At 36.5% G+C, this 72089-nt stretch overlaps 1 protein-coding gene across 1 annotated transcript; it reads left to right on the top strand.

The window, feature by feature from the left end:
• Positions 1-30404: 30404 nt before the first annotated feature.
• On the top strand, positions 30405-52519 carry LOC116907760 (guanylate cyclase soluble subunit alpha-2-like). Its single transcript, XM_032910898.1, has 2 exons — positions 30405-30850; positions 51884-52519. The coding sequence occupies exons 1-2, from the start codon at positions 30696-30698 to the stop codon at positions 52089-52091; spliced, it is 363 nt and encodes a 120-aa protein (XP_032766789.1). The 5' UTR covers positions 30405-30695; the 3' UTR covers positions 52092-52519.
• Positions 52520-72089: the final 19570 nt, after the last annotated feature.

Raw genomic sequence — 72089 nt, 5'->3', positions numbered from 1 at the left:
TCAAGCTGTTCTTTTTTCTTTTTGGAGGTATTGATTGGTATATTCTAAACATATTTGAGAGAATTTAAAAATAGAATTTTATGATATCTAGGGTGAAGGTTTTTGTTTGTTTATTTTTAACAAATTGCAAATTTTGGCAAGGGAAATTTAGGTTGCATATAATGGCATTTGTTCAAGATATCTTATTAAAAGTGCATCTCAGTTTTACTTTACAAACACTGATGAATGTTTCGAAGGTGGATGAATATACAATGTCTAGAGTGGCAAAAATATATAGTATCATTTGTATTTAGATAAAGACTGAGTTGGATATAATGTATTTGTTCAAGACATATTGTTAAAATCGCTTCTCAGTTTTACTTTACATTGATGAATGATTCAAAGTTGGATGAATATCTCGAGGGGCAAAAATATAGTACCATTTGTATTTAGATGAAGGAGACAATGATAGTTTTGACTGGGACAGGAAACCCTTTCATTCATTCTTCTGTTCATAAATTCATTTATTCATCCAATAAAATATTAAAGTGTTTAACTTTAAAAATGTTTGAAAAATGTGAAACCCATTGGTAAATATAGGGACAAAAAATGACTTGGAACTTAAAAGTAATGTTGATGGGATTCTTTTTAAAAGGTGACACATGATATGGATGCAGCACAAGTACCTCTCCTCTGTATCAATGGACCTCTTTAAACAGACTGTTGGAACATGGGGCTTATGGATTCCTTAGTGCTGTGCTTTTAGTTTTATTAATCGTTTGAATTTTCCACCCAAATGAGTGAATATTTGTTTAGCTGAATAATAAAATACATTTATTATAATTGAAGTTAGGATATTAGTTCTATTTGAATGTATGTGTGTTTCCTTAGGCATGCAACTCATGTTTCTTGATTTTTCTAATATATCGACTTATGAAGCCAAGTGACTTCTAGTATGTATTTTATAGATAGAAAATTCTCTTTAGAACATTCATTTTAAAAAGTGCATAACTAATACAAGATAGGCTTATCAAAAATTTTCAAAACTTGTTATATATTAGCTTCCGATAATCTACAAATCTAATAAAATATCAAATGAATCAAATTCCAAAACTGTCTTCTGGTTACTAAAAAACACCAAATATCTATTTAAAAATATAGTTTCAACTCAAACAAAAATTGATCTGAGAATGGATGGAACTTGAAAATATCATCCTGATTGAGGTAACCCAAACACAGAAAAGCACACATGGTATGAGCTCATTAATAAGTGGATATTGGCCCTAATGCTCGAATTACCCAAGATGCACAGAACACATGAAAATCAAGAAGGATGACGAAAATGTGGATGCTTCATTTCTTCTTTAAAAGGGGAACAAGAATACCCGAGGGAGGGTATAGGGAGGCCAAGTTTAGAACAGAGACTGAAGGAACGTCCATTCAGAGCCTGCCCCCACATGTGGCTCATACATACACAGACAACAAACTAGATAAGATGGATGAAGCAAAGAGGTGCAGGCTGACAGGAACCGGATGTAGATCTCTCCTGAGAGACACAGCCAGAATACATCAAATACATAGGTGAATGCCAACAACAAACCCCTGAACTGAGAACGGGACTCCTGTTGAAGGAATCAGAGAAAGGACTGAAAGAGCTGAAGCGGCTTGAGACCCCATATGAATAACAATGCCAACCAACCAGAGCTTCCAGGGACTAAGCCACTACCCAAAGAATATACATAGACTGACTCTGAGGTCCAATTCATAGGTAGCAATGAATAACCTAGTAAGGGCCCCAGTGGAAGGGGAAGCCCTTGGCCCTGCCAAAGCTGGACCCCAAGTGAACGGGATTGTTGGGGGAAGGTCGGTAATGGTGGGAGGACAGGAAGGGGAAAACCCACATAGAAGGGGATGGGGTTAGGGGGATATTGGCCTTCAAACCGGGAAAGGGAATAACATTTGAAATGTAAATAAGAAATAACCAATTTAATAAAGATGGAAAATAAAATAATAAAAAAAACTAAGCTATACCCACAGTCTTATAAAAAAGAAATGTTACTTCTAAAAGAATATATTAATAAATAGCATAATTCTTCCTTAGTATCTAAATTTTCATAGACATAAACCTGAACTTCAATCCCTCTGACAATTTTCATATTGGTCCACAAGGCTTACAAAAAGAAACACTTTGAAATAGATATTACTGCAGACTTTAAATATCAAAGAGAAAACAACTAAAAACACACCTAAGGAACAAATAAGTCTACAATGCAAAATAAAGATGGAATTACGACAGCTTTAACAGTGTCCAAAACTAACCAACACAAAACAGTGCTACCATCATAAAAGTTGCTACTTGACAGACTGGTTGTTTTCAATAGGAGTCAAAACCAAAACAAGCACTGACTGATGCAGTATCAGGCACTTCTACTTCCATGAATTAAAACTAAAACTAGTGTTCACACAGTTCAGATGAGTGGGAGTCAATATAAATATGCACCTTACCAGACATGTTTACATTTAATGCCAAGAATGGCTTAGAAATTCCATGTGCTCGAAGTCAATGTAATTATTGTACAAAAAGTAACTGTGGTTCCAAATATCCTTGCACAGTTCATCTCAGCAGTGTCTAATTGGCTATCCAAGACCAGTAGAAGCATGCTTCCTCGGTCCCAGTGGAAGCACTAAGGATAGAGTCATATGAGAAGGCTTCACATCTATGGTTTCTTTCTTTTCTTTGTTTTAAATTGTATATTTTTATTTACACTTCAAATGTTATTCCCATTCCCAGTTTCCCGGAAATAAGAACCCTATCTCCTCCCTCTCCCCTTTTTCTATAAGGGTGTTCCCCTTCCCATCCATCCCTCTTCCCACCCCACCCCTACCCCTGACATTCCCCTATAATGGGGGTCAAATCATTGGCAGGACGAAGGGCTTCTCCTTCCATTTGTGCCCAAAAAGGCCATCCTCTGCTATGTATGCAGCTGGAGCCACGGGAAAGTCCATGTATAGTCTTTGGGTAGTGGTTTAGCCCTTGGGAGCTCTGATTGGTTTGCATTGTTCTTATGGGGTTGCAAAGCCCCTTGAGCTATTTTAATCCTTTCTTTAACTCCTCTAACAGGGGTCCAGGTCTCAGTTAAATAGTTTGCTGCTAGCATTCTCTGTATTTGACATGCTCCAGCTGTCTCTCTCAAGGTACATCTATATCCGGTTACTATCAGCATGCACTTCTTAGCTTCATCAATCTTACCTAGTTTTGGTGGCTGTATATATATGGGCCACATGTGTGGCAGGCTGTGAATGGACATTCCTTCAGACTCTGCTCCAAACTTTGCCACCAAATCCCCTCCTACGAATATTTTAGTTCCCTTTTTTAAGAAGGAGTGAAGCATCTGCACTTTGGTCATCCTTCTTGAGTTTCATGTGGTCTGTGGATTGAATCTTGGGTCATTTGAGCTTTTGGGATAATATCAATGAGTGCATGCCGTGTGTGTTTTTCTGTGATTGGGTTACCTCATTCAGGGTGATATTTTCTAGTTCAATCCATTTGCCTATGAATTTCATGAATCATTGTTTTTAATAGATGAGTAGAATAGATTGTGTAGATGTACCACATTTTCTGTATCCATTCCTCTGTTGAAGGGCATCTGGGTTCCTTTCACATTTATGAAAATAGTGGAACATTTGTCTTTGTTGTATGTTTGAGGATCTTTTGTATATGCCCAGGAGAGGTATGGATAGGTCCTCAAGTAGTGAAATGTCCAATTTTCTAATTGTACAGTGTGCAATCCAAAGAACAATGGAGGAGTGTTTCTCTTTCTTCACAACTTCACCAGCATATGTTGTCAACTGAGTTTTTGATCTTAGCTATACCGACTGCTGTGAGGTGGAATATCAGTGTTATTTTGATTTTCATTTCCCTGATGACTAAGGATATGGAGCATTTCTTTAGGAACCTCTCAGACATTCTAGATTACTCAGCTGAGAATTCTTTGCTTAGTTCTGTACCCCATTTTCTAGTAGGGCTATTTAGCTCTTTGGAGTTTAACTTCTTAAATTCATTGTATATTTTGGAAAATAGACCTCTAGAAGATATAGGTTGGTAAAGATCTTTTCCCAAGCTGTTGGTTGTCCTTTTGTCCTAATGACAGTGTCCTTTGCTTTATAGAAGCTTTGCAGTTTTATGAGGTCCCATTTGTTGATCCTTAATCCTTATGCATTCTTTTACTTTAATAATAAAAGTGGATTAAGGGAAGAGAATTTCTGGGATATTTTCATGGAAATGTGCATTTAATAGAAACCAGAGGAATTATGTTTCTTTTTACTTTTTTTATTGGATATTTTTATTTATATTTCAAATGTTATCCCCTTTCCACTACACAACTCCCTACCCCCTCCCACTTCCATGCTCTAATATTCCCATACACTGGGAAGTCTAGCCTTGGCTGAAACAAGGATTTATCCTCCCATCGGTGCCCCAACCAGGCCATTCTTTTGATACATATGCAGCTGGAGCCATGGGTCTGTCCATGTATAATCTTTGAATGGTGGTTTAGTCACTGGGAGCTCTGGTTGGTTGGTATTATTCTTATGGGGATGCAAACCCCTTCAGCTCCTTCAATCCTTTCTCTAACTCCTCCAATGGGGATCATGTTCTCAGATCAATTGTTGGCTGTGAGCATTTGCCTCTGTATTTGTCATGCTCTGGCTGAGCCTCTCTGGAGACAGCCATGTCAATCAGCATGCAATTCTTGGCATCAGCAATATTGTCTGGGCTTGGTGGCCATATATATGTGGTTTCTTTTTCTTTGACATTATTTAGATAGTGGATTACATTGATGGATTTCTACATATTGAACCATCCCTGCATCACTGAGATGAAACCTACTTGATGATAATGTATGATGGTTTTGGTGTGCTCTTGGATTCAGTTTACAGTTTTTTTGTTTTTGTGTCTGTCGATATTTTATAAGGGAAATTGGTCTGAAGTTCTATTTCTTTGTTGGGTCTTTGTGTGGTTTAAATATAAGTGTTTTGTGGATTCATAGAAGGAATTGGGTAGTGTTCCTTCTGTTTCATTTTGTGGAATAGTTTATACAGTATTGGTATTTCTTCTACGAAGATCCAACAGAATTCTCCATTAAACCCATCTGTTCCTGGGCTGTTTTTAGCTGGGAGACTTTTAATGAATGCTTTTATTTCTTTAGGAATTATAGGACCATTTAGATGGTTTATCTCCTCCTGATTTAATTTTGGTACCTGGTATCTGTCTAGAAAAATTTCCATCTTATCCAGAATTTCCAATTTTGTTGAATATACGCTTTTGCAGTAGGATTTGGTGATTTTTTTTTTAATTTCCTCAGATCCTGTTGTTATGTCTCCCTTTTCATTTCTGATTTTATTAATTTGGATACTTTCTCTGTACCCTTTCCTTAGTCTGGCTAAGAGTTTATCTATCTTGTTGATTTTCTCAAAGAACCAACTCCTGATTTTGTTAATTCTTTGTATGGTCCTTTCTATTTGGTCAATTTCAGACCTGAGTTGGATTGTTTCCTGTCTTCTACTCCTATTGGGTATATTTGCTTCTTTTTGCTCTAGAGCTTTTAGGTGTACTATCAAGCTACTAGTGTATATTCTATCTACTTTCTTTTGGAGACCCTCAGAGATATGAGTTTTCCTCTTAGCACTGCTTTCATTGTGTCCCATAGGTTTGGATATGTTGTGCTTTCATTTTTCATTAAATTCTAAAAACTCTAATTTCTTTATTTCTTCCTTGACCAAGTTATCATCAAGTAGAGCATTGTTCAACTTCCATGTGTATGTGGGCTTTCTGTCTTTTTTGTTTTTATTGAAGACCAGCCTTATTCTGTGGTGATCTGATAAGATGCATTGGGTTATTTCAATCTTCTTGTTTCTGTTGAAGCCTGTTTTGTCACTGATTATGTGGTTAATTTTGGAGACAGTACCCTGAGGTGCTGAGACGAAGTTATATTCTTTTGTTTTAGGATGAAATGTTCTACAGATATCTGTTAAAACTATTTGGTTCATAACTTCAGTTAGTTTCTCTGTGTCTCTGTTTCTTTGCTTTTTCCGTGATTTGTCCATTGCTGAAACTGGGGTTTTTAGGTGCAATGTGTGCTTTGAGATTTAGTAAGGTTTCTTTTATGAATGTAGGTGCCCTTGAATTTGGACATAAATATTCAGGATTGACAGTTTATCTTGGTGGATTTTTCCTTTGATTAATATGAAGTATCTTTTCTTATCTTTTTTGATAACTATTGGTTGAAGGTCAATTTTATTGGATATTAGAATGGCTATTCCAGCTTGTTTCTTGGGACCATTTTCTTGTAAAATTGTTTTCCAGCCTTTTACTCTGAGGTAGTGGCTCTCTTCATCACTGAGGAGTATTTCGTGGATTCAGCAAAATGCTGGGTCCTCTTTATGTATCCAATTGGTCAGTCTATGTCTTTTATGTGTAATTGTGTCCATTGATATTAAGAAATACTAAAGAATAGTGATTGTTATTTCCTTTTATTTTTGTTGTTAGAGTTGGTATTATGTTTGCATGGCTCTCTTCTTTTGGGTTTGTTGCAAGAAGATTACTTTTTTGCTTTCTTACTTTTTCTTTGGTTTCACTTACCTCCTTGTGTTGGAGTTTTCCCTCTGTTATCCTTTGTAGGGCTGGGTATGTGGAAAGATAGTGTGTAAATTTGCTTTTGTAATGCAATATCTTGGTTTTTCCATCTATATTATTTGAGAATTTTGCTGGATATAATAACCTGGATGACAATTGTGTTCTTTAGTGTCTGTATGACATCTCTCCAGGATGGCTTTCATTGTCTCTGGTGACAAGTCTGGTACAATTCTGATAGGTCTGTCTTTACATGTTACTTTATCTTTTTCCCTTACTTCTTTTAATATTCATTCATTGTTTTGTACATTTGGTGTTTTGACTTTTATTTGACCAGAGCAATTTTTTTTTTTGGTCCAATCTATTTGGCATTCTCTATGCTTCTTTTATGTTTATGGGCATGTCTTTCTTTAGGTTAGGGAAATTTTCTTCTATAATTTTGTTGAAGATATTTACTGGCCCTTAAGTTGGAAATCTTCACTCTCTTCTATACCTACCATGCTTAGATTTGATCTTCTCATTGTGTCTTGGATTTCCTGGATATTTTGAGTTAGATGCTTTTTGCATTTTACATTTTCTTTGTTGGTTTTGCCAATGTTTTGTATGGTATCTTGTGCCCCTTAGATTTTCTCTTATATCTCATGTATCCTGTTGGTGATGCTTGTGTCTATGGCTCCTGATCTCTTTCCTAGATTTTCTATCTTCAGGGTTGTCTCTTTTTTATGTCTTTATTGTTTCTATTTCCATTTTTAGATCCTGGATGATTTTGTTCAATTCCTTCACCTGTTTGTTTGTGTTTTCCTGTAATTTTTAAGAGATTTTTCCTCTTTAAGGGCTTCTACTTGTTTACCTGTGTTATCTTGTATTTATGTCTTTCTTAAAGTCCTGTAACATCATCATGAATTGTGATTTTTCATCCTAATCATGCCTTTCACGTGCGTTGGAATATCCAATATTTGCTTTGGTAGGAGAACTGGGCTCTGATGATGCCAAGTAATCTTGGTTTCTGCTGCTTAGTTACCTTTGTTTGCCTCTCACCATCTGTTTGGCTCTGGTGTTAACTGGCCTTGCTATCTCTAACAGTGGCTTGACCCTCCTATAAACCTCTGTGTCACCACTGCTGGATTCTGGTTCTCTTCCAGCAGGATCTGGGTACACAGATTTGTATCACAGGATCAGTTCAAATCACAGACAGAAACTCGAAGGATCCTGTCCCAGACTTCTCCTAGGATCCTGTGTCCAGAGGACTCCAGGTGGGTTCGTCTTGGGCCAGGAAAACAAACAGAAGTCTTCTTTGAGGATTGTCAACACTTCTGAGAGTCCTGCTTTCTCGACAGGTGATCTGGGTACCGAGAGCTGTGGGACTGGGTCAGATCTAGTTGCAGGTGGAAACCAGAACTTCTCTTATCTTCCTGTGCCCTGAGGGCTCCAGGTGGGTCCCTCGGAGGTGAAGTGATGGTCTTACCTCTCCTCTAACGTGTCTTAGCACTTCTGGCGACTGGCTTTCAGCTCTGAGCACAGGAAGAGACTGGATGAATTATGTTTCTATTTTCTTTGTTTTTATGACTCTTATCCCTCTTACCTGTTTGTCCTTTAGCAAGGAATTTCCCTGTTGTGTTTCAGTTTCTAGATCTCTGGAGTTTGATGCACAAGCCAGAAACCTTCAGACTGAAAAAATGTACATTATATCTCAGCTGTGTGTTAGGGTTAAGAGTAAGGTGTTTGCTTTAATTAGACTTCTCTCTTTACAGATTAGTATTTTTAGTTATTATGTCTAATCCTCTTTTTACTTTATAGTCCTTTAGGTTAGCTGTTATTGTTTAAATTTGAAGATAAGATGTATTTTAACTAAGATATATATATATATATATATATATATATATATATATATATCACCACAAAGTCATACAAGTGAGTCAAATTCCAAAGCCTGACACCTTCTAAAGAGGTCAAAACCCTTTTATTATCTTCAACCTTCAAATACCCCCAGTTGTTGTTTTGAGATCTCCTCGGACAACCAAGACTCCAAATGAAAGATCATTTCACTGATGATGCTTTAGGTTGGTGAAAACCTAGCAAAAGGTTGTATCTGTTGTTACCCCTGGTGGTAGATCAGACACAGATATGTTCAAGGAATGTTCAACTAGGGGCTGTAGATAAACCAAGACAATTGTAATTAATTGTAATCTAACTGCAGCCTTGCAAAATCTCCAAATCATTGACATTTTAATCAAGTAATCATTCTTGGAAAATGTTCATTGTAGGGAATAGCTCCTTTCTAAAAATTTTTCTTCATAGATGATAGATTTATTAGGTAGGTAGGTAGGTAGATAGGTAGATAGATAGATAGATAGAGAGAGAGAGAGAGAGAGATAGATAGATAGATGGATTGGCTAGATAGAGATAAAGTTGAGAAATATTTGTGAGATTTAACTTTTTGTTTTATGTGCATACAGCTGAACCTCAGATGCACATTAGAAACCATAGAAAGGCCTTCATGCTGATTCCCAAATCATATTCCACATCCATAAAATCACAGCTTTTGAATGTAAACACCAAAAATCCCTTCTAAAGCTGCCAAATAGATCCTAGTATGCAACCAACAGTGCTTAATTCTGTGTAACTCAGGGTGTAATGCTGTGCCTAAACTTTTTTCAGGTGCATAAAAGCAGTTCAGCTTCTGCTCTTCTGTGTAAAAAAAATATAGGTGCAACAGAAGAAAAGAATGATGCTTTACAATGAACTTCACAAGGCATTGTCCCATCACTGGTACTGCTTTTATTTTTTTATTATTATTTTTTTTTATTTTATGCCCCATGGATTCTAGGAGCAGGGTTTTCCAGCCTTTCTCTCATCCTCTATCAATCTCTTTCTCTCTCTCTCTCTCTCTCTCTCTCTCTCTCACATATTTAAGTATATATATATATATGATGTACAATTTCCATATATAATATATATACTATTTATATTTCTAGTACAATTATAATATGTTACTATGTTGTTACATGATCTATTAGTAATTCATATTCCTTGCACAAATTGTTAATTTCGTCAATACCTAAATTAAATCCTGGTTACTTCTAAATACATAAACTTACTTTTAGCATTACAATTGCTATAAGCCATTTTCTTCCTTTTACAGAATATTATGGCCTTTTTTATACAAATTTCAGGACTCTGATTTCAGGGCTAGATAGTATCACCTAACTGTTACATGTTATTGAAATCTCTTTCTAGCTACCAAGTACACTTAATAACAGCATATGTATTACAGAATGCCTTTTAAGAAGCAGCCAGAAAGTTCATCCATTTTGTCCCACCCTGTATCAATGTTTGATATTCATCCAGTATCATCAACTATAATAGTCCATCAAATATGCTTCCTAATGAATGTGTGTGTGTGTGTGTGTGTGTGTGTGTGTGTGTGTGTGTGTGTGTGTTTACTTCTGTGGATTCTTATACTTCATGTAACTCATGAGTATAAGAGCCCATGGTGGTCAGAGGAAAGAATCAATATCTGTGGAACTGGAGTTATAAGTGGCTTTAAACCAAAATGTAAATTCTGGGAAGTGAATCAGCGTCCTACACAAGTACAAGAATCATTCCTAAGCATCCGACACAAGTACAGGAATCATTCCTAAACTCTTATCCATATGAATTAAGGTTCTAGTATGTATTTCATATTCTATTTTGATTAACCCTCTTTTCCAATCTTCTCCTTCCGACCTTTGCTCTTCATCTATGTTTAAACATTTTCACTCCCAGCATTCCCTTTCTAATTGCATATTATTTAAATTCTGCTATCCCAGCTCCTTTAAGGCATGTCCTGCCAAATGATCTTGTTCTGGTTTGCTATTTTCTACAGGAACTTCAAGTTCAATCAAAAATTTGAAGCTAGAATGCATATCTGAGGAAGAACATGAGATAATTGCTTCTCTGTGCCTGAGTTTTGTAACTCAATACAATTTCCAGTTCCATTCATTTATTTGCAATTTCCACAGTTTCACTTATCTCTAATTTTGAATAAAATTCCATTGTTTATATTTACCACATGTTCTGGACTCATTCATCTGTTGGTTGACATCTAAACTAATTCCACTTCCTTGCTATTGTGAATAAGCAGTAATGAACATGAATGACATGGCTTGTATTTCTATAGAAGGATATATTAGGCATATTCCCTAGAGTAAGTTATATAGTTAGTTATGTAGAAGGAGAATTAGGTATATTTCTGGAAGTAAAACAGCGTCTGTAGTTACTCCCAATCTCTTCTCAATAATTTTGTTTTTGCTTCAAAATCTTTCCTGTTCATTATTTTCTGATATACAGAACTTTGGGGAGGGCAAAGGAAATATAATTTTTCTTTAGCAATACTACAGGAACTATCTAACTATAATTATGACCATTATTAGAACATTTCATTCTTCATCCTATTTCCTCCTTATTAAATAGACTATGAAAATTTTGTATTTTAAAATTTAGTTTTGATAGGGTTATGCAGGAATAACTAAGTTCAATGTCGAATATTTAGAGGATCTAATATTTATGGTGATCACATATTCATTTAATTAAGACTCATCTTTCTTCCACTTGGTGAGATTTAAGTTTCTTAAAGGAAGCAAGTAAAGCCTTGTACTGGGATTGAAATGTATTCAAATTGCTTTCAAAAGACTGGGGAAGAGAAGGAAATGAGTGGATGGTAAACAACAAGCACCCCACAGAGACAGCACAGAAAGATTTGATTATTGTATATGCTTCCAGTAGTGTTTTGTTCTTGTTTTTATTTTGTTTTTGTTTGAATTTTTAATGCTACTGGATAAACATTCAAATGCTGAATGTCAAAAAATTCCAAATATTAGAATAAAAATCAAATATTGACAGAAAATAATGACAGTGATTTTTTAATTCACTCAATTTCTTAGCTGCCTATTAATTTTTGTTTCATTAGTTAACATATGCTTAAAATGTAATGTTATGCTAGTAACTATCCATATTTTCAGTACAATTACAATATGTTACTGACTCATATTCCTTGCACAAAGTGCTAATTTTGTCAATACCCAAATTAAATTCTGGTTGGTTCTAAAAACATAAACTTACTTTTGGTATTAGAATTGCTATAAGCCATTTTCTTATTTTTACAGAATATTGTCTTTTTCTTTCCAAATTTCAGAACTCTGATTGCAGGACTAGATATCACCCCCTTGTTGGATGGTGTTTAAATCTCTTTTAGCTATCAAGTATACTTAAATAATAGCATATATATTACAGAATGCCTTTTAAGAAGCAGCCATAAAGTTCATCTATATTCTTCCAAACATAGCAATCTCTGATATTTATCCAATGCCATCAACTACAAAAGTCCATCAAACATACTTCATAATCAGTATTTTGTAGGGTTTTTTTTTTTTTTTTCTCCTTCAAAATCTCCAAACCTGACCACAAAGCCATTCTCTGCTCCAACTTAAATTATTCATTTAAAACCCCGGATTTTACAAAACTGTAGTAAAGAACGTGTTGTGTTGCTGTAAAAATATAAAAATAAAACAGTAATGTTGGTCTTCTACCCCTCTGGGTCTACACCTTGGTGCTCCACGTTGGGCACCATCTGTTGTTGTAAAAATATAAAAATAAAAAAGTAGTTGTCTTTTATCCCGCTGGGTCCGCTCCGCGGTGCCCAAGATATCTGCTAGATATCTTGGCGGACATGCATCCCAGCCGCACACTTTCCTACACACAAACCCTCACATAAAAGAACACACAACACAATAATCTTAGAACCAATTGGTAAGATATAATTGCCCACTTAAACATACAAAGCCCGGTAGTATCCATCCCTTAAGAACATTAATAACAACCTGTAAATACACAGAGCAGAATCTTAACATCACCTGCCATCTTGTCCTGCCACGGCTTCTCCCCTTTCTCCATCTCTGTCCTGTCTCTCCTCCTTCCTCTAGTCTCCTCCTCTTCCTTCAAACTTCTCTCCTGCCCATCCTTCCTTCTCCTCCAATGACAGGCCTCCTTCTATCCTGTACCTGCCCCTCACCTGTACTTTACAAATTCAATGGAGAGGTGGTTCTGGTAAAGTCACCTGAGTTCTGAGTTCTTGACTACGCAGCTGTCCTTGGGGCAGTGGAATTAGCATCAAAATACAGATAACTTCAGGGCAAACCACAACATTTGTGCACACAGAAAGATGCAGGAGAAACCAGGAAATGTTAAACATACAACTGATCTCTCTAGGGGGAGTAGGTATTTGGCTGCTTGCTGAAATGCTGAAGAAAAATGGCATTCACAACCCAGTAATATCTGTTGTGCCATATTGAGAGGGCTCTCCCCATAACACTAAGAATATTATGTTTGTTTATCCCAGACCTTTATTCCTAGAACATTGAGGAGAGATGTCACTTGTACTTTTTACAATGGCCTAAGTGATTTCTGTGTTATCTTAGGGCATACATTATATTTAACCCAGTCATTCCCCCTTAGATTGAACATTTTTTCTAATTCAATAAGAACCTACCTTACAGAAGCCATATGGATTTTGTAAAGAGCTTGAATGTAAGAAGGAATGATTTTTCCCTAAAAAAAAAACGTGATATGCTTAGGACAACAATATCTGATCTGAGGTCAGATTCTAGAAGTTCTAGCCCAGCACCATATCAAAATCGACCTGAAACTACTTTCAGTCATATCTTTTTCTAGGCCAACTCAAAACGCAGATGATACCCTCCACACAAGTATACTAAGAAGTACATCATAAACTATATTGTGGTAACCACAGGGAAGATAGTAATTTAATTCTTTGGTCAAATACTTTCTGTAAAGTGAAATTTTCTGTGAGTTGTACTATGTAATGCTCAGAGTAAATGAAGAAAGATATTTTGCCCAAAAATGCTATTTGTCTAAGCATAAGAAGTGGGAGTATGTCATATGCCACTAACAAGACTGAAAGATATATCCTTACAAAAGAGAGAAACCGCCATATAAAATTTGAGGTTATCTTATTCAGGGTTTCTATCCCTGCACAAGCATGATGACCAAGAAGCAAGTTGGAGAGGAAAGGGTTTATTCACCTTACACTTCCACATTGCTGTTCATCACCAAAGGAATTCAGGATTGGAACTCACACAGGGCAGGAAGCAGGAGCTGATGAAGAGACCGTACAGAGATGTTACTTATTGGCTTGCTTCCCTTGCTTGCTTTCTGGACTGCTAGCCCAGGAATTGTACCACCCACAAGGGGGTACAATTAATCACTAATTGAGAAAAATGAGAGCTGGATCCTCATAAAGGCATTTTCTTAAGGGATGCTCCTTTTTCTGTGATAACTCCAGCTTGTGTCAAGTTGACACACAAAACCAGCCAGTACAGAGGTTATTTCTTTTTTCTCCCTTGTCCATGGAGAAACCGTGCATAACTAATAGATGCTTCAGATCACTTGTGAGTTTATATTACACTGACAGCTTGGAGATTTTTAAACCTAGTCTTTAAAACATTGACTATTACTTGTCAGGGAAATATTAATTAAAGACTAAGATGAAAAAATGAAAATGAATTTCATTCACCTCATTTATTGGTGCAAAATATTTTATACTAAAGTTAAGATGTATAAAATTTCAGTTAAGAAAATCCTCTCTCATCCAATAAGAGAAACAATAGCTTAAATCTCTTTCTATTAAAATGGTGATTTTTCGAAATCATAGAATACAATTTTGTTTGTTATATTTGTTGATGGTACAAGGATTGAAGTTAGGCCCTTCTTCACAATTCAGTGTACCCAATTTTCTTCTTTTTACTATTTTTACTCTATCTCAATATTTTTTTTTCCTTCCCTGTTGAATATGGCTGAACCCTCTACTCCACCCACCAAAGTTGCTCTCTTTCTTTGGTACTCTAAGAAATTTTTCTCATTGGGGGTTTCTTCTTTTTTTCCAGATTACATTAACAAAAATTCATGTTTCTGTAATATACATTATTTCTTTTATTGGACACTTTCCTGGTTTCCCTGACATAAGCCCCCTATCCCATCCTCATCCCCTCATTCTATAAGGGTGTTCCCCTCCCCATCCACTCCCCCCTTTTTGCCCCCACCCCCGACATTACCCTACAATGGGGGTCCAACCAAGGCAAAACCAACAAGGCCTTCCTCTATAACATATGCAGCCATGGGTCAGTCCATGTATAGTCTTTAGGTAGAGGTTTAGTCCCAGGGAGCTGTGGGTGGTTGGAATTGTTGTTCATATGGGTTTACAAGCCCCTTCTTTCAATCCTTTCTCTAGTTCCTACAACGGGGGTCCTGTTCTCAGTTCAGTGGTTTACTGCTAGGATTCGCCTCTGTATTTGACATGCTCTGGTTGTGTCTGTCAGGAGAGATCTATATCTGGTTCCTGTCAACATGCACTTCTTAGCTTCGTCAATCTTATCTACTCTTGGTGACTGTGTGTGTATGTCCCATATATACATGGGACACACATGGGTCATGCTTTGAATGGCCTTTCCTTCAGGATCTGCTCCGAACTTTGCCTGCATATCCCCTCCTAGAAACACTTTTATTCTTGCTTTTAAGAGTGAAGAATCCACACTTTGGTCATCTTTCTTCTTGAGGTTCCTGTGCTCTGTGGATTGTCTCTTGGGTAATTCAAGTATTTGGGCTAATATTCACTTATCAGTAAGTGAATACCATGTGTGTTTTTCTGTGATTGGGTTACCTTAATCAGGATATTCTCTAGGTCAATCCATTTGCTTATGAATTTTATGAAGTCATTGTTTTTGATACTGAGTAGTACTCCATTATGTAGATATGCCACATTTTCTGTATCCATTCCTCTGTTAAAGGGCATCTGGTTTCCTTCCACCTCCTGGCTTTTATAAATAAGGCTGTTATGAACATAGTGGAGCATGTGTCTTTGTTGTATGTTGGAGCATCTCTTGGGTATATGCCCAGGAGAGGTATAGCTGGGTACTCAGGTAGTGCAATGTCTAATTTTCTGAGGAACCTTCAGAAAGATATCCAGAATGCTTATATCATTTTGCAGTCACACAAGGTGGAATCTCAGAATCGCTTTGATTTGTATTTCCCTGATATCTAAGGATGTTAAGCATTTCTTTAGGTACCTCTCAGCCATTCGATATGCCTCAGCTTTCTTTGTTAAGCTCTGTACCCCATTTTTAAATAGGGTTATTTGATTCTTTGGAGTCAAACTTCTTAAGTTATTTGTATATTTTGGAAATTAGCCCTCTATCATTTGTAGGATTGGTAAAGATCTTTTCCCAATCTGTTGGTTGTCCTTTTGTGTGTGTGTGTTTCTCTATGTCTCTGTTTAATTTCTGTTTCCATGATCTGTCTAGTGATGAGAGTGGGTGTCGAAATCTCCTACTATTATTGTGTAAGGTGCAATGTGTGCTTTGAGCTTTACTAAGATTTCTTTTATGAATGTAGGTGCCCTTGCATTTGAAGCAAAAACATTTATTATTGAGAGTTCATCTTGTTGGATTTTTCGATTGATGAATATGAAGTGCCCTTCCTTATCTTTTTTTTTTTTTTTTTTTTTTTTTGAGCTGGGGACCGAACCCAGGGCCTTGCCTTCCCTAGGCAAGCGCTCTACCACTGAGCTAAATCCCAACCCCTCCTCCTTATCTTTTTGATGACTTTTGGATGAAAGTCAATTTTATTCGATATTAGAATGGTAACTCCAGCTTGTCTCTTTGGACCATTTGCTTGGCAAGTTGTTTTCTGGCTTTTTACTCTGAAGTAGTGACAGTCTTTATCACTGAGGTGTGTTTCTTGTTTGTAGCAAAATGAGATGTCCTCTTTATGTATCTAGTCTTGTTAGTCTATGTCTTTTTACTGGAGAATTGAGACCATTGATATTAAAAGATATTAAGGAACAATGATTGTTACTTCCAGTTATTTTTCTTGTTAAAGTTGGAGTCATGCTTGTGTGTCTCTCTTCTTTTGGTTTCCTTCCAAGGAGAATACTTTTTTTTTTTTAAGGCATAATTTTCCTGCTTCTGTTGGAGTCTTCTGTCTATCATCCTTTGTACGGATGGATTTGTAGAAAGATATTGCATAAATTTGGTTTTGTCATGGAATGCCTTGGTTTCCCCATCTGTGTTAATTGAAAGTTTTGCTGGATACAGTAACTTGGCCTGGCGTTTGTGTTCTCTTAGGGTCTGTATGACATCTGTCCAGGATCTTCTGGCTTTCATAGTCTCTGGTGAGAAATTTGGTGTAATTCTTATAGGTCTGTCTTTATATGTCACTTGACCTTTTTCCCTTACTGCTTTTAATATTCTTTCTTTGTTTTGTGCATTTGGTGTTTTGACTATAAAGTGATGGTAGGAATTTCTTTCCTTGTCCAATCTAATTGGAATTCTGTAGGCTTCTTTTATGTTTACGGGCATGTATTTCTTTAGGTTAGGGAAATTTTCTTCTATAATTTTGTTGAAGATATTTACTGGCCCTTTAAGTTGTATCTTCTATACATATTATCCATAGATTTGATCTTCTCATTGTGTCCTGGATTTCCTGGATGTTTTTGGCTAGAACCTTTTTGTGTTTTACATTTCCTTTGATTTTTTTTATGGTATCTTCTGCCCCTGAGATTCTCTCTTCTACCTCTTGTATTCTGTTACTGATGCTTGCATCTATGACTCTTGAGCTCTGCCATAGGGTTCTATCTCTAGGGATGTCTCCCTTCGTGATTTCTTTATTGTTTCTATTTGCATTTTAAAATCCTGGATGGTTTTGTTTCATTTCTTCACCTGTTTGGTTGTGTTTTCTTGTAATTCTTTAAGGGATTTTTATGTTTCCTCTTTAAGGGCTTCTACTTGTTTACATGTGTTGTCTTAAATTTCTTTAAGGGAGTTATTTATGTCCTTCTTAAAGGCCTCTATCATCATCATAAAATGTGATTTTTAATCTAAATCTTGTTTTTCTGGTGTGTTTGAATATCTAGTATTTTCTTTGGTGGGAGAACTAGGCTCTGATGATGTCAAGTAGTCTTGGTTTCTGTTGTTTAGGTTCCTGTGCCTGGCTTTTGCCATCAGGTTGTCTCTGATGTTAGCTTGTCTTGCTGTCTCTGACAGTGGCTTGACCCTCCTGTAGGCCTGTGTGTCAGCACTCCTGTAGATCCGTTTCTTTCAATGGAATTTGGAAACAAAGAGCTCTGCTCTCAGGTGTGTAGGCACTTCTGGAGACTGGCTTTCAGCTCTAGGGCAGGCAAAAAATCTAAAGGTTTCTGGCCCTTACTGCTCCTGTGTCCCTGTGCTAGGAGAGCACGGATGGTACTAGGAAATTTCCTCTTTGGTCAGGAATGTGGGTAGAAAGTAATTTTCTCCTCTGAGTTCTCTGGAGCATCAGCACTTCTGAAGGTCCAGCTCACTCTTCTACAAAATTTGGGTTTCAGGAACTGTGTGATTGGATCAGTTCAGTTCAAAGAGCAGGACAGAAACCAACAGGTTCCTGCTGCTGCCTGCTCCTATATGCAAAGTTGTTTTCAACTCTAATTTGTCCTTTTTTGGACTTTTTAAACAAGACTAGACTAAAAAACATAGTGCTCTCTCAACCTTAACATAGCCTCCCATACTATAATTAAGAGAGGTCTAGGAGAAGACAAAAATTCCATTTACAAAAATTACGAGGAACATTTTCCAAAAATGTAGTTGTTAATCATATAGTGAGAATAATTAAATTCACCAACAGCTTGTCATAGATTTCTTGATAGTTTCTATCTGGACCTCAGTTGTTAATCGTAAAATTAATGGATTTTTAAATAAATCTTGAGGAAAGGCATGATTTTTAATGAACTTTTTCTTAAAATTTAAGAATTTAAAATTTCATCAAATCTTTGGTTTGGTATCCATTCTCCAACAGGGCTGCCTTCTCTGATCTCAGTGAAAAAGATACACATACACTGGGAAAGACTGGACTTGTCAGGATAGGGAATACCAAGGGGGGTACCCTCACAGAGGAGAAGAGGAGAGAACATAAGAGAAGGGTCTCTGTGAGTTGGGAACCAGTAGAGGGTGATGGGATTTGATGTAAATAAATTGATTAATTAAAAATAAAATATCTCTAGGTTTGTTTCTGCTCCTTTTATGAGTATTTGCAGGAGTACTTAGACTAGCTTTTCTTAAATTTGCTTTTCTAGATGACTCCCAAAGGAACAGGAGGTTTTCCTTCAAGCATCTAGTACTGTAAGGTAATGCTATAGTAACATCTCCCCATCCTGGGTATAATAACTAAAGTATCTTCAGACATTGCCAAAAATCCAATGAGCCTCAATAATGGCTTCAGTTGATAGTTACTGGCTTCCTACAAAGGAATCTCCCTTACCCGAGTATGTTGGCTGACTGGCTGTGAATTTTATCACCTGCTTAGCCCACTTGTATAAAGTTAAATCTGCCAAAATGGATCCAATTTCATATTGAGTTTTTTCCCTTTTTATTAATGGATTTTTCTTATTTATATTTCAAATGTTAATTCCTTTCCCAGTTTCCTGTTCATGAGATACCTAAACCCTTCCCCTTCCCCTTCTATAAGTGTGTTCCCCTACCCATCCACCCCCCCAGTAGTGCTCCCCCCAATAATCCCCTACACTGGGTGTCCAACCTTGGCAGGACCAAGGGCTTCCCCTTCCACTGGTGCCCCAACAAAGCTATTCACTGTTACATATGTAGTTGGAGTCAAGGCTTAGTTCATGTATAGCCTTTGGTAGTGGTTTAGTCCCTGGAAGCTCAAGTTGGTTGGCATTGTTGTTCCTATGGGGTCACAGCTCTTTCAGTCCTTTCTCTAATTCCTCCAACAGGGGTCCCGTTCTCAGTTCAGTGGTTTGCTGCTAGCATTTGTCTCTGTATTTGACATTTTCTGGCTGTGTCTCTCAGGAGAGATCTATATCTGGATCCTGTCAGCATGCACTTCTTAGCTTCACCGATCTTACCTAGTTTTGGTGACTGTATATATATATGTGCCACATGTGGGGCAGGCTCTGAACGGCTTTTCCTTCAGTATCTGCTTTAAACTTTGCCTGCCTCCTATGGACATTTTTGTTCCCCCTATAAAGAAGGAGTGAAACATCCACATTTTCGTCATCCTTCTTGAATTTCATGTGGTCTGTGCATTGCATCTTGAGTAAGGTGAGCATTTGGGCTAATATCCGCTTATCATCGTGTGAATACCATGTGTGTTTTTCTGTGAGTGGGTTACCTCACTCGCGATGATATTTTCTAGTTCCATCCATTTGCCTATGAATTTCATGAAGTTACTTTTTTTGATAGGTGAGTAGTACTCCATTGTCTAAATGAACCTTCCACATTTTCTGTATCCATTCCTCTGTTGAAGGGCATCTGGGTTCTTTCCAGCTTCTGACTATTATAAATCAGGCCGCTATGAACATAGTGGAGCATATGTCTTTGTTGTATGTTGGAACATCTTTTGAGTATATGCACAAGAGAGGTATAGCTGGGTTCTCAGGTAGTGCAATGTCCAATTTTCTGAGGAACCTCCAGAATGATTCCCATAGAGGTTGTACCAGTTTGCAATCCCACCAACAATGAAGGAGTGTTCCTCTTTCTCCACATCCTCACCAGCATCTGCTGTCATCTGAGTTTTTGTCTTAGCCATTCTGATTGGTGTGAGGTGGAATCTCAGGGTCATTTTGATTTGCATTTCCCTGATGATTAAGGATGTGGAACATTTCTTTAAGTGCTTTTCAGTCATTCGATATTCCTCAGCTGTGAATTCTTTGTTTAGCTCTGTACCCCATTTTTAATAGGGTTATTTGGCTCTTTGGAATCTAACTTCGTGAGTTCTTTGTATGTTTTGGATATTAACTGTTGATGCCCAACCCGACAGGGCACCAAGTACCTGGTGTAAGCCTGCGTTATTAAAAAACACATATATGCAGGTTATTTGTGGTAAGAAAGAATGTCAATTCTGTGGCTTTATTCACTGAATATATACCCCAAGTTGACCAGGTGGAAAAATCTAGGAAGCACAGTTGGAAACACCAGCTTAAATCTACAGTAACAAAAGACCAAATACATGTCCCCAATTTACTGGGAAGAAATCCAGAAAGACTGGCTTAAATCCCAAGAACAAACACAAAAGATGGGAACAAATTGACCATCACCCAGATGTATGCCCAGGTGTGTCTTCCACATGCATCAGCAGGGATTAGCAGAGGTCAAACCCTACAGGGGACTCAGAAGGGTCTGACAAGTGGTTGCAACACTGCAACCCAGGAGGCTATGACAATTAACCCTCTATCAGTTTTAGAATTGGTAAAGATCTTTTCCCAATCTGTTGGTTGCCATTTTGCCCTAATAACAGTATCCTTTGCCTTATAGAAGCTTTACAGTTTTATGAGATCCCATTTGTCGATTCTTGATCTTAGAGCATAAGCCATTGGTGTTCTGTTCAGGAAATTTTCTCCAGTGCCCATGTGTTCGAGATACCAATGACATACAGTTTTTTTTCACTCTTGCTCTGTAATACTTCTTGAGATCAGGCATGGTGATTCCCCCAGAAGTCCTTTTATTGCTGAGGATAGTTTTAGCTATCCTGGTTTTTTTGTTATTCCAAATGAATTATATCGTTAGTTTATTTACATTTATTTCTAGTCTAAGAATTCTAGAGTTTAATCTAAATTTCAGATCATATCTCTCAGGTTGAATTAAGTATCCTTATTTTTTTAAGTAGCTGATGCCTGATTATAAAGGAGCAGCAAATCCAGATCCAAAGTACATGGTCATCATTCCCTGTAAGCACCCCTTGTTTTCCACTGAAAATGGCAAATTCTTCCTCAGACCTTCCTCGTAGTAGCTGCAACAGATCATGGAGGTGGTGACCCAGCATGCTGTTGCTGGAAGTTCTGCGAGAGACTAAAGGCTGAAGAAATGACAGTCCTACCTCACTCTCCTTTCACATTGATTTTTTTTTCTTTTTTCACTTATTGGGTATTTTTTTTATTTACATTTTATATGTTATCCCTTTTCCTGGTTTCCCCTTTCAAAACCCGCTATCCCATCCCCCCTCCTTCCCCTGCTTCTATGAGTGTGCTCCTTCACTCCCTTCCTCCCTTCCTCCCTCCCTTCCTCACTCACTCACTCACTCACTCACTCACTCACTCACTCACTCACTCTCACTTCCCCGCCTTGACATTCCCCTACACTGCAGCATCAAGCCTGTCAAGCCTTGATGGAGCCATAGGTCCATCCTTCTGTACTCTTGGGATGATGATCTTTACCTGGAGCTCTGGTGGTTCTGGTTGGTTGATACTGTTGTTCTTCTTATGGGGTTGCAAACCCCTTTAGCTACTTTAGTCCTTTCTCTAAATCCTCCATTCGGGACCCTATTCTCAGTTCAACAGTTGGCTAAGAGCATCTGCCTCAGTATTTATCAGGCTCTGGCAGAGTCTCTCTGGAGATAGCTATATCAGGCTCCTATTGGTATTCACTTCTGGGAATTCACAATATTGTCTGGGTTTGGTGGCTGTATATGGGATGGATCCTACAGGTGGGGCATTCTGAATGGCCTTTCCTTCAAGCTCTGCTCCACACTTTGTCTCCATATTTCCACCATGAGTACTTTGTCCCCCCCTTCTAAGAAGGTCTGAAGCATCCACATTTTGTTGTTCCTTCTCCTTGAGCTTCATGTCTGTAAAGTATATCTTAGGTATTCTGAGCTTTTGGGCTAATATCCACTCTTCCGCTTATCACTGAGTGCATACCATCTGTAATCTTTTGTGATTGGGTTACCTCACTCAGTGTGGTATTTTCTAGTTCTATCCATTTGCCTATGTTTTTAATAGCTGTGTAAATGTACCATGTTTTCTGTGATCCATTCCTCTTTTGAAGAACATCTAGGAGACCAGATCTCTTCCGGTGGGATCCTGTTACAGAAACCTGTGGCACAGGGTCAGCTCCAGGCCTAAATAGAAACCAGAAGGATCCTGTCCCAGACTGTTGTCCCATGTTGATTTTCTTTTTAAATGCATCATTTCACTTTGTTTTCCTGGTAAAAGTGCCTTTCATATGTAGGACACAATTCCCAGGAAACATGAGCAAGTCCCCAAAAGGCAAGCAAATGAAAGTAGAGTGTGATTAGTCAGCTTTTAAGATTCTAGTAATGTCTTAGAACTTCCCACTACTTCCCAGACAGAATAATACTATGAATCCTTTTCTGTCATAGGGCTAAGGCAGGTCTGTAAAGTTTGTATCCTGTATAGGGTATATGGTTGTGTGTATGTGTAGGGGGTATATCTATATACTGATGGGCATATTTTATTGTTTTACCTTTCTAAACCTTTATTGATATATGGCAATTCTTTCCTCCTCCTTACCTCCAAGAATGCCCTTTGTTTAGTCATCCTTATTTTTTGGTTGTAATTACTTTCCTGAAAACGTTTCAAACTGCAGCAGTTTCTCCTCCCACCTCTCTCTCTCTCTCTCTGTGCTCTGTGTGTGTGTGTGTGTGTGTGTGTGTGTGTGTGTGTGTGTGTGTGTGTGTCCTTACTGTGACAGGTTTTCTTTGTGTAGCCCTGGATATCCTGGAACTGCTCTGTTGACCAATCTAGTCTCGAACTCAGAGACCTGCCTGCCTCTGTTTCCCATGTCTTGGGCTAAAAGACATGCCACCATTGTAGTGAGAGAGAACTTGTAGAGTCTACTTCCAGTAGAAAGAGCATCAAGTGGAGGGATGTGGTTGCCATCCCACAATCAAAAACTCTAACCCAGAGTTGTTCCTTCGTAAAAGACCTTCAGGGACTAAAATGGAGAAGAGGCTGAGGGAAAAGAAGTTGAGTGACCAGCCCAACTTGGAATTTATTCCCATGGCCTGACACTATTACTGATGCTATGGTGTGCTTACAGACAGAAACCTAGTATATCTCTCCTCTGAGAGGCTCAACAAGCAGCTGACTGAGACAGAAACAGATATTTATACCCAAACATTGGACTGAAGTCAGAGATCCCTATAACTGAATTAGGGAAAGGATAGAAGAAATTGAGGACGGCCACCCCATAGGAAGACCAGCAGTCTCAACAGACCTGGACTCCCAAGATCTCTCAGACACTGAACTACCAAACAGGTAGCTGGTCTGCAGACCCTGACATATATACAGCAGAGGACTGCCTTGTTTGTCCTCAATGAAAGAAGATGCACCTAACCTTTGAGAGACATGAGGCTCCAGGGAATGGGGAGGCCTGATGGGATATGTTTGGAGGGTCTGTGGGGGTGCGGCAACACACATCTTCTTGGAAACGAGGAGGAAGCATGGGATGAGGAACTTTTGGAGAAAAGTCCAGGATGGGCCATAATGACTGGAATGTAGAAAAGATTAAAGATAATATGAAAAAGAAAAGAAGAAAGGAAGGAAAGAGGAAGAGAGAGAGAGAGAGAGAGAGAGAGAGAGAGAGAGAGAGAGAGAGAGAGGGAGGGAGAGGGAAAGGGAGAGAGAGAACAAAGAGAGAAAGAAAGGGGAAATGGATTTTCTCTAGGCTCTGGATCCAATTAGCAACAGACAAAACAGTTTGTGGTACCTGGGGCCGAGCATGTCTCTGACTTCATGGGCCTTAAACCTAGCTATTTAGCAGAAAGCTTCCTTTTCTGTCTGCATCCTTTTGATTGTAACTGTGGGCTGCTAAGTATAGCATGCTGCAGATTCTATAATTGCCCTGTGCCAGCTTTCTAGATACTATGATTATATTCATGAGTTATGAAACTAAATCAGATTTTTATTTCTGTTAGAGTGCCCTTCTAAATAGTTTTTATATTAAACAATGATATGATCAGTTGTAGCCCCAATAAAGCAATTCTTCAAATTAAAAAAAGAAGAAGAAGAAAGAAGCTAAGGGGGGTTGGGGATTTAGCTCAGTGGTAGAGCGCTTGCCTAGAAGCGCAAGGCCCTGGGTTCGATCCCCAGCTCGAAAAAAAGAACCAAAAAAAAAAAAAAAAAAAAAAAAAAAAAAAGAGGTCTCAGAACTCTTTAAAAAAAAAAAAAAGAAAGAAGCTAAGGTATAACAACATAGTCTTTGCTGAACTTGTGGTGGGTAATATGTTTTGCTCAACAGATGTTATACGATGAAACTGTTTAATTTGTTAATACTAGAATCATTCCTTCCTTTTTCCACTTAAAACAATCACAGTGTGTTCATTACCTCAAACTTATCTCCGTCTCTAAGGATTTTGTGTCATTTGTAAAAGTGTACATTACACAAAAAAAGCAATAAAAATAGCCATTTAGAAAATAATCAAGAAAGAGGAGGAGAGAGTGGAAAGAAAAGGAAGAGGAAAAAGAAGAGAACACTGGATTTGTTGCTAAGTGTAGCAAGATACTCTGCATTTACTTTGTTAGGGACATTTTCCACTCATTTTCTCATTTCCTTCTTCCCTCCTCCCTTCTAAGCATTCATTGCTGCCTCTCCCCACACACTAGGAGTCAGAGGACCAGAGAGGATATTCAGAGAGAGTCAGGGTCAGTCCAGTAACATTCTCACAGGGAAAGGCATTGGGAGTCTCGACTCCTTCTTAAGCTTTCCAGACATTTTCAACAGGGTCTGATCTCTACCCTGGAGAAATCTTTGCTGTATTCTGGCTTCCTCATGGATCTGAGGCATTTGTTCTAGGCATCTAGGGTTAATTCAAGGTCCTTGATATGGCTGTGTTGGTTACACTTCAGGATGATAGTTTCAGTTCAACTCATTTTACTTTCACAAAGTCATTGTTTTTGATAGCACCATTGTAGAACCATTTCTGATCCATTCCTCTGTTGCAAACATTAAATAAGGCTTCATAAACATAGGGGTTCTTTTTATTGAGGTATATGCAGAAGGAGGTATAGCTGGATTTTCAATGCTCAATTTCTGAGAACCTCAGACTGATTTCCAGAATGCCGTTGCAGCAGTCTGCAACCCACCAACAATGGAGGTCCCCTTTCTCCCATTCGGTTGCTGTCACCCTGCTCTCCTGGTGTGAAAAAAGGGTTGTTTTTGAACCCCCTTAAAAAAAAAAAAAGTTCTCTGTTCCACATATTAATAGGGTTAGCCTCCTGCTGTCTAACTAATATTTTGGATATAAACCCTCTATCTGTTGTTGGGGATTGTTGAATCTTTTCCACTGTTGGTTTGCGTTTTGTCCTAACCACAGTGTCCCTTTGGAACAACAGGGTTTCTTGATCTTAAAACAGTATCCAAAACATTCCCCTTCCCCTAGTTTTTCTTCTAAATTTTGAAAAATATCTGGTTTGATGGAGGTCAACCGACTAGAAAGGGTGATAAGCATGGATCGATCACATTCTTCTAATGTTGACATTTAACCTTTCATTTTGCTGAAAATGCTATCTTTTTCCATTGGATGGTTTTTGGCTCCTTTGTCCAAAATTCAAGGTGTGGTTCATTTCTGGATTCATATCTCTGTACCAATACCATGCAGTTTTAATTCAACAAACCCCCTAACAAAGAGGATAGTTTTACTTCATGATATTTGGCATAACTAAAATTTTGCATAATCTGTAGACATTGGTAGAATAGCCAACTATATTAATCTGAATCCATGGATGACCCATCTTCTGAGATCTTCTTCAATTTCCATGCAATAAAAAGTGACACATTATTTGGATCTATTATGAAGGGTGTCATTTCCCTATTTCTTTTCTCGGCTGCTAGAGCATTCAAAGGCATTTGAAAGTTAATTTTACCCAAAACTTTGCTGAAGTTGTTTATCAATTTAGTACCTAAAATTTTGGGATCTTAAATATACTTCATATCATCTGCAAATAAGGAGAATTTTTGGCTTCTTCTTTCCGATCTGTATCCCCCTTGACCTCCTTTTGTTGTCTTATTGCTCTGGCTAGAACTTCAAAAACTATATTGAATAAGTAGGAAGGTGGGCAGCCTTGTCTATCCCCCTGATTTTATTGTTTAATGTTAGCAACTGGTTTGCTGTATGTGGCTTTACTATGTTTAGAAAATTCCTATTCTTTCCAGAAAAGAATTTTGTCAATCTTTCTCAATCTTGAAATGATCATGCGGTTTTGTTCTTTCAGAAAATGGATCTGATGGTTTTCGTATATTGAACCATCCCCTGCAAACAAATCATGATGATTGTTTTGATATGCTCTTGGATTGGGTTTGCAAATTTTATTGAGAAAGGTCATCTTTCTTTGTTGGGTTTTTGTTTAAAAACTTCATTGTGGCTTCATAGAAGGTGGTGCTCCATCTAAAATATTTGGATAATATTGTAATGAAGGTCTGAAAATTCTGCAAAACCCGTCTGGACCTGGGCTCTTTTGGTTGGAGAAAAATTCTTCTATTTCCTTAGGAGTTATGGGGTTGTTTAACAAAACCCGGTGCCTGTTATTTTATTTCCACTGCAGATTGTATCAAATTATATGGCTTTTATAGTAAGTCTGATGATTTTTGATTTCCTCTGAATCTTTGTGCACCCTTTTCATTTCTGATTTTTGTAAACACAAAGTTTATAAAAAGACATTTAAAAATTTTCTCCTTCTCCTCCTGGTACCAAAATTTTGGTGTGCTGTCAAAACTAAATTTTTCCTTCTGCACAGTTGTTTTCTAAGCGAAATACCTAAGTTTTGGGTACTTCATTTTCATTAAATTCTAAAAAGTCTTTAATTTCTTTCTTTATTTCTTCCTTGACAGGTTATCATTGTTCAATTTCCATAATTCTTCCTTATTGTTGTGAAGACCAGTTTTAGGCAAAATATACTTTAATTATTTCTATCTTTCTCTGTACCTGTTGGGTTTTTGACCAATTAGCAATTTTGGAAAAGAAATACCATTTTCTTCCTTTCTTTAGGGTAGAAACGTTCTATAAATATCCGAAAATTTGCTCAAGTTCTCTTAGTCTGTAGCTCTTTTATTTCTGTTTCATGATCTGTCCATTATTGATGAGCTTGGGTGAAATCTCCTACTAGTCTGGGACCTTTAGTAAGGTTTTCTTTTACGTTGTAGGTGCTATTTGGGGCATAGTATCTGATCTTAAGAACATCTCAAACTTTTTCGAAAGAAAGATAATCCAATTTGAAAATATAGATTGAAAAAACAAATGAATTCCTCTTAAATGAAGGTCATCAGAGTTTTGTAAAACTTCAAGCATCTAAACATGTATGTAAGAAACTCCAAAAAAGGAAAAATGAGCCCAAAATGTTATTTTATGAAAATTATATGCTGGTATATTGAAGTGCACAGTAAACACAAAGTATAAAAGACATTTAAAAATCGTGCCAAAGGAAATAAAAACTAAATTACTGACAGTTGTCTAAGGAAAATACCTAAGAGCAGTTAGAAGAAAACATATATGTTATGTAATATGTATGTTTTATTCAAAAGATTTAACTTAAGTACAATAGCTGCTTTTCTTCCTTTCAGAAACAATGAAAATGCCAGCAAGTCTGCTTAGCTGGTAAAGAAGCTTGCTGCTAAGTCTGGGACCACTGTTCTATCCGTGAAACTCACACGATAGATTGAGAAAACTGATTCCAACAAGTAGTCCTCTGACCTCTGTATTGGCCCCTGCCATCTACTTAAAAAATATTAAATATAAGAAAAAAGAAAAAGAAAAAGGAAACAATGCATGAAGTGGAACTAGGTAGAAGCACCCTTAAAATGAAGAAGAGGACTTTTAACCTAAATTTCTTCCTTTCTTCTTACTCCTTCCTCCCTTTCTTCCTTCTTTATTTCTTTCCTTCTTCCTTCCTTACCCCTTTGTTCAATGTTAGAGGTGTAACTCTGGACTTGTGCTTGTTATATAGTCATTCCACCACTGAGCTGCATCCCCAGCCCATAATCTAGAACTCTATAGCCATAAAAAAATAACCTTCTGTTGTAAAGTCAAACTATTGACACTTTTTAAAATATAAAATCTGAACAAACACTATTATTAGGATCCTGAAGCAGAAAAATGGCAAAGATACCCTCAGGAAAGATATGAAAGTAAAGAAAGAAAATGATACTTGGGGGCAATCTGGACTGACAGAAAGAAACTGAAATCCCCTTCAATGGTGACTGTCTGGAGATTTTTTATAAAGCTGCAAAGTATTTTCTCCCTATATCCTGAGCTAAATTTTGAGGATGCTCGTAATTGTGTCAAAACATGGAGAGGAAGCACAAAACAAGGACCTGGTCTCCAGTAAAGAAGAAAAGCTAACTCCATAATATAGGGCATTCACTAGGGAAGTGATGTAGACAGACAAATAAAGACAATATTTATTTTGCATCTATGTAAACAGACAAATAAACATAATATTTATTTTGCATTTATTTATTTATTTACTTGGAAAGAATGCAATAATGTGTTTCAAAGTTGGAGGATAATTTTCAAGATTTGGTTTTCTCCTACATAGTAACAAAATTAATCTAAGGCATTCTATCTGAAAGACAGTACTTTCTTCAGTATCCTGACTGCATATACATGAATAGGACCCTTCCTGAATAGTTTATTCCATTTACCTACTTCTTTCTTGAATGACAGTTACCCATCAATTTGATATATTTATGTGAAACTTCAAATCTGATGGGACAAATATTCTTTAACTCTTTAATATTTTTTTCTAAAGTATCTTGACATATCCTACTAATATTGGATTCTCAAATAGAGTTAAACATATATTTTGTTTGCTTGGTTGTTGGCTTGTTTGTCTGGGGTTATTATTGGTGGTGAGGGTGTTGGTAATGTGTTGTTGTCCATGGCGGTGTTTTGTTTTGTTTGTCTTTATGTGTGTGACAGTATATAAACTACAACAGGAACAGATTTATTTCATTTGTCTGTTTTATCATTAGTAGATACATGCAGAAATCTTCTGTTCTATAAAGGATTCTCTTTTTCTCCTTCTTCTTTTCTCGCTACCTTCTATTATGTCTCCTAACTTCAGTTGTTTGATTCCATACCATATTGCCTTTACTACACTTTTATTACTCTCTTCATATTTCAGTGTGTAGCAGTTAAATTTTGAAGATTTCTTAGATTCTTGAAACACATCAGTATATATCAGATTCTTTGGCTTATTAATTGATAATTTTATTCAAATCCTTTTCCCAATCAAGGATTGAATTATTGGTAATGTCATATAATTATATTAAAGAGTTAGGTGATTTATTCCACATTTGTGACTTATGAGATTCTCTTTTGCTTTAGGTATTATTCTGTATGTTGCTGTATATTCAGCAATAGAGAAAAATAGGTGTAAACCCAGATATAATAGTAAAACCCAACATTTAAAACAAATAGACCTAAACCTTTAATTTACAAGTATAATTAATGCCATGGGATAGAACACTAGGCCTTTATATGAAAATAATTTGATGTAGAATGAAAAGACTAATATATTTTCACTTGTTAGATGTTATATAAAAAGGCAACAGGACTCTCTCCTAACAAATGTATTTATGCAACAGGTAACTATAAACCTTGGCCTAGATGGATGGCTTAGCAGTTAAGAGCAAATACTGCCATGGTACCATGAGAGCAGAAATCATTTCCTTGCACTCAATCAGGCAGTTCAAACTACCTATAACTCCAGTTACAGGGACTCAACATATCCTCTGGCCTTTCTGGGTACCTACATTTACGTGAATGTACTCATCTGCACACACATATGAAGACATACAGACACAGATACATGCAGCCACAAATACATATAATTAAAAGTGAAATTATTTTTAAAGACTATTTTATCTTGTTCTTAGAATTGACCTACTATTTATTCTAAACTGTGTGTATTCTTTGAACACTGTAAGAAGTCAGAAATTATACTCAGAATGATGGCCCAAACTCCATTTTGGTTTCTGTGGTTCTTTCATGACAGGATTGGAGAGATGACTCAATACTTAAAACTACCATTGCTTCAGAGGTCTGGTTCAATTTCCAGCACCCTGCCTCACAACTACCTTTAACTTAAGCTCCAAAAGATCTGGTCTCTGAGAGCTAGGCACATATGTGGTTCACATATATGCAGACAAAACAAACATGTACATAAAAATTAAAAGATAAAACTTAAAAAAGACAATTACATGTCAAACAGTAATGGTTACTTATTTTTAGTTTCTTTTTCCTTTTTCAGATGCGGATAGGCATTCATTCAGGCTCTGTGCTAGCTGGTGTGGTCGGAGTGAGAATGCCACGATATTGTCTTTTTGGAAATAATGTCACTCTGGCAAGCAAATTTGAATCTGGAAGTCATCCTAGGCGCATCAACATCAGCCCAACTACTTACCAGTAAGTGTTTTCTGATTTGTCCCTTTTGTTACCTTCATTCACATGATATTATACTTTACCATTTGTGAGTGCCTGTCCTATTCCTTGATTCTGTCACTTTTCAAAAGGTTATGAGCAATTTCAGTCTGAGAGTGATTGTAACAAAAACTGTTATTCACACTCCAAGGAAGTGGGTGATAAAATCAGAGGTGACTGAAAGTTATGTCATTTTTCATGTCTTTGACCCTTTGTGCTATAACTGCTGAACACACAGTTAATCATATATTATAGGTCTTTAGTCTGCATTGTGCACCAGCCAGCGGGGACCCAGTTATTTGTGGGGGTCGAGGGGGACCCATATCTGTGGGAGAAAGGGCAAGAAAGAGGAGCGAGACCAAGCAGTGTCCTTGTCAAGGTCTGTTTATTGAGAGGAATGTACAGCATTTAAAGCTCTGAAGCAGGAATTGAAGCAGGAACTGAAGCTTAGAGCAGGGTGAGTACTGGGAAGTGCCCAAGGACATAAGGTGAATCATTAAACTGCAAGCTATTCTCCTTAGACAATGAGGTAACAGTCTACCGGGACAAGTTCTTTGAAAAGGTCAGGCCCCTCTCAGGAATCTGCTCAGGACAGGGCTCTAGCTTTGCATAGTTCGGACGTCCAGTCCCCGACATCTCCACCTTTCCTTAACTATCAGTGGGAGGAAGTTCTGTCTATATGGTGTGCATCCACAACCAGCACCTGGTCGGTGAATCCACATGTTTTAGTCTACACAGGTTGCCCCCATGTCTGGCACTCTCACTTAGGTTTCATTATTTCCGCCAGGGTGGAAGTAGTGGTCTGAGATAGATCAGACATGCCTCACAGAGTGCCCAGCTCAGCCATGGCGAGCCACTCTTGCAGTTAGGACTGCATTCCAATGGCTAGGAACAATCTTATGTTTTAACACACCGTTCTGGGCTATACGTGTGTGTTTTATGAGAGTGGGCGACCCAGATCATGGACCCGTGCTAATCCTGTCATAGGGTTACTTCACGGCGGTGAGGTGTGTGCCTGGTATGTGGCACCATAATATTCCACATGGCAACATATAAATATACTGATTAAAACCAGACAATGAAATTAAGGCCAGGCAAGGCAAGACTGAATTTCAGAGTAGTTAATTTAAATTAAGAAGGACTGAGACCTGCTTGGTAGCTGAATCCACCTGGGCCTTGATAAAATCAGTTAACTTTCTAAGCACCCATGGACCAAAGCAGACAAGTAGCAGGAGTCCTATAAAGGGACCCAGGATACTGGGTAGAAGAGTGGTGAGCAGGGGAGAGGCAGAAAACCAATTTTTATACCAGGCTTCACTATTTTCTCTTTCTCTTTGTCTCTTTTGTAGACTTTCTTTAACTTTTTGTAGGCTGTTTACTACTAATCCTGTCTTATCAGCATAAAAGCAACACTCCTCCTTGAGGGCCACACAGAGCCCTCCCTGTGGGAGAAAGAGAAGACCTAATCCCCTTCTATTTTGTAGAACATCCTCAGCCAAGGAAGCGACTGAATCTTTCAGATAGGTTATTCCTTGTTGAAGCTCACTGATGTCCCTGTCTATGGCGGCACTGAGCTGATGATAACTCTGTTGGGAGGTAATCAGGGAGGCAACCCCAGTTCCTGTTCCCACAGCTGACAGGCCTAGGAGTACTGCAAGAGTCACTGCAGTGATGGGTTCTCTCTTTGTACTCGTGGAGGTGCCTCTTTCCCAGAATTGCAGGAACTCAAGATTGGGCCAGGGAACTTGTGCAGCGGTGGTGGAGTTGGCAGACACCACATCTCGGGCACCATTAAGAATCACCCAGGTATAGCCCCCAGTCTTTGAATCATAAATGCAGTCTGATCCATGTCCTCAAATGAGTACCGGATCAAGGCCATATCATTGGGATGTTAATGGGTCCTTCCACAGGACAGGTGCATTATCATAAGAATTATGGGGTTGCCACAGGCGGTCTGCTGCAGTTTTTCCATCCTTGTCCATGACAAGGTAGTTAAGGACAAAGAGTGCATGATTTATAAATTCTTGTGATTACTGGGGAGGGGGAATAATAATTTACGGATCATATTTTTAAGGGTTTGGTGAGCTCTTTCAACTATTCCCTGTCCCTGAGGATTATAAGGAATGCCCGTGACATGTTTAATTCCAAGTTGGGAACAAAAGTCTTTAAAATTAGAACTAGTATATCCAGGTTCAATATCTATTTTAAAAATCTTAGGTTGAGGTAAAACTGTGAGGCAAGCCAGAACAGGATTTATAACATGTCTGCTGGCCTCCCTGTCTGCAGGGATGCATAGATAAAGCCGCTAAGGGTATCAATGGTGACATGAATATATTTTAATTTACCAAACAAGGGAAGATGGGTGACATCCATTTGCCAGAGCTCTACAGGATCCAGTCCACAGGAGTTGACCCCTAGGTGGGGGTCAGGCTGTAGGGTCATTCAGCCTTTGTAATTACGGATTATTTGGCAAGCCTGTTCACAGGTGATCTTATATTTATTCCTAAGGGTTTGTGCATTAAGGTGATGTAAGTCATGGGCTTTTTGGGCAAGTGTAAGGGGTGTAGAGAAGGCCTTCTGGGCCAAGGCCACAAGCCAGGTGAGGCAATCAATGGCATCATTACCATCGGCCAAGGGGCCTGGCAATCCAGTATGTGCTCGGATGTGTCCCACAAAGAAGGGGCAAGAACGCCTCTGAATATAGTTTTGTAAGGTGGCAAACAGGGGGGCAGCATTGGTGGTAGGCTGAATATAGGGCACTGTTTCACTGGTTAAAGGGTGCATCAGGGGGTTGGGGATTTAGCACAGTGGTAGAGCGCTTGACTAGGAAGCGCAAGGCCCTGGGTTCGGTCCCCAGCTCCGGGAAAAAAAAAAAAAAAAAAAAAAAAAGGTGCATCCCGAAGTGCACGAAATACTTCGAGGATAACTTGAAGCTCTATCAGCTGAGCGGAATCTAAAGGGGTAGAGAACTGTTGTATTTGCCCATCAATGGAAAATGTGGCTTGTCCATTAGAGGAGCCGTCTGTAAAGACAAGGTGGACTCCCGACATAGGGTGATCAAGTGTTACCTTTGGAAAGACCACTGGGACTGTAATTTTGTGAAAAAACTGTATCAACTTATGTGAGGGGTAATGATTATCTATCTTACCCTGAAAGGCAATGCAGCTAATTGCCCACTCGTCTACACATTGACTGAGCCAAGAGATCTAGGAGGGGCTATAGGGTAAGATTAAAGCATCAGGGTCCCTTCCAAAGAGCTTATGGGACTATTCTTTTGACGACGTATGATTTGTGCCACCAGCAAGGGATAGGTAGGAAGGACCCTAGTTGAGGAGGCAGGTAAATGTACCCAGTAAAGAGGATATTGCTGCCAAAAAACTGCTGTTGGGGAAAAGGGAGTAGGAAGGACATCATTGGAAAATGGTGAGAATACCAGTGAAAAATCACAAGGAGGAGCTTCCTGTTTCTCAAGATTAACTTTATGGTCTGCTAGTTCCTGGAAGAAGCTTCCTGCTTCTCAAGATTGTTCTCTAAGATTTTAATCTAACTTTATGGTCAGCTAGTTCCTGGCAGAGAGTTGTCAAACCGGCTGATGTAAATTACCCATTCTATAGTCCTAGAAGAAGCTTCCTGGAACATACAATTCCCGGGCCTAACCAGTGTTTTTGTTTTGTTTTGTTTTTGTTTTTTGTTTTTTTTTTTTTTTTTTTCTACTCAGAACCTTTCTCTAGTGGGTGAGGCAACCTTAATATTTCTACCTTTCATTCCCCACTTCTTCTAGTGGCTAGTTCTAAGCATAGAACTAAATTAAAACATGATATTGCTGACATAACATCAAAATCTGAACAGCACTCACTCTTTCTCTAATGAAGATAACTAGCTTATTTAATACACATGGACCTATAATCAGAAACAGAAGCAAAATTAAGAAGGGTCCCAGAAAGGAATATATCAGAGTAGTCATCCAAGGAGATCTACTAAGCCAGCTCTCGAACCATCCCTGATGGTCTCTGTCTCTTTGTCTTTTGTCTAACCTTTTTTTTAAGTTTACTCATGGAGTCTTTAATTACTCCTGAATGGTCTACATAGAAGCAACATTCTTCTTTTAGTGTAGTACACAGACCTCCTTCTTTAAGGAATATCAGGTCTAATCTTATTTTATTCTGAAGGAGTATCTTTCAGAGGGGGGATAGGGATTCTTGGAGGTCAGCTAAAAAGTCGTTTTTACTCATTCTATATCTAAATCAATGGCAGTCCTGAATTCTCCATAATCCTTGTGTTGCAGGGCAAAAGCAGATGTCCTTGTAGCTGCCCTTGTAGCACCTAGGATTTGACTAAGATAACCCTAAGTAATTCTCAACTCTCTTTTGTGTATTACTAATTCTTTAGCATCAGGATTCCAATCTGGACACTATCTGAACCTATACACCAAGGTCATGACTGTCTTTTAGAACTTCTAAACTTATATGGGTTGTGATCCCTGAGGCACAGTTCTAAGAAGTGTTAAGAGTACTAACATATGCAATGTTACATCATTTGCAATAGAAATCAAGCCTATCCCCACACCTTTCCCAATGGAACCCAGGGCAAACATGAAATTTTTGTTTCTAAAGCACACTCCTCAAATGAGCATTATAGATTTCCTGTAACACCTACTAACTAGCATCTCAAGTGGGTTGGTGAGAAAACAAGAAGAAAGTCCACCGAAGAGGGCAAAAGCATTCAGTCACACAGAAAGACAATCAAAATTAACAGACAAAAAAAAAAAAAAAAAAAAGTCGCTGAAAAAAAAAAACAAGTGGTGCTGCAAGATTGTCACAAAAAAATGAACTGACTCAGATGGGAGTTTCCATGACCTCACCAAAGACTGAAGAAGGGGAGTGGGTTCCACATCACTCCTCCTTCCCAACCAGAATCTTCCCATTGTCAAAGTCACAAGTAATACAAAACAAAGACCTAAGACACACATACAATGACCACTCTGGAAATACAGATGGCCGGGAGGGCGGGTCTTTTCTCCAACCCAGGAGAATCTCCGAATCCTCACTGGCACCCAGGCGGGAATCTCCCAGGCATCTCTGGGGTGCCTTCTCACCTCCTGGGACATCTCCCAGGGCAGTGCAATCAGTGAGCCCCTGGCACATCTACCACTCACTTTCGTGTCTCTCCTGAGACACGAGCCTACCTCTCAGCCCGAGATGGGAGCAATTCCAAAACCAGAACTCCCGAACTCGCGAGCAAATACAGACCCAGAGTAGCAAATACAGACTCAGAGTTTAGCCGGCACAAAACACAAAGACACAAGTTTCTGACACAAAGAAAAAAAAATTTAACGAGATCCTTTTTCTTAACTCTTACTCCCCTTTCCCTGAGAAAAGCCTTAAGGTCTTTGATAAAAAACGCTTCCTTAGATATTTTTTGCCCATTCTCAATTAGACAGAAAACTCTTACCTGCTACGTCTTTCTCTCATGAGCGGTTAGATCGTGCAGCCATGAACACCAGATCGGCGCAGCTACTTTCACTTTATCTGCTTCGGTTTCTCGACAAATACCTGGAGTCCCCAATTTGTTTTTCTGTCCGGTGAGGGTCCGTACCTCGAGCCTCATGCTGGGTGCCCCTTGCCCCCACCAGTGGGGACCCAGTTATTTGTGGGGGTCGAGGGGGACCCATACCTGCAGGAGCATGGGTGAGAAAGAGGAGCGAGACCAAGCAGTGTCCTTGTCAAGGTCTGTTTATTGAGAGGAATGTACAGCATTTAAAGCTCTGAAGCAGGAATTGAAGCAGGAACTGAAGCTTAGGGCAGGGGGGGGGGAGTACTGGGAAGTGTCCGAGGACATAAGGTGAATCATTAAACTGCAAGCTATTCTCCTTAGACAATGAGGTAACAGTCTACCAGGGACAAGTTCTTTGAAAAGGTCAAGCCCTTCTCAGGAATCTGCTCAGGGCAGGGCTTTAGCTTTGCTTAGTTCAGACATCTGGTCCCCAACAGCATTGCACCGTAAAGTTTAATGTTTTTAAGATGTTTCTCATTGTTTGCAAAAATGGGAAGAACATGAAATCATTGCCCATTTATTCTCATCATTGAATTAGGAATTTAAGTAAAAACACTGGAACAGAATATACATTATAAAATCTGAACTCTATTCATCTTAAGATCATTTTTGACAATGCTATGCAAAATTTCCCCCCTTAACCCATCCTTATTTTGTGCTTAGTAGATGCCACCTTCCATAGAAGACATTAAATTCTATGTAGGCAGAGACTATCTTTGGTTCAGCTTATCATTATATACCCAGAATTTTGATAAAAATGTTAAAACATATTAGGTATTCTTCCAATATTCATTGAGCAAATGGATAAATGTTTGATAGCATAGTCCACTTCAGAATAAGTAAGAATGGCCAGGTTGAAAACCTCTCACCTTGTCTCAGGCTTTGGCTTTATTCTAGCCATTGGCTCATAAGCTTTTTTTTTTTTTTTTTTTTTTTTTCTGGAGCTGGGGACCGAACCCAGGCAAGCGCTCTACCTCTGAGCCAAATCCCCAACCTCTGGCCCATAAGCTTTTTAATTGGGGCCATGTTTCTAGTAACTTAAATATATTGTGGAAAATTTTAAAGTAGAAATGAGTGACCACTGAAATTTTTGTGTTGATATGACTATTAAAAAATCAGAAAATTGAAAAATAAAAATTGGTTATAATAGTAAATAACATTAGGTTCCATATCTTAATAAAAAAAATTTAGTTTTTTAAATGAAATGGCACATACTTCTAGACTCCCAGAAATGGATGATAATGGGTATTGAAATTTAAATGTAAATCAAAAGAGACTAGGGATTTAAGGCATACTTTTAAAGAAAAATTTTTAAAAATTTAAAATTTTTTCCTATTATAATTCCTGGTATCTGACATTACTTAACATGAACAAATTAGATATTAGAAATGTATTTAGCAGAAATCAATAATTTTATCATTAAATATACATATATACATACATAAATATACATATTTATATACATATTTATATTTATAATAAAACATCTAGAGCATAAGGTAAGGAAAATTTACTGAATTGTTTTCATGTAGATTTATATCTACTTAGAAACTTCATTTACAAAAGTACTGCATTGAAAAACACTGTCCAGAATTGAATGTTTTACTACATTGACTTTTTATGGAAATCCTAACAAGGGAAATGAATTTAATAATTTGGCCACATTAGCCACGATGGACCCAGAACAGAGCTAGAAATCAGTTGATTCTTTTAAGATTTTACTTCATTTTTGTCTTTGTGCTAGCAAGAGCAATGTACTGATAATGGAAGTGTCCAAGGATCCTCCTGTTTTGACTTTTTCTGCTCTGAGATTGAATGTGTGTGCTACACTATTTTATCCAAGGTTGCTGCTGCTGCTGCTGCTGCTGCTGCTGCTGCTGCTGCTGCTGCTGCTGCTGCTGCTACTACTACTACTACTACTACTACTACTACTACTACTACCTACCACCACCATTATTACTTTTTCCTCCTCCGTCCTCCTCCTGCTCCTGGTCCTCTTCCTCCTTCTCCTCCTTCTCTTTTTCATCATGCTGGGATCCACACTTGGCTCCTTGTACTTATGTGAAAAACACTGTCTGCTGATCCATTTTCTTGTCCCCCATAAAATTAAAAGGTTTACATATTCGTAATTTGGTTCAAATGGTCAGATAGCAAAGTAAGTTTTTAACAGTAAATAGCTCTGTAAGCAATTCAAATAAAATGGTTCTGAGAATCTAAGGCAGAACACCAGTACAGAAGAACAATTAAGATTGAGGGGAAATTTCCTCAATTGGGGAGCTTTACAGTGAGTCTTGCATAATATATTTTGTAGTTTCCTGAAGTATGTTCTGGATATATGAACAAGTTTATTTTCCTGGAATTTCTTTTATATAACTTTATGACCATTTTCAACATGTTCAACAACTACTAATAGAGTAAATAAAAAAAATGATCATAAACAAAATATGAAGCTGGCTTTATTGTATGTTCATTTATGAACATTGATAATTCACAAAATCAAATGATTTTTTAATAAAACGAGGACAAAACTATTCCAGGGTAAGATTAAGTGCAAAGTTAATATAAGTATGAGCGACAGTACATCCAGCAGCATCTGTTATATATTAGACTAAACATGACCAGCAGATTGAACCAGGACATGACAGTAGAGGGGCCATTAGTTAGTGTGAGTGAGGAGGACAAAGAGAGAGGAGCAAGAGAAAGATAAAAGGGAGTGGGACAAGAAAGAATCTGTCCAAGAGAGAGAGAAAGAACAGACCAAGAGAGAAAGACAAGAGAGGGGAAGCCAAGAGGAGAGACCAGGAGAGAGCCTAGGTAGCACATAACTGAAATACCAGGGTTATATAGGAATGAGAAGCTGGGGACTGGAGGGCCATAAACTGGAACATTTAGAATAGAAAAGCAAAGAGAAAAGCAAAGGGCCACAGGTAAGCCTGGAGCATACACTTTGATATGCTAATAGGTACCACAGTTATTGTGTTTCATCACAATAATGTATTTGTCTCATTTTATTTGTTTATTTTGTTTTTACAAAATACTGAAAGAGAAAAAAAAAGCAATCAGTTCAAAGATAGTTGAATATCAATACTTTATTATTTTATTAAAAATATAAAAACTAATTCATTCATTTGAATAGTAGTTCTTTATTTATAAGGAGAAACTGAGCAAAAAAAATAGTAGATCCCTCTATACTATCTTATCAATACCTATGTAAATCAAAGATCAAAATTAAATATATGCTCAAAAGTTATATTTTTCATATATGGAGAGATTGAACATTTATTTTTATATTAAATAACCTAGAAAATTTTGTATCAGAAATGCTCAAAATGATTTTTTTTAACTTAGAAACAAAAATATCAAGTGATGTTGCACAAGAAGTGAGGAGGGATTACTAGAATGACTTGATCAGGAGAAGGTTGTGCATTGTTCCAGTCTTGAAGTCCTAAACTGGGATTATGCTATTGGGAATAAAAGGTGGACAGGTATACTGACAGGGCTACGATTGCTCTGAGAAACTATATTTATTTACTTAATCCAGAGTAATGTGTTAGAAGTTATTTTCATTTTTAAAGTTCTTACTTTAAAAAATTTTAACATGACATCAAATGTCTGCATCCTTTCATATTTCTCTCATTTTTCTAATTTGTGCAAAGTATCTCTTAGAATAAATGACAAAATTTTATATAATTCTATATAGGATTATGTGTATTATGTCATATTAAGTAGATATTGCAAAAAATAGTCTACTATGATTCATATTATGTGAATGTATATTTTAATATCTAATAAAATATAGCATTTTGAGAAATCATCTTTAATCTCAGAAAATTGCTATTAGTCTAAATTTAACCTTTCCTATTGATAACTATGAAGGTTTATAATTATGTATTATACAATGCATTGTGCACTATCAAAATCCATTTGATTTAACTCAATATTTATGGTTAAACTTAAGATACTAATGGATTGTCACCCATTATAAAGGGGAGCCATTATGAGATAAGTTTTCATAGTATTGGATAAAGTTATTTTTTACAGACCTCAGGACTCTTCACATCTGCAGATAAAATGCCAATTTATTTGATCATATTCCTTTATTTAGCACCCTTTAAGTAGTATGTACACACTCCAGCTTCAATAATGTTAGAACCACAAATAACCTCTGAAAGAGATAAACATGAAACCTCTACCGTTTTCAATTGAAAGTAATGAGTGGCTAATGAACACAATTAGTTGACTTGCTACTTTCTCACCTGTGTGAGTACTAGAAAGCTCTAGAATGTACCAGAGAGGGGGTATTCAGAGCTTATGAAATCATTTTCTCATATCACATTCTAGCTTTTCTTTCTCTAAAATTATTATTTCTGAGAAACACCACATTAGAAAAATGTATAAGGGACATTTAAAAAAAATAGTAAATGAACAAATAGGTTTAGCTCTTTAAGTGGGCTAAGGCCTTTGGAATTTTTAACCTCCACATATTTACTCAGGATGACTTAGTTCCTTTGAGTTCATGGTATTTTGTGTGTGTGTGTGTGTGTGTGTGTGTGTGTGTGTGTGTGTGTGTGTGTGTGTATTTAAATCTGTGGCCTGTTTTGGGTTGATTTAGGACTGTGGAAAATAACAGACTTCTTTAGGTCAATTCTGACCCAGAAATTGAAACTAACAATATGGGAGAGGGGCTGTTTTAAATGCTAAAGATTTATGTTTTCTTTTATTTATCCATTCCTTTGCCCTTTATCCAGATAGGCTAGTATAATGATAGACTTGTTTAAAGACATATATTTGATTAGAAAATGAAAAAAAAAATAAAAAAATCATTTCATTTACAAAGGTTAATTAGCTATCTTGTTCAGTTTTTCATTTTAATGTCTGTTGGTGTGCAAAACTTTTAAATGGGCGTTTTATATTTTAAACCTTTTTCAATTTAAAGCATATAAAGATAATGAACTGTTAAAGTTGAAATGGCAGTATGAAAAGAAGTCAATAGGTTATCCACCCTTATCCACATCCCACAGTCTAAGATGAGAGACATTAGTGTTGCCATGAACGTGTGGAAGTATGGCCAGTTGCATGCTCGCTATACCAGGATGCAGACTAGACTCTGGATTAAAGCCTTGTTACCTCATGACTTAACTGCAACAGAAGTGAATGAGATACAGGATACAGAAATTCCTCAGACTTCCTTCTTTATAGTTTTCAGTACACACCTAAAAAGGACTTCTTGTTTTAATTTACCCATTACCATGAGATTTAGAACCACAAATTGACAACATTAAAACATTTCCACCAAGCAATTAAGCACACTAGTAACTGTTTTTAAATAATTAAAACTTTTCTTCTTATGCTTTATTTCATATTGAGCTAGATTTTTTTTTTTTTTTTGTCTGTCCAGGAATGTTGTTTCCAGGAAATGAATCCATTTCATTTCAGGTTGTCTAGCTAACTTAGTTTCTTTGAGCTTATCCTCAAATTGCATAGAGTCCTGTAATAGTAAAGCAAAAATTGCCAAGTACAGTTTCTTTTCTTCTACACAGGTAGAATAAAGGAGAATCTTGGAGTCTTCAGAACCTAGAAAAACTTAAGATGCCCTCTCCCTGTTATTTTTTTTTAAACTGTCATTCTTCCACAACACTCCTAAAATATAATGATACAGACCTAGATTAAGTTTGGGGTTTTTTGCCAGTTAAAGTCCAAAGGCAGAGAAAATATCTAAGGGTAATTGGGCAGAGAAACCTTAAACACCACAGATCCAATCAGCAATTGAAGAAAGGCCTCTACTGGGAGTAGGGAACCACACTGGTGCAGCAGTCACACAGAGAAGAAGACATTCCTTTGCGAAGTAGAGAGCAGCCTGAAAAGTAAAATAAATCCAGTCTCTTCTTGAGGGCTTGTCGATGCCTGCACTCACATGGCACTGAGAATCAGGCAAAAGCCTGCGGGATTAAGGAACCCCCACACACACACAGGTTATTTGTGTTAAGCAAGAAAAGTAAGCGACTCCTGTAGCTTTATTCACCGAATATATACCCCAAATTGACCAGGTAGAAAAATTCTGGGAAGCACAGACTTTGGTAACAAAAGACCGACTACATGCCCTGAATTAACTATGGAGAAATCCAGGAAAATCAGCCTATATCTCAAAAACAAAAGACTGGGAAGACAAAAGACAGGAATGAATTGACCATCACCCAGGTGTGTCAGTACTGGGCCAGACTGCTCCTTTGTTAGGAACAAAAGGCTTCCACATGCATCAGCAGGGTTCAGCAGGGATCAAACACTGCAAGAGACCCAGAAGGGTCTGACAAGGGGGTGAAACATAGCAGGGGACCCAGGAGGCTCTGACAAGGGCTGAGAATTTTAAACTCTTGGAACAATTTTTCTTTCCTAATTTAGAGTTGGTCAGTTTGAAGAAAGATGGGATAGTTGATTTACCCAGAACTGTTGTGTTTCACATCCTGAATAGATCTTGAACTTGTTAAGTCAGCCCAATCAGCAATAAGCCTGCAATTGGTAGGGGAAAAATGTATAAAACCTTTATTTTAAGCTGCATGGCTTTTATCACAAGTTAGGAGAGTGAAGAAGAAGCTGCTTGTCTTGGAAATTTGTCACCTGGGCCAGGCTCCTCTCCCTATCTATCTGCCCACCAGGAATATGTTTATTACTTAATCTCTGAATAGTGCTGAACGTCATGATGACTTAAAATGTATTCCATAGAGTAAACATATACAGGTAAATAATGAGAACAGAAGTTTACATGCTAAAACAGCAGAGCGAACACCTGGGATTGTCCATATACTTTCCTCAAGTGTAATTTTCTACTGGAAAAGCAGAAAGGAGAGGTAAAATTATCCAATGTTGCCAAAACTACAAATCTTGTTTGGCATTAGGCATTTGGAATTTGTCTTGTGAATATGTTTGGATTTACTCACACATACATTTCTTATGGTACTATGTTAAATAAAGGTTAAATTGCTATTTCTTCAAGTAGGGAACATATGGTCTGGCAGAAGCTGCTGTTGTAGGATTCTATTGGGCTATCTTCTCTCATGAGGATATTTTGGGAGCTGGCTCAACCTATCTTAGCCATAAGGTTCTTCAGCTGTGGCAGGCTAGGTGTCACTATTAGTGCCCCACTAAGTTCTTCAGAGGGAGGTATGTATGAGCTTATCAATGCTGCTGGAATTTCAGTGGTTACAAAGAATAGGATCACACCCATAGGCAACTCTCAGTGTTCTTACTGAAAGATATCAGGAGAGGCTTAAGAGCATAGCAGTGTGAACATAGAAACCACTTCCAAAGTTTTGCCTTTATATCATTTTTAACTGGCTGTAACTTTCTGTTAGTGGGGCTCACAGTTTAGGACTGATTCAGTAATGTCAACACCACACTGTTGTTAGTTCTTAACATATCAAAGTCCTCTTTTGGAATTTGCTCCTATCTAAGCTGCCCTGGTTCACAGAACACTTTAGTAGAAAGAAACTTGCAAAAATACTTGTGTGTGTGTGTCTGTGTGTGTGTGTGTGTGTGTGTGTGTGTGTGTGCGCGCGCGCGTGCACGCTTTGACATGAAAAGAAAGCAACCAAACAAAACTAGCAAGAAATGACCACTGCATAAACTAACTCATAACACAAGACACACATACCCACACGCAAAATAAAACCTATAAAAATAATATAATATACTGGCCAAAGACCAGTATGATACCCCAAACAAGGCAATATGAAACAAATAGACTACAAAAATACCATTGAGTTCATTTTGTTTTGGCTATCTATCTACTGCTGGGCATGGGCCTATCTTAATATTGTCAGTTTTTGGCTGACAGAGACACACATATTTCTCAGTTTGCGACTAACATGGTCAGCCAAGGCTACACAAACAAATGCAAGGAAAAAAGGAAAGAAAAGAAATGGGCAATATATAGACAAAAATTTCATAAAAGAATAATTAATATGATTAATATTCTCATAGGTTTAAGATAGTAAAAATACAGCATAAATAAGAATGAAATAATCATCTAAGAATAATCCCCTAGAAAATAAAATATGTGGAATTTTCCAGTATATAGTGATGCAAGCAATCTTCCAGAAAATAATTTAATTGTAAAGGAAGAAAAACAAATTGGAAAATCAATTTACCTAGTTTAACACCTGATTAATCAGAACCCCACAAAAACAAAACAGAGAATAAAGATGAAATAATGAAAGAACAAACAAAAGTGTATCTTGCACTTAACTTTCACTAGTGGCCACTGTAGTGAAACTATTCCTAGAGACACATGGTTATTTCTTTCCATAATATAGAAACAGAAATGAAGATGAGAGAGTCTAGGGGAAAGCTCAAACCTCCTGGGTTAATAAACAAAGTAACATCCAATTTTGAAAAGTTAAATAGTGAAGGAAAATACTTTCTCTAAAAGAATGTAAAGTCTAATTGAACAGATCAAGTAGAAAGTAGAATGAAGCAGATATATTTCACTTCATGAGTATCATGATCCAAACCTTCTTTCTAGTCCTCAACTATGCCAATTTTATTCTTCTACTGCCTCCTGCTTTGGCATCAAATCCATTGCTTTATGACCAAGCATGGTGATGCTGCCTGGTAAACCAATCACTTGAAAGAAGAGGTACAGGATGAAAATTCAACCCCACCCTCCACTGCTTAGTAAGATTCTATCTCACAAAACCCAGTCATATGACATACACCTTAATAACTGATGTTGTTTGCCATGTATAGGGCTCCTTGGACATTCCTTAACATCCATGTTCCCTAAAAACCTTTAGTGAGATGGAAGAAAATTGATAATTACTTTTAAAGACATTTAGGAATGTCACTATCTTCCAGCCTTATATGATGCACAGATTTTTATAGTTGTTGAAATAAACTTAAAAATGATTTTTCTAGTTTTATGTGAACATTTCAAAAAATTATATCCATGTAACCATTGATCTCCATTAGAATTTATAACTAGATTCATGCTTTGTCAAATGGATAAACCAACCAATGAGATAACGTATGCAGAAAATAAAACTTCCTTCTAATGCCCTAAAGTTGATTTTATTTCTAGTTTTAATCAGAGGTAACCAGAATTTTTCAAAAAATTATGTCCATGAACCATTGAAAACTCCATTAGAATTTATAAAGTCTAGAGAATGGAAGTTATTCGCTTTTTTTGCTCAAAAAGCATGGATAAACCCAACCAATAGTCACAATCTCCCTTTAATTAGCAAGAAATATATATATATACATATATAATATAAAATATATATATATATATATATATGTTGGGGAAATTCAAAGAATTCCTTCCTAAACATTCAACCTGTAAGTTGACCTCCAATTTGGAAAAGGTAGGGTTCTATTTCCTCAATATGATATCTCTTTTAAAAATTAGAGGTGAATCTTGATTAAAATGGTAAGTTTTTTTTAGACTATGTACAAAATAAGCTTGAAACCTGCTCCAAATGAGGATTAAAGTAACCCCAAACGGGGAGCCGCTTGATGACAAAAAAAGTGGTGTCCCCAGATGACCTCTTGATGTCTGAAAATCCCTAATGATTCCAAGTTTAAAGTCTCACACAGAATGGAATTAAACACGGGGTTTATATAAAGGGAGGTTAGGGGCATTCTGCAATTTTTTCATTTCAAATGGTGCACAGTTACTTTCAATGCCATGATCTCAAAAGCATTATGATCTCATCAGGGGGATGTACATAGGGGAGTGAAGGAAGGGAGGGGGGTGGCAATGGTCAGTCACCTTGGGACTGTATCTCCTCTCCCTCAGGCACGCGTCGCCCTGCAATCAAACCCTTAGCCAGACTAACCAGAGGAACAGGATATATATATAACCAAATCATATATATATATATTCAGAGGAAATTCAAAAATATATATATATTCAACAAAACTTGAAAATCTGCAGGAAATGGACAATTTCCTAGTAGAATGAAGATCAAATGCTTAACCATTTAAACAACCCCACAACTCCTAAAACAATAGAAGCAGTCATTAAGGTTCCCAACCTGTCCAGAGTTAAGTATATCTCATACCAATACTACCCAATTTGAAAAAGGTAGGGTTCTTCTGTGAAGATTCCTAATATAAACCACAAAAAGACCCAACAAAGAAAAAAGAACTATCCCTTTGAATATTGAAAAAAAATTACAAACAGAATTCAAGAGCACATGAAAAAACAATCATCCATCATTATCAAATCCCAGGCATAAGGATGGTTTAATATATGGAAAACCATCAACGTGATCCATTATATAAACAAACTGAAAGAACAAAACCACATGATTATTTCATTAGATGCTGAGAAAGTATTTGACAAAATTCAACACCCCTTGAAGATAAAAGTCCTAGAAAGAACAGGAATTCAAGGCCCATACCGAAACATAGTAAAAGCCATATACAGCAAACCAGTCGCTATCATTAAACTAAATGGAGATAAACTTGAAGCAACCCCATTAAAATCAGGGATTAGACAAGGCTGCCCACTCTCTCCCTACTTATTCAATATGGTTCTTGAATTTCTAGCCAGAGCAATCAGACAACAAAAGGAGATCAAAGGGATACAGATTGGAAAAGAACAAGTCAAAATATCACCATTTGCAGATGATATGATAATATATTTAAGTGATCCCAAATGTTTCACCAGAGGACTACTAAAGCTGATAAACAACTCAGCAAAGTGGCTGTGTGTATAAAATTAATTCACATAAATCAGTAGTCTTTCTCTACACAAAAGCGAAACAAGCTGAGAAAGTAAGTAGTAGGGAAACGAGACCCTTCATAATAGTCCCAAATAACATAAAATACCTCTGTGCGACTTTAACCAAGCCAGTAAGAACTTCAAGCCTCTGAAAAAAGAAATTGAAGAAGACCCCAGAAGATAGAAAGATCCCCCATGCTCATGGATTGGCAGGATTAATATAGTAAAAATGGCCATTTTACCAAAAGCGATCTACAGAGTCAATGCAATCCCCATCATAGTGAGACAAACTACCCTATTAAAAAATGGGGTTCAGAGCTAAACAAAGAATTCACAGCTGAGGAATGCCGAATGGCTCCTAAAGAAATGTTCAACATCTTTAGTCATAAGGGAAATGCAAGTCAAAACGACCCTAAGATTACACCTCACACCAGTGAGAATGACTAAGATCAAAAACTCAGGTGACAGCAGATGCTGGCGAGGATGTGGAGAAAAAGGAACACTTCTCCATTGTTGGTGGGATTGCAGACTGGTACAACTATTCTGGAAATCAATCTGGAGGTTCCTCAGAAAATTGGACATTGAACTACCTGAGGACCCAGCTATACCTCTGTTGGGCATATACCCAAAAGATGCCCCAACATATAACAAAGACACATGCTCCACTGTGTTTATAGCAGCCTTTTTTATACTAGCCAGAAGTTGGAAAGAACCCAGATCCCCTTCAACAGAGGAATGGATACAGAAAATGTGGTACATCTACACAATGGAATATTACTCAGCTATCAAAAACAATGACTTTATGAAATTCATAGGCAAATGGTTGGAACTGGAAAATATCATCCTGAGTGAGGTATCCCAATCACAGAAAAACACACTTGGTATGCACTCATTGGTAAGTGGCTATTAGCCCAAATGCTTGAATTGCCCTAGATGCACAGAACACATGAAACTCAAGAGGGATGACCAAAATGCAAATGCTTCACTCGTTCTTTAAAAGGGGAACCAAAATACCCTTGGCAGGGAATAGGGAGGCAATCTTTAGAACAGAGGCAGAAGGAACACCCATTCACAGCCTGCCCCAAATGTGGCCCATACATATACAGCCACCCAATTAGACAAGATGGATGAAGCAAAGAAGTCCAGGCCTACAGGAACTGGATGTAGATCTCTTCTGAGAGACACAGCCAGAATACAGTAAATACATAGACGAATGCCAGCAGCAAAACACTGAACTGAGAACTGGACCCCCGTTGAAGGAATCAGAGAAAGGACTGGAAGAGCTTGAAGGGTCTCGAGACCCCAATATGAACAACAATGCCAAGCAACCAGAGTTTTCAGGGACTAAGCCACTACCCAAAGACTATACATGGACTGACCCTGGGCTCCAACCTCATAGGTAGCAATGAATAGCCTAGTAAGAGCACCAGTTGAAGGGGAAGCCCTTGGTCCAGCTAAGACTGAAACCCCAGTGAACATGATTGTTGGGGGGAGGGCAGTAATGGGGAGAAGATGGGGAGGGGAACACCCAGATAGAAGCGGAGGGGGAGGGGTTAGGTGGATGTTGACCTGGAAACCGGGAAAAGGAATAACAATCGAAATGTAAATAAGAAGTACTCAAGTTAATAAAGGAAAAAAAATTTAAAAAAAATTCAAGCAAAATCTCCTGATAGGCGAAGCAGTGATATACATGTATATCAGAATGTGTTCGGTTTCCAAATACTTATTACGAGTGTTTGTAAAAATTTCCCTTTGTCCGTCAATCAGCTGAGATTTGTTTAGATTTATGTAGAATATATGTTACCTGATCTATCAATCCTGATGTACTGCTGAAGAAATGGATTTTTAGGAAGTGTATCCCAGATGTTTAGACATGTGCCTATTACTCTAGGGTGAATCAGAAGTTTTTGCAATATCTGTTTAAATTCCTAATTCCTATACACCCATTTGGTCAATTATTTATTACCATGAGGGATAATATAGCCAGGTACACTGAGTGAAACATTATTGATGACCTCTTCCACAGATACCCTTAGTATGTCATCCAGAATGTTGTGCTGGGAGTCATTGAAAGACTACAAATTCCTGGCTCTCAAGGGAGATTGAATCAGGTTAACCTTATGTGCCAAGGCTTTCATTATTAAAATTTAAAACTCTGATCAGTTACTGATACCAAATTGTTTACTTGGACAAGAATAAAATCTCCCCAAACCTGCTATCTCTCTGATTTCTAGCATAGTACATGCTTAAAATATCAAGAGAGCAATGTGTTGTGAAGAGTTGCTTCCCAAAGAAAATGCAATGAATGCAAATGTTATGGTATCTGAAAAAGCTGTTGCTCTCTCCTTTTGGTATTTTATAAGCAGTTTCATAGATAAGCCACTTTTGTTCTCCATTATCAGAAAATATAAATTATAGTAAAATGCAAAGAGCATACTAAGGCAAACAATAAAGTAGCAGTCACGACAACTAATTGTTAATTTGGGGCTTATGGGACATTTGAAAAGGATGGATTTTTGGTTGGGTGTTACCGTTGTTGATAGTGTATTTTTGTTGTTTTTGATTATTATTCTCAAATTCACATACTTCATCTTTCTTAATCTTGCATATTTATGATTTATTTGAATGATAGGTGTATTGTATTATATATGTCTATAAATTGCCTCTATTCCTATTACCATTATTCTCTTAATTCTATTAGCTTACACACAATATCCCCACATTCCTATATTCAAAGGCATCTTTGTTATAAGCAGAATATCAGTATAGACTGATTGATGTCCCTGGTTGGTATACCATAAAACCAAAGCCTGCTTTACTTGAGTTTAATAAAATCCTTTTGTGATTCACTGCTAAATGAAATAACTAATTCAGGATTATTTTTAATGTATTATTTCTGAAGTAATTCATTAGACATTGCTTGTAAGTGACCATCTATGCAAATGCAAAGTAAACAAGCAGTGTCTGACTGTTCCCAATTTACCCACTGTACCTCAGTTTTGCCATTTTGTTGTAGAAAGTTATCTTACTTACAAGTTAGCCTTGTCAGTTTCAGTCCAATTCATCTTTACTTGTACTTAGCAGGTTACACTGGTCCTGCTGCTTCCTTAAGCAGAACACTCTACTTCTGAACTCACTTCCACTCTCCATAAACTTAACAGATAGGAGTATGTTCATCTTTAGGTTTAATATATATATATATATATATATATATATATATATATATATATATCTCAAATAGGACAGGCTTTTTATAGAATTGTAAAATATTAGAATGAGCCTCTCATCTTGAATGTATAGAAACATTATATTATATTTTAATTCATAATCAAAGTACTCATTTATCCTTTTACAAGTAAAATGCTACATTTATGGATTATGACATACAATCTGCTACTGATTTAATAATAATTAGATAATAGTTTTGCCTGTTAGGAACATTTGAAAATGATTCCTTTTACACTCCATCTGCTATATGATGTCAAGGAACTGCAATTAAAACTAACCTGATTTATGAATATGTGTAGTCTTTATGAAAAAAATGACTTTACTTCTATAATATCTTTCAAATAAAATCTAAACTCTTTGTTTATGATTTCAAAATATATTCTAATATATTTGACTGTTGCCCCAAATTTCCCTGCCAATGTATTCTGCAGTGCTGTCCATCAAATGACCTGAAACCCATTTGTTTATCTCACAATGTTGTTTCTGACCTTCACCTTCCATATCCATTGCATGAAAATCTTGTCTCTTAAAATAACCTTTCAACTACAAAATGCATTGTACCTCTCTCATTTCAAATTTTCCTTTTCTGGGATTTCTGGTATTTCTTTCATTTCTTTTGGTATTAAGAGTTCTTTGGATTTTTGGTTTTTTGTTTTGTTTTGTTTTGTTATACTATCTGTTCTGTTTCACTATACTGTATTTCTAATTATTTCTGTAGGGTCTTCTTTTTCTTATTATTTATCTTTCCATTTTTATTTCTATTGATGAAACTATAATTTGCTTAACCTGTGCTCACAGACGAGTATAGAGAATGGGTAGTTTGATCATATCAAGTCATTCATGAAGAATTATTGAATTAAATTGAACTTTTGGCTGATGTTTTTATATAGAGATATCAGACAGAACTTCCCATGGAATTCACCAAATTTAAGGAATAAATCACCTCTAGTGTTCCAATTCTGAAAAGAATTCTCTGAGTGAGACAGAAAAACATGAACCAAGATATTTGATTATATTTGATTGGAACCCATGTCTTGCTAGAATTCTGTTACCAAATATCATGGATACTTGGAGTTGTTACTTTGACAGATACCCAAGACTCATACTCAATGGATTTTGAAGATCCCATAAATTATAAAAAAGAAAATGTAGGCAAGTTTTCAAAACAGACCAGCTACTAGATATTTGAAATAAAGCCTCATGTTTTCATTTTTCTTAGGCTTTTATTTTAGAAAAATTAAATTTAAATTTATATTTTCAGAAACTGCTATTTATGATAAAAAAAAGAGACAACAGCATATTTCAAATATTGTAAGTAGGCTTTTATACAATTGTTATACCAGGAAGCAATCTGTCCCATGTAATAGCACTTCCTAGTATTTGAAGTGATGTGACTATCACTTGTTCAAAGACATAAAGTGTTAACTTGAGAATAGATTCCTAAGCCCTTAGATAGTTTGTTCATTCAGTCCCTTTTCTTCTGCTATTTTATTCACATTATTTACATTTTTTCTTAGATTACTAAAACGAGAAGACAGTTTCACATTTATTCCTCGTTCTCGTGAAGAACTTCCAGACAACTTTCCAAAGGAAATCCCTGGGGTCTGCTATTTCCTGGAGTTAAGGACTGGCCCAAAGCCACCAAAGCCATCCCTGTCTTCATCGAGAATAAAAAAGGTTTCCTACAATATTGGCACGATGTTCCTCCGGGAAACAAGCCTCTGAAATTTGCTGCAGATCAGAGACTCCTCCAAAAAGCACAAGCCCAGAAATTGGTCTTGATGAGGAAGGAAGAAGCTATTTCTCTTCGGATGCTCCCTGTAAGAACATATAGTAGTTTTTGCGTTTATGTCCGCAATAATCCTTGAAATGGTGAATGACTGCTGTCAATTAAAAAAAAAAAAGCTGAATGGTAGAAGGGAAAAGTAAAATGTGTCCATTTCATATGAGTGTTTCTGATCATATATATTTTATTTAAAAGTAAAAGCAATCAAAAGTAACCGATCTGTAGAGCCACAGTTTCTTGTCCGTCAGCCATGCAGGTTTCTCTCCCTATATATTTGTACCACTTTTGAAAGCCAGTTTTAAATATGTCTTCCTACATTTACTGAATTGATAGGTAAGGAATATTTCTCTAATTTTCTTTTCCTGAAAATGTGTGTGTGTGTGTAATATATATATATTCATGATATATATATTCATGATATATATATATTCATGATATATATATATATATTCATATATATATTCATGATATCATGGCAGTATGGTTAAACTTCCAAGCAGGAACAACTACTATAACTCAGCAAAATATTTTAGGGATATTACCTATTTTTATATGTCTATATCTTCTTCTAGATAATTGCATTTCACATTTAGATATTTAGAGTGTGCTGTTGCTTTGTTGGTATATTATGTGATGTTAACCTACTAATCTAATATAGTTTCACTTATTTAGTGAGATTAGTGCTTGAGCTGAGAGTATGTATAACTAAGGATATCCAGCTGTTGAGAAACACATGTATGCTTAGTAAATATACTTTTTAGATTTGCTTAATGTAGTTTGGATACAGAAGAAATGGAATTTTCTAGTAGAAGGTAAACCTTTAACTAAGATGCTGGAAAGATTTTTTTTTTAAATCTTCAAACGCATACCAGTTAAAACAAAACACATTTTTTTAACAAAACATTTGTAAAACTGGGTCCTTTTCACATTAAAACTTAGGAATGTAGGTGGTGTTTGCAACCCTAAGTGACTGTGTAATCAATATCGTCTCACAAAATGATGTAATAGAAACTGCCCTTCCTGTCTCTGACCTATGCCTTCAAAGAACTTACTGCCACACTCTGAAGCAAATTCTTATACCAGTGTTACTGACTAATGTCTGTCAGGAAATTTTGCCAAGAATGTTGTTTCTTATTGCCTGACAACAAAGCAAAGAAAAGCTCTGGATTTCATGCCTTTGGGATTCTAAAAAGTATAGTCTTCAGAAGCTTTGTTGAAACAGCTTCTAATGTAGCTAAACACCTCATGAACACTGGTATAGGCCTAACCTGCAGATTCCACTAACACCATATATACACAGGTAGCATTCACTGCATGATTTACTAAATTAAGGGACTGCTACCAATAGCCAACACTGCATGAAAATAACCTTTACAGGCTCACACTGAAATTAGGAGTATACAGTGTGGCCAGAATTTTCATAGTTGGAATCACGTAAAAAACCTAAATGTCTAAAGAGTTTAGTGATATGGAAGCATTTGCTGTTTTGAAATATTAGAGTGAAACTTTTCTTCTAACTCCAGTATCCAGTATGTATTTCCACTGGTAGCTATGTTTAGTGGACACGATGTATTTTTCTTTTTCAGGGATTTGGGCCTGCATTAAACACTATATGACACAACTTACATAAGATATATATTAATTCTCAAAGTCATCTGTGATGGTTAATTATTGCTCTCTAAGTATATGACTTAGAAACATTTAAATTAGGCAAAGTACTTGTTATAATTATGATCTCTTTCTAATTTTAGTTGTGTTCTCATCCTGGTATAATTGAAATACTAGTTCAACATTCTTTACATGGAGAAGGCAATATATACATATATATATTTTTCCCCAGGATCTAAGCTGTTACCTGTCCCCTTTGTTGCTAGGCATAGTTCTCTGTTTTTTACAACACGCAGAGAGAGAGCCTGGGTATTCCTAGACAGCTTTGTAGCCCAAGGGTGGTGTACCCTCAACAGAGTAATAAATAGCTTTCAAAAAGCTTGAGTATTAGCTAACCTCCTCCACAGTAGAAATGAATAGGAAGTGTAGGGACTGTAGATAGAATAAGCTGGAAATACATAGTAGTCATGGTCGTATTCAAAATACACAGATGAAAAAAATGCCTGAAGAAAGCTCACAGTCTCTTTACAATTGAGGAACACAGAAAGACAACCATGTTTACAATGGTCATTTATATCCATTATGTGCAGTAACTATGTTTATTATGATATATTCAATTATCTTATACTCAATAAACATGTTCTATAACCATAACGTTGAAAATAAATTCCAGGAGCCATGCAATATATCTCTCTATATTTAAAAAAATACATGAAAATGTGTACACCCATACCCACACACTCATGTGTGTGTGTGTGTATGTGTGTGTGTATGTGTATGTGTGTGTGTGTTATCTTTTAAAATCCACTCTATTATTCAGTGATTGTTTATAAAGCTCAAGAGAAGAATTTGCTCATTTATTCTTAGATTTTAAAACCATCACAAACTCTGTATTTGGTTATATTATTTTACATAGAGAGGAAATAGCCACTCCACTGTCAGAAATGTCATTTTAAAGAATATTGCACAAATTATTATATATCACTGACAGGAAGCTATATTCTTCAAACACTATAATCTATATTTCTGAAGACAGTCTGAGGAAGCAGTCTAATGTCTTATGAGTTTTCCAGATTGTTTCAAATGACCATGGCTCTTTATTGCTATATGTGCTTGTAAGATACTCTGAAAAGAATGTTCCTTTGTCTGCAGTTGTAGAAGGGAGAAGCTATGGAATTTATGCTTCCATTTTCCTACAAAGCAGAGTTCATATGTTGAATCTTGGCTGCAAATATGTCACAGTACTTTGAATCTGTTGACTAATATCTATTACTTTCATATACTTAATAACACTTAGGAACAGTATACCTTTTAGTGTGTCAGGTTGAAAGAAATTTAGGAAAGTATCCACAGAAACCAAGTGCTTACAAATTGGTGTAATATGTTTAGCTCACTGCAAAATGAATGATTTCAAATGTAACATGACATGGATAACTTACCTTTCTGAATGTTGGGTCATGTAGTTAAGATATCAAAGGAACTTTGCAACTAATCAACTAACACCACTGACTAAAAGGTCATTTGATGAGGAGAACATTGTCATCAGCAAGTAACTCAATAATACAGCATAGTTATAATCTTCATATATTTGTATGGAGCAGTCTTCTGGACTTGAATAAATAGGCAATGGTGGCCACAATGAAAGAGTAAGATGTCTCAGAAACATGGTTGGAATTTCAGCTTTGTCATCTTGTGAAGGTGAACTGTGACCTAATTTTGTAATATCTACCTCTGTATGCATATTCTCTATTGTTTATTAGATTAGTTGTGGTTTCTCTTTCAATACCTTGTTTTATGTGGAACCCAGTGAGCAGTGACCCATGTTTTTGACACCAAACCTGATATATAAAACTGGAGAATTAGTCAATGGATCCAGCACATAATAGTTCTTACATTCTCTAATTTTTCCCTCTTGTATAATGACCATGACATGAGGATAGAGAAAAATATTCAGAAGTGTGAAAGTTTATTTCTCTTTAAGGAAAGAAAAACAAGACATTAAATGAGTTAAAATCTAATTCTCAACTGCAGCGATCCTTTAAAACTTGTAAATTTCTCTAAAGAGTTCTACCAATAAAGTAAAAGTAAACAGAAACAAAATGCAAAGACAGAGTGGTGTTGCTGCGGACTGAAAAGTAGGTCTAAAGGTGTGCAGTGTTAAGAGGACTTGGAGATTTTGGCCATCACCATTGCCAGTTTATTCAGTTTGCCACTGGCTGAAATGGGTGTTGTACATATATAGCATAGAACATAAACATTGACAAAGGTTTCTGTATTATTGTCTTTTAAGCAAAACATTGGTTATCCCTTCCTCACCCATTCTTATTCTGTGTACTCATCAGATATTATCTCAACTCCTCAAGCCCCGCTTCCATAAAACATCATTTCTTCTTTACTTCTGAAGCAGACTTAATACACATATAAGCATGTTAAATGATGAAACAAAATTCATGCTAAGTAAGTAAAATGCCCTTAGTGGCGAATGAAGAACAGCTTCTGATACTCCATGTAGATTAACATAATCTTGTTAGAGACTACTGAAATAGTGTGCAATAGTTCTTCATCACACTTGATTCAAAAAACTAACTGATAGTGTTCTGCTTTCTTTGTTTCTTTTTTGTTCTCCCTTTCCTTTCATTGTAAAAAAGACATTGATATATTTATAGGACAAGAAAAATCACTATTGACCACACCCTGTCTGTCTTAAAAAGTAATAAATCTCATGTGTTATGTGCACATATGCATATGGTCATTTTTTTCTAAAAGAAGATCATTTGAGAAGGACTTGAGTATGTGTGGGAGTAGTTTGTCTTTCTTCTGATATGTTGTATATCCGTATCATATTTTCAGTCAAGTACTTCATTGCTCTCCCCTGTTATCCTAGTTTAATTATTCACTTGGACTGTCTAAAAGTAGCTAACTGACTCCATAATAATTACCTAAGAAGTTTTAGGAATGTGAAATTTTCTTCAGTAGGTTACAGAGGTAGGGCCCAGGAATCCGAGTTTAGGAAACCACTCTGGGTTATAATGCATATAGCCCAATGTGGAGATTATGGAAGAACACGCTTACAATCTCAATGAGTCGAAGATAATACAAGGTGACTAAGATAGCAATATATTATTTTATTTATAGTTATTTTTAATATTTAAGCACTCTGTGCTTCTTATCATTGTTTCCATCATAAATTTTAATTTTATTTTTGGTTTCATATGCTTAGTATGCTTTCACAACATGAATCTTCAAATTTATTAGTGATAGAAGTCAACACTAATAAGCATGAGGGATGAATACTGCTCACTATAAGATTATTAGGCATATTAGCTATTTTCTTAGTTACTGTCGAAGCTGTGCAATACACTTCCTGACCCTCACCACTGAGCTAACAAAGTATATTTTGGACATAAGTAAGTATTGAAATGATAGCCTACCTTCAGAATGCTATGATCTATGTTATAAAGAGACACAAAGCTAATACTTAATGCCTCATCTCACTGTGTATAATACATATTTCTCTCAAAGCAATTTCTTAGCAATACTTCATAACAATCTTTTAAGCAATAATTTAAGCCATGGTAATGATGCCATATATAATGCACATCTGTGCATTTTACCCAGCCTTTCGAGGAATAGAGACATGGTTTCCAGTAGCAATAATACAGATGGTTTGAAAATTTTAAAGTTATTTGTTGTTTCACAGCAAAATCATCAGCAAGGGACCAATTGTATTTAAAAACTGATCAAATGATACACAAATCCATCTCAAAACTCACTAATTTGCAAACATGTAACTACTTTGTTTACATCAGTGTATGTCTGATATATAATTAACAACTATTTGTATTACTTTAATTTCTATTGCTCTCAAAGGCATTTGTGTACTATGCCTTACATTTGTAAACTTGCTCAAATCTTTAGATCTTTGTAGTTTGTTTCAGCAAGCAACAAAGATGAATAAATGGAAGTCAATTGTAAGTTGGAAGACCTGATTGAGAAAGTGAACTTTGATAAAAATATATGTGATTCTTTGGTGGCTTTATAAGCTCTTGAAAGATTTAAGATAAAAGAGCAAAGAGATTTGTAAAGGAATAGAGATTGTTAGAAGAAAGAGAGTGTTAAAGAACATGCAGTTTCTATTGTATACACATTTGATTTAATTAATACCATATAACCTTTTTGCTATGTGTTACTTTTGTGGTTTTTGCTTGTTTTGTTGGTTTGGTCTTTTTGTTCTGTTTTATTTGAGAAAAAATTCCAAACCATCCATTTCCGTCTGATGAGATCGTGTCAGCATAGCAGCAGCTGTGAGGCTCAGTAAAACTTTAACTAGAAGCTCACAGAGCTATAAATAGCAAGTCTCTGAAGGTGGTAGATGGAAGGAGTCTGGGTTATAGTGATGAAAAATAAATAGAAATGTCAGAAAATCTGGATTTACAAAACAAAGAGGGCCAAACATTGATTCTGCCTTGTGTTACAGAAAAGCCTACTGAAATTAGCACAGGACAGATAGTGTACAGAGGAAATTAAACACAACATATTCATCTCTCTTTACTCATATTTAGCCGAACTGACACTCACTAACAAAATGGTTTTGCACTGTGCACTTCTCCCACCCCTGATCTAGGAATGATAAGTATTTCTTATTGTGAACTTGAATCACAAAGTCTGGAAAACATTATATGTCCTAAGAGCTTGTGCCATAACATTTTGAGGATATTTCATATTCCATACTTCATATTTTCTAAATTTGCACTCAACTAACAAAACAAGTACTCAGCTTCTGAAAGGTAAATGGCCTAGGTATATCCAAGACTGCCCTTCTCTTCTAGGAAGCTCCAGAGAACTAGAGATAAGAAACCAAAACCATTTGGGAGTGTTCAGAGGAGAAATGAAGGTGTTCTCTTTGCCTTGTAACATTGAAAGCAGCTGGATATTCTGCCATTATCACTCAGAGATTTCTCACTTACTTGTAACTTAGTATTTCATGCAGAATTCATTTAGGGCAAAAATTTTAGCCAGTAAGTTTCCTCCTATTTTTAACTAGAATCATTAGTCTTAGAAAAAACAATTATACCATGTCAGTTTACTTCTATATAAACTTCAAAGTTGTTACGGTTTGAAAAAGTGTTTCATAAAATGCATCAAGAGCTTTAGCAATGAGAAACTAATTCGGTGGCTTAGTCCCTCAGATTTTATCCTGTGGTGATAACATTTAATCATGAATTAATTATATTTCAGTGATTGCTATTTTTCCAAGTTTTCTATGTTACCAAAAAGGGTTATGAGTTGTTATAAATAAGAACTTAAGATTGTGGCATTGAATCATATTTCCCTGATTGAACAATATTCTCATGTTTAAAATATTAAACTATTTCAGAGATTGATAATAAAAGTCAAAAGTAGTGTGTTCAGGCTCCTTCAAATTAAGGCATCGAGTAAGGTACCTCAGTGGTCTAGATAATGTACATTTAGAGTCGTCTAAAGCAATTCTGTGGAAATTTTAAAAAATTCTTGAACATTTGTGTATGGATAATGATGAGGGGATAGCAGTCATAATTATCAGGCTTATCCTTTTTTATTAGTTTCAGATGTGTCATCATGACTTGCAAAATTCATTTACGTGATTTCATGACCTGAAATAATGGTTACCTCTTGCTTTTACTTTTGATCCTTAAAACAATTTTTTTCTGTCTGTGAAATACAGATTATTATTTGGCCATAAATTTTTTCTTCTTTTTGAATGTATATGAAATATTTAGCTGACTTCAGCCGGAGGAAAGGAAAGAGTAAGAAAAAGCTCCTCCTATAGGGAGTACAAAGGAAAAACATTATTTGCTTAGATAAAAAATATGTCTGTAGTCCATCTTTGTTAACCTAAGAGATAGCTGAAAATATTGATATGGAAATGCTATTGCAGATTTTTTAAATCATAGTATTTATATTCAACAAACTGTGATACTGAATGATAGGTACACCAAATAAAATTCAGCAAGTCGAAGCTTTAGAAAACCAACAAGGAACTTAATAAAACTCTTAATTAGAATGACTATTTAAAGGAACAATGACAGAAAATATTCATCATACATATCCACCAAAGCAGAATTTGCTTCTGTTTGGAAAATTTAGTACTATGTCTTCAATCAATCAGTATTTGCTATATGACAAATTAATCTGTCGAATAGCCTTTATGCTAATGAGAAGTCAGGTAGGAATTCAAATATCATTGGTATCAGCTTCAGTTATGTCTTAAATATGATCGGTCTGGCATCATTTCTAAATAAAAGTCTAATGAATGTATTATATGCATAGAGCCTATGTAGGGAAAATTAATCAGGTCTTTAAATATCTTGGCATTTTAAACTCCACTATGATCCTCATTCCTTTTTAACTCCAGTACTTCCATTCTTTTAAATTTCCCTTTAATCTGTCTTTTTGGGCTCTATTTCTTCATAGCTCTTATAAAGTATATGGCGATGGTATTTTATTCTTTGGACTGAGGCTTTTCTTTTCACATTCACAGGACTAAACACTGTAGAGCTGTAGAGCTGTAAGGTGAGCAGGAAAAGGTTAGAACTTAGTAGAGATCATGGGAAGAGAAATGACTTTGACTTTGGACCTTGGCTGCTAAAGGTTTTGTCATACAAGAAAGAGAAAGTGGGTCTATGCAAACATCTTTGTTGTCTCCTGGGAAGTATCAGAATCAACATTTTAAAGCTCCTGCCCGTTGTCCCTGCAAGTCTTCATTTAAAAAATCCTCTTCTAGATAAATCTTCACTTTTTCATTGGATTTGAGAATCACACTGCTAAAGATTGGGATAGAAAAGCTTTTTCTGAAATCTGCTTTTAGAATGATAGGTACAGTAAATGCAAATTGATTTCACCTGACCTTTAGGTGTAAGGGATACACTGCCAAACATCTTGGATACTGTTACATGAGGCAAATAGTCCTGTTATAGTTTTTCTAGATCATGGAGTGTCTGACAACATTCAACATAGTATTTCTATCTACCCTACCAAAGAAGCATTTTAACCCATTTTCAAGTAACTTTTTAAGCAGTTTTGAATTCTTTGCTAAAATTAATGAATTGCCATGGTCCGAAATAAAAAAGACCTAATTTTGATGTTTTATATTGCTATAACAAGGGATCAATCATTTATAAATTTCAATCCAAAGCCATTTATTTTTCAGGGAAAATTAAATGATGTCTAGCAAACTATTTGGTTTCTAAAAGAAAATAATTCAAATATCTTAAGTGTACTAAAGAAAAAGGCAAAAATGGAATCTTAGGAAACACACCCAAAATTTTAGTTTTCTCCAATTGAAGTGTTGTCTTACACATTTATGTCACTATATAAATATTATATTCAACATCCATAGAATACTTTTCTTTGTGTTCTCTAGTGATGTATAAGTATTATTTTTTTCTCTTTAAAAAGAGAATAAAACATTGTATACATGGTATTGCTGATCCTGGGGATATAATAAGGGGCCATGTGCATGCTAGACAAGTGCCCCATCTGGGAGCTGCCTTCCCTTCTGCAACCTTTTATTTTTCAGTTCCTATTTCTAATTATATTCTTTGGTATCATCAGAAGTTTTAAATTCAGATCACAAGAAAAGAAGTACATAAATTCCAAAAAATTGACACCCCCAAACAGCAATACCTTTCTTTGTCATCTTCTATTTATTCCATTCTTTATTCTGACTTTGTGAGATAGGTGGATATTCAACATCTAAATTGAAACTTAAGTGGGCACTGACTGTATTTTCCTATGATTTTCCTAATTAAGTATAGCCAATCTTAGGACTTAATCAGATGAATAAATGAATAACTGTAATTAAAATGAATATTAAAATAAGTTTTAAATATTCTTACCATTTTATTTACTTAAGAAATAGTTTTAAAGTGAATTTTAAATGGGAAAATATAGAAAATGCAAAGGAGAAATTAAGCTGTGAGCCAAAGCCACTTTTTTTCTCCCTGTGAATTTTTTCTGTCTACTGAAAATCAATTTCTAAGATTCCAGTGAACAAAACGCACATGCTAGTGACCACAGACTTTCGAGCAACAGCTACTTTATTAAGAAATCTAGTCCTGATGTTACAGCTGGCAGGATGTAAAAAATTCAGAAGGATTTGAGGGAAAATAGTCCATGAAGAAAAATCTTCCTTCCTTCTTCCTTCCTTCCTTCCTTCCTTCCTTCCTTCCTTCCTTCCTTCCTTCCTTTCTTTTTCTTTTATAATTTAAGTTGAACAAATAATTTGTTTAACTTACAAAAGAAAAATAAAATCCTCATAGAAGTTTGTCTTGGAAAATATTAAGTATATAAATGTATAGCTTCTGACACCTATACTACACTTTCAGTAATCAACTGACTAACCTTTCTAATTATGCTTTTAAATCATACAAATTAAGTGCATTCAGAAATACATATCATTCCTCATTCCAAAATCAACCTATCTGAATCAGACTGTTTAACTTTGAGTTGCCCTTGTACAAAACCAAAGGGCCCCAATTCCCAAGCACTGCTTTAAATATAAAATTTACCCTGCTCTTTTGAGTGCATATGATCAACACAGCCAACATTCAGCACGGTTTAGGAATGACTAGGTTCCTCATGCCATCATAAAGGCATAATTATGATGTACTAGACTTCCATTAGTGTCCTTTGCATGAGGTAGTTTTTACTTACACAGATACCTGAGTTATTTTAACAGTTTGGTCTATTTCTTGAAATCTGATAAGACTAAATTTTGGCTTGGCTTGTTGCAAATACTTTGTGGTCCTTTCTTTTAAAAATAAATCTAGTTGTCCCAAAATTAAACTATAATATCATCAAATAATACCAAGTAAATATATTATAACAAATTTAAGGCATGGTTAATTACACATATTTTGAAATGCCAAGCTATTTTTTTATTTTTAATGAATGCATCTGTTAAACCTGTGCCATTATCTTTTAAATTTTCATTTGGTGATTTAAGTTATATTTTAAAATATTTTCTTTTACATGATAGTACAGGTTTTGAGAAAAAACCTGATTAAAATGATCAAGTATGCCTCATTTCGCTAGAATTTTAAGAATAATATCTGTAAATTTGTGGAAATATTTTAGGAAGTATAAGCATCCACCATACTTCTTTGTTTTTATGTAGCATGAATTTTTTTTACCTGTTTGTTTATTTTACTTGTAATTATCCTAAATTATACACAGTGTACATACTCTGTATCATGAAACAGCAGTCATTGTTATGTGAAGACTGCAGAATCAGGTGAATTTGTACATGGAAAAATGATTGATGGGCACCTGGGATTCTTCTAAAACAAAGTGGAAATTAAAGTGATGTATTATATTTACATAATTCATTACAGAGCTACTTAAATTATGCATTATTTATGTTAAAAGATCAAACTGTTACTTATCAAGTATTTAAATCAATAAATTATACCAACAAAAAAGTCTACTGACTCTTCCTTAAACAGTTATTACTACCCATACTTCAAGTGACTGAGGAAGTGACTGAATAAGAGGTGAAAACTGAGACTAGAAATAACTGAGAGGAGTGCTCACAGGATGGTATTTACAATGCTGATGGTGTAGCTGAAGACACTGTCTTTGTTCTGGTTAGTTTCTTCTTATTTTTATAATATAAATTTTTCCTAATTCTGTTACAAAAACAAATAATTCTATGGTAATTACTACAGTCTCACTGGTTCTGCTTATTGCATAGGAAAGGCATAATTTGTTACCAGACAGTTGCTTTGCTGAAACAGAAGGCAGTAGAAACACCACTTTCAGAGACAAATGCCTGCAAAATGCCCACTGAGCACCTATCAGTACTTCACATGGCAGTTACACTACACAAAGAAAATTCCTACCAAACACTAAAAACCTAATGACTCTGTGTTCTAGCTGTGGATTCTATAGAGTCAGGTTACCTTTGTTGTTTTGTTTTCCCGTTTTAGCCAATTACTGTCATCAAGAACAGTTATCGAAAACTGGCCAAGTTAAGGACTTTTATTTTAGTTCATATTTATGGAGGAGAAACCTCTCGTGATAGCCTTCTTGCTAGCAGAATTTCTAGGTGATTCAGGGACTCTAGTGTTTCATTGTGAGATAGCTTTCAATCCTGGAAAGTCTACCCAAGAATATTATCAAGAGCAAATCTAAATCATGTCCCACTAGTGCTATCTATAAACTTCAGGTAAGCATCTGTACATTTAACATCCCTTACTGCAGATTGAACCCCAATATGAGTGTCAGGAGACAAGCCATCATTAAATTGTAACCATCTTCTCATGCATAACCTGTGATTGCAATTGCTTAGAGCCACAGATTGTCAACATAGTCAATCTGGACATTCCTAAGCTGATATGTCTTCTAGATGAGTTTAGACTGCCAAGTTGACAATCAATAATAACAACCACATGATCCAATAGAAGAACTGTTTCTTTTCTACCCAAGACTACCACTGAATAAAACCTATACCCAGCCCCCCACTTCCTTTATTTAGAATCTTTTTTAAAGAAAAGTTTAAGCTTTTTAAAAAGACATTATTAAGTTCTTTGTATAGCATATGATATGTCTGATGCTCTCACATCGACAAAAGCAATGACTTAACATTTCAAAATGTTCATTAATACCAGATCTTTGTTTAATAATCTGTTGTCTCTGAATGTGAATTCTTATGGGGCATCATTTCTGTGACTCGAATGGGAGGGAATCTGTTGATTTGGCAAAAACTCTCTAAAAATAGTACTGATAACTCTTGTGGCCTAAATCTAAGGGATCCCCATTCAGTCTATGGCAAAACAAAAAGCCTTCTCTCAGTCTCCAAAGACTAGAGCAAATATATCTTTTTTCAAAGGCTAAACCATAAATAATATTGACCAGCTTTAAATTCTAACTTCAAGGTTTCACTTAGCTGGTGACTAGAGTGGAAAGAAGTTACTGAAGCTTCTACTTAATTTTAACCATATAGGAATCTAACTCCCAATTAAATATATTTAATTATTTTGTTCTACACATCATCTCACTATACCCTTAACTCTACATGTGAATGTAATTATGTGGAATCAATATTAAAGGAAAAGCCAGGGTAAATGAGCTTAGTTTGCCTGTTTGTAAAAGTTGACCTACCTAGGTATGTTTATTTTCATGTTAAAGGAAAGGAGGAACTACATATGAAGTTTAAGGGAAAGCATTAAATAAAAAGAAACTAACACATGGCATGTGCTTCTGGTCCTGGAGCATTCTTACAGGAAAAACCAAAAGAATAGCAAAAATGTGAGAAGAATCCAACATTTCGGAATGATGACTAGTTCCCAAGTCTCTTAGATCATATTATGAAGATAACTTCCTTCCCTGTGTGTTATTCATAGCATTTTAGGAAAATATGAAAAGTGAGTTTTAGTGCCATAGCTAAATCATGGTACTTTTAAATTATTAGCTGAATCTGTGGAAGATATTCTGGGATAGAATACACTAAGTGAGAGAGTTCCAAAATTTTAAGCAGATCTTGTAAAAGTTCTGTCGCTCCCTTATCCTTCTCACTCATGTGCAACATTTCTATATGTTCTATGGAAAGATCATGGAATTGGTGTCTTTGGTAACAGCTGCTTCTATATGGTTGGGAAAAGGATTCTTATTTGGGATCATGGGTGGGGCACTTTATCATCAAGATTCCTCATAAGGACAAGGGAATCCTGAACTTATTAGTAAGAGTGTGAGAAGTGACATTTCCTGTTACAAATTATCATACATACATGTGGATAGAGGCTTAGAGTTTTATAAAAATCTCAAAATATTCTTTGTTGGTTGAAGTGGACATTCAAGGGTTCTTGGGAAAGTCAGTGGGATGATGTTTTGGTGAGGCAACAGTATGAAGGAACGTTTCATTAAAGTGGATACAGGTGTGAAAGGTTAAGACAGACTCCTGAAGGAATGTTTTGCTGAAGCAGACACAGGTGAGAGGATGTTCTGCTAAAGCAAGCAGGTGAAAGGTGAGCTGCATTTGTCAGGACACCATAGAGAAAAATGCATTAAAAATCTTCTGGTGGTGTACTACAGTTTGTTGCTCCTTCTAAGGACTTGGGCTGATTGGTGCACATATTAAGGCAAGACCCATGCTGAGGCAAAACCCATGCTGAGGGAAGACTTGTGCTGAGGCAAAACCCATGCTGAGGCAAAACCCATACTGAGGGAAGACTTGTTCTGAGGCAAAACCCATGCTGAGACAAGGTACAGTGAGGACATGTGATGTTTGGAGGGTATAAGTAGGATTCCACGGAGACAGAGCTTAGCTTGCTGGTACAGCTAGATGTGCACTACTTGTGTGTCTCACATCTTCACTCATCTTTGCTGATCTTAGCTTCCTTGAGAGAGTCACAACTGAGAATTTCTCCTGGTGTTCTTGATGGTCCCTTCTGCAGACTTGAGCCAAGGCTGAGTCCTGGCTGTTTCTGCTAAGTCATGTCACCGCTGTTGCTAACCTGACTCTACCTAACTGGACTGCTGGTGCATCCATGAGGTGTTTGCTAGTGGATTGAACTGCTGCTGCCTGCTAACCTGTGAACTGAACTTCTGAGTTCTACACAATGGAGACAGGAGTTGCTCCAGAGAACTTTCCTAAACAGATCCATTTCCCACATATTCTTTGTTTTTCACTACCTCTGGTAGTACTAACAAGAAAGGTTAAAAATAGGAATTAAGTAAATAAAAAAATCCAATAAAAATGGTTTAAAACATAATTTAGAAAAAAGAAAAAAATAGTATTTGAAAAATTAATATTAAAACTACTCACTTAAAATTAATTACAATTGACAGGTAAGGCGAGAATAGAATAGCACCTTATACTGCTTCACGAGGGAACTAGAATCCATCATACATTATCATTTCAGAAGCCTTATATGCTGAATTCGATCAAATGCTAGAAAATCTCCCTAAAGCTCAAATATCTGGGCTTCCAAACATGTCAGTATTTTCAAGGTGGTGTCTGAATTTTTTTATGTAAGTAAATTTTTCCAAATGAAAAAAGATATGTCCCCTATTGAACTGAATTCAACTTTGTATGTCTTATATCATTTACTTTCCATCATAACCTTCTTAGCTGGTATTATTGTTGTTTATAAAATAGCTTAGGCAAAGTTTCTTTGTAATTACAGAGCAGATCATCACATGTTCTCATCCCCATATTTTTTTCAACATTTACAAAAGGACACTGATCTGTTCTTTTAGAGTTGTTTCAACCTTACCTCCTATTTTTTCCATCTTTCATTGCATAACACATCTTTTACTACTTGACAGATACACATCTGTCATTTACCCACCACTTGCTTAGTATTTATTAAACATAAACTGCTTGAAACAACTATTTTGAGTTCTGTTATAACTGTAAGTAATACAGATGTGTTCTCATATGAGAGAGCTGTGTGAGTCAGGAAAAGAAATAATTATAAACATAAATAATAAAATGTGGGGAATGCACCAAACATGTGATACATACCGAACATCATGAGAAATTATGAGGCTCTGACTTTTGAGCTGAGATCAAGATGATAAGTAAAAGCTAAAGGTATGCCCACATGCAAAGTGTAATCTCTAGGAATGAAGAATAAAGTATATACCTTGGAGAGTAAAATGTCAAACTCAAAACAAAAACAAGGGAAGAAACATTTGAGCTGATATCTTAGAAGATCCCTGATATCGAAATGCACTGTGTGCTGAGATAATTAAGCAGAGAAATGTAATACTTAACAGATGAGAGAGAATACTCCAAGGGAAAATAAATCCTCAGAATGAGGAGAGTATATCAGAGAAGCAAAAAGATGGGAATATCAAGGAAAGGCTAAATAGTAGGGAGGATAAAGTTAGAAAGGGTGAGGCTAAAATGTTTAAACAAAATGGGACAAAGGGACAGTGTAATATTCCACACTTACACACAATGAACATCTCCAATCTGTGAACATCAGATCTCACTTCAGGTTATGCTAATTGTTTCACTTTTTATTTATAATTAACATATGATATTGTACAAGAGATGTGTTCATTAAAAAATTTATAGGGTTGGGAATTTAGCTCAGTGGTAGAGCGCTTGCCTAGCAAGCGCAAGGTCCTGGGTTTGGTCCCCAGCTCCGAAAAAAAGAAAAAAGAAAAGAAAAAAAATTATATAATTGTATATACTGTACTCTGGTAACACTCCTTCTGTCACTATTTAGTATTCTTTCCTATTTCTCTATATTCTTATGATTCTCACCACTTTATTTTATGTAATACTTTCTATATCTTAACTTTCTATATTTGAGAGAAAACCTGTGATACTTTATCCAACAAGTTTTAGTTTTTATATTGAATGCCTGTACTGGATAGTTGTATGTCAAGTTGACACAAGCTAGAGTTATCCAAAAGGAAAAGCCTCAACTGAGAAAATATGTCCATGAGATCCAGCTATAAGATATTTTCCTTGACTTCTTCCTTTCCAAATTTTATCCCTTTGACCTTTTGTTGTCAGATTGCTCTGTCTAGTCCCTGATTTTAGTAGGAATGCTTCAAGTTTCTCTCCAATTATTTTGATGTTGGCTACTGGTTTGCTGTATATTACTTTTACTGTGTGTAGGTATGGGCCTTGAATTCCTGATCTTTCCAAGACTTTTATCATGAAGGAGTGTTGAATTTTGTCAAATGCTTCTCAGCATCTAATGAAATAACCATGTGGTCTTTTTTTTTTTAATTTGTTTACATAGTGGATTGCACTGATGGATTTCTGTGTATTGAACCATCCCTGCATCTTTGGGATGAAGCCTACTTGATCATGATGGATGATCACTTTGATATGTTCTATGATTCTGTTCACAAGAGTTTTGTTGAGTATTTTTGTATTGATATTCATAAGGGAAATTGGTCTGAAGTTCTCTTTCTTTGTTGAGGAACACTACCCAATTCCTTATATGAAGCCACGATTATGCTTATACCTAAACCACACAAAGACTCAACAAAGAAAGTGCCCAGAGTGTCTTGTGTGCTGGCTCTCCACATACTCCTACAACACCCAGAGGAAGCTTGCCTCCCAGAAATCTGACACACACAGGATCACAGGATCACAGAATCATATGACCACAGAGACAGCTGGACTCCTACGAGTACTGACACCACCAGGATCACAGGAGTGACAGTACCCAGTCAGAGATAGCAAGGGCAATTAACACTAGAGATAACCAGAGACTGAGAAGCAAGCATAATACCATAAACAACAGAAACCCATTCTACTTAACCATATCAGAACCAAACCTCCCACCACACCAAGCCCTAGATACCCCAACACATCTGAAAAGCAAGATGCAGTTCTAAAATTCCACCTCATGAATATAATAGAGGTATTTAATGATGACATAAATAACTCCCTTAAAGAAATATAGGAGACCATAGATAAACAAGTATAAGCCCTTAACAGAAAACAAATAAATCTCTTAAAGAAATACAGGGAAACACAAGCAAACAAGTTAAAGAAGTGAACAAAACCATCTAAGATCTAAAAGTGAAAATAGAAACACTAAAGAAAACAGAAAGGGTGACAACTCAAGAGATATGAAACCTAGGAAAGAGATCAGGAGTTGCAGATGCAAGCCTCACCAAAAGAATACAAGAAATAGAAGAGAGAATCTCAGGCATGGAAAATAACAAAGAAGTCATCAACCCATCAATCAAAGAAAAAACAAAAAGTAAAAAGCTCCTAATTTGAAACATTCAAGAAATTCAGGGCACAATGAAAAGAGCAAACAAGAATAGCAGGTATAGAAGAGAGTGAAAATTTCCAACTCAAATAATCAGTAAATATCTTCAACAAAATTATAGAAAACTTCCCTAACCTAAAAAAAGAAATGGCCAAAAGAATGCAATGATCTTTAAGAACTCCAAAGCAATTGGGCCAGAAAAGAAATTCCTACCATCATACAATAATCAAAACACCATATGAACAGAACAAAGAATAATATTAAAAGCAGTGAGGGTATGTCAAGCAGAATATAAAGGAGACATATCAGAACTACAACAGACTGCTCAACAGAGACTTCAACAGCCACCCAATGCAAGGAGGGAAACTACACCAAAGAAAAAAAAAGCAAAAAAAAAAAAAAAAAAAAAAAAAAAATCTCACAAACCCAAAAAAAGAGAACCACACAAATGTAGTTCTACCTCTATCAACAAAAATAACAAGAAGCAGCAATCATTGGTTCTAAATATATCTCAAAACAGTTGACTCAATTCCCTAATAAAAATATATAGACTATCAGGCTAGATACATGAACAGGACCCAGCATTTTGTTGCATATAGAAAACAAACATCAGAGACAAAGATAGAAATTACCTCAAGGTAATAGACTGGAAAAAAATTTTCCAAGCAAGTTCTCTGAAGAAATAAACCATAGCATCAATTCTAGTATCCAATAAAATAGACTTTCAACCAAAAGTTATCCAAAAAGATGGGGAATGACATTACATACTCGTCGATGGAAAATCCACCAAGAGAAACTTTCAGTTGTGAACATCTATCTATGTCCCAGATGCAGGGATACCCACATTTGTAGAAGAAACATTACTGAGGCCCAAATCACACATTGAACCTCACACTATTCAGAGACTTTAATACCCCTTTTTCACCAATGGACAGATCATGGAAAGGGAAACTAAACAGAGACACAGTGAAACTAACAGATGTTACAAACCAAATGGTTTTAACAGATATCTACATAACATTTCACCCAATAACAAAAGAATATACCATCTTATCAGCACCTCATCCTACCTTCAACAAAACTGACCATATAATTGGACACAAAATAAGCTTCAACCAATATCAAAAGATTGAAAAAAAATCTATGTATCTTATCAGCACACCACAGACAAAGTCTGGTCTTCAACAACATTAGCCAAAATACCAAACAAAGGGTGGAATGGATATCCAGTGGATTGACATGGCTCCTGGTTGAGTGCTCGGGCCACCGCCCACGCACCTGAAAAAAAAATCCATAATTCCTCCTATTTTAAGGAAATGCAGGGACAAAGAGTGGAACAGACTCTGAAAGAAAGGCTATCCAGAGACTGCCCCACCTAGGAATCTATCCCATCTGAAGATATCAAACCCAAACAATATTGCTGATGCCAAGAATTGCTTGCTGACATGAGCCTGCTATATCTGTTCCCCGAGAGGCTCTGCCAGAGTCTGATCAATACATGTATGCCAAACATTGAACTGAGTGCAGGGACCCCAGTGGAGGAGTTAGGACAAGGACTGTATGAGCTGAAGAGTTTTGGATCCTATAGGAAGAACAATATCGACCAACCAGATCCCCACATCCCCTAGGGACTAAACCTCCAACCACAGAGTACACATGGGGGAACCGATGGCTCCAGATGGATATGTAGCAAAGAATTGCCCTTTTTGGCATCAATAGGATGGGAGACCCTTGGTCCTGTGGAGGCTTCCAATGTAGTGCACTGCTGTAGCACTGAGGTGGGAGTGGGTGGGCAGTTCTCACTGAAGCAGAGGGTGGTGGGAGGGGATAGGGGTTTATGGAGGGAATAATGTGAAGGGGGATAACATTTGAAACATAAATAAAATAACCAAAAAATGAATAAAAAAGAAAAACTTGATTGAGTTTAATTGAAAATAAAACTTAACATCTCACTTTGCTTATCTAGGTTCTTTTGTGTGGCATAATTTTGTTCAATGGCTCTTTTTTAATTGGATATTTTTAATTTACATTTCAAAGGTTACTGGCCATAAGCCCTCTATTGCATCCCCCTCTGCTTCTTCTATAGGGGTGTTCCCCCTCCCCAAACAGCCCCTGTAGTGGCTATTCCTGGTTGTCAACTTGACTATATGTGAAATGAACTACAATTATTTTGAGCTTTCCAATTTTTTAAAAATGTTTCTTCTCTGAGATTTATAGGATAAGTTCTGTGACTCTATAGAACCCTGGCAAAGAAATCCCCCTTTCCAGCTTCCCCTCCCCCGCTGATATTCCGCTACACCGGGGCGGGGGGCGGGGGGGGGAGAGGCGGTCCAGCCATGGCAGGACCAAGGGCTTCTTTTCCCATCAGTGACCAACAAGGCCATCTTCTGATACACATGTAGCTGAAGCCATAGGTATGTCCATGTGTAGCCTTGGTAGTGGTTTAGTCCCTGGGAGCTCTGGTTGGTTGGTATTGTTGTTCTTATGCGCTTGCAAGCCCCTTCCACTCTTTTAATCCTTTCTTTAATTCCTCCAACAGGGACCCTGTTGTCAGTTCAGTGGTTGGCTGCAAGCATTCACCTCTGTATTTGTCACACT

This window comes from Rattus rattus, chromosome 8 (assembly GCF_011064425.1).
Source record: "Rattus rattus isolate New Zealand chromosome 8, Rrattus_CSIRO_v1, whole genome shotgun sequence".
Lineage (NCBI taxonomy): Eukaryota > Metazoa > Chordata > Mammalia > Rodentia > Muridae > Rattus > Rattus rattus.
Note: the sequence above shows the minus strand (reverse complement) of the source record. Positions and strands in the feature narration are given on the sequence as shown.

What these genes read in the sequence shown, in the direction of transcription:
- LOC116907760 (XM_032910898.1), top strand. Translation starts at nt 30,696, where the DNA reads ATGCGGATAGGCATTCATTCAGGCTCTGTGCTAGCTGGTGTGGTCGGA. An exon ending in ATCAGCCCAACTACTTACCA is followed by an intron (nt 30,851 to 51,883) that starts GTAAGTGTTTTC and finishes ATTTTTTCTTAG; the next exon opens with ATTACTAAAACGAGAAGACA.